Genomic DNA, 67,768 nt, shown 5'->3' with positions numbered 1-67,768 from the left:
AATAGGCCTAGTTAGTACTAATGGGTTAGTTCAATTATTCTATGGGTAAGATTAATTGTGAATGATTCACTAACAGAAACAAAATACTAGTGAAAGGTAACCTCTTTGAGAAAGTCTAAAGTTGTGCCTGGCTTGTTTTGGAGTACAGGAAGTGTTGATTTGAATGCAATAGTATTGGGTACTTGCAGAAAACGATAAAAGAGTGAGTCTTTAGAAATGTGATGGAAAAATAGGGCTTGTTCATTGTTTGAAATGCAAGATATCTGTACAAGAATATTCTCAAGTATAGCTTACATATGAAAGGGTGAAGAAAAAAACATTTTGCAAGAAGAGTTACTGCTAGCATATCTTAATATTATTTAGTCAAAGTAAAGGATAAGTTAGATATAATTTTAAGTTAAAAAAGGTAATGATATGACTTTAAATGTAATTAAGACAATGAAGTTTCAAAATAATGAAGTACAAAGAGCATATATGGAAAAATGAATGAACTGTGAGGTCATGAGGGCAGCAGGGAGTGCCTGAGGATAGAAAAGAGCGGAAAGATAAAAAAACCTAAAGAGCTGGAATGAGTAAGTAAAAAAGTTAATGAAAGGAAAAGAGGAATATAGGATGCCTGTATGAATGTTCAAGACGATATATATAGAGATAAAGAAGGGTTGTAATAATAATTTCTTTCATACAAATTCTGATTGATGTAATGAATATGTTGGGCAATTTCCTGCAAAGGCAACTAACCCCCAATTTTCTCCTGACAATGTGTGTTCGCGACGAAGAAATAAGTACATATCGAGGTCACAAGGTATTACCTGCATAGGTTAAATTTGTAGACTATGCATGTCTAATACATTTCAAATTAGAAAAGCACTCTGCGCTTACAGACCTTTGCCACGGCAGCTTATTTCTCGAAGCCGGTTTGCCTATCCCAGAATCAATTCAGACCATAGGCGTATTTGAAGTCTGCGTGACAACCATGTGCGAAGTTGGGATTAAGGCTAGGGTTAATTCGGTCGATCTTTTGCTCGACCTTGACCTTGACCTTTGACCTAGGAGTTTCAAAATTGAATAACTTCCACGTCTCAACATAACGATTAATCCCTGAAAGTCTCACTACTCTGTAAGTAAAACTGTGGCCAGGAAGTTGTTCACAAACAAACAAACAGACAATTGGATGAACAGACAAGCAGGGGCAAAAATATAACCGCCTCCCAACCTCGTTGGCGAAGGTAATTATAATCAGATTATACATAAACTCTAAGGAGTTTGAAACCACGATTTCACCACGAGTTACAATAACAAAGTACGGGTGATGAACGTGCTAATGGGCAGAAAGATGAACAATATCCATTCAGGCACATCTATGCACAATGGCTTACTGATGTATGGTGTCCAAATGAAATCCTTTTAGCTGTGTGGGAGGAGTTTCAATGATGAGGAAGCATGGTAGACAGACAGACAGAGGAACAGAATTACTATACTCAATTGTTTTAATCAGGCGCGCAGTAAGACGCTGCGAACAAAGGAATGACTCATCAGGTATCGAACGGGGGTACCATAGGGGGAGAGGATATGTAACGGCTCCTCACTTATCCTTCCCCCTAGTTGACTAGACTGGGTAAAGTCTGTTGGGGGTGCAGATATCTATGATTATCTACGGATACGTCCCTCATTATACACGATATCTTCGGATAGTCGTTCAGGGGGTTAGAACCCCGTGATACCTGACGGTAATTCTCTTGTAATATCACTCGCAGAAATACTATACAGTAGGAAGCTGCCGAAGGGACCTACCATCAGGACGACATGGCTATCTCACCCAAAAATAGACTTTTCCTACGTCAAAGTCGGTCTAATGAGGCGCATTTGCACCGAAACGCAGCGGTGCTCTTTTAGCTCAGAATTTCCTGCTGTCTGATTGGTTAGAATTATCTCGTGCAACCAATCAGCGAGCAGGAAACTTTTCCGAGCTAAAATGGCACCGCTGCGAGTCATTGCAAATCTGCCTCACTAAAAAGAATTGACTATAGTTCCCAAGCTTTTTTAGTTAAAACTGAAATGACGTTGAGACATTGACCAAAGTCTTTGGAGAGAATAGGTTCTGTAATGAAGTACAAGCAGAGAAGAGTTTTTTTTTAGGTGAATACAGTCAAAGGTTGAGGCGGTTGACGTCTTGATATTCTTTTGAATTTTGAATTTAGGAAGAGAAGTAGCGCTGGATATCTCAAGGATGCAAAAGGTTAGTAAGAGGTTGAGAATGTATATGGAAGTGACATTTGATGAAAATCAAGAAGTTGAATAAATGAGTTATCTGGTGATAGTATATTTGGGTGGCTGACCAGGGCTTGTAAGGTAGCATTGGAAGAGGGAATGGTTCTAAAGGCATTAGCGAAAGGAATGATTTCTCCGCTATAGGTAAAAGGGATAGAAATTTTTAAAAGAATAATATGAGAATAACATTACTTCATATACCAGAAAAGTTATATGACGATATTATGATATAGGTACTATAACGCGTGAATCAATGATTGATAGTAGACAAGAAGTGTTAGTTTAGGTAAAAGTGAGAGCACTTGGATCAAGTTGTGGGAGAAAGGAAGGAAGAAAGCTATATATGACATACGTAAAACCTTGAATTAACTTATAATAGCACTGATTTAGGAGCTCGGTTGAAGGATTTAAGGAAGTTCGGCGTATATGTATACATGTGAGTGACTGGTTTCATGTAAAAGGGAGATTGAAATTATGGCATATAAAGATAAGTTGTGAATGAAGTATGGAATGATTACTGATGCTGGTGAATGGTGACAGTAAAGAGGTACTGCATAAACCAGTGAAAGAATGTGAAAATATTCGTTAAAGAATTAAGCAGATATGAGCAAAACAAAATGGAAGCCATAGAAATAAAGCAAAAAATGCTGATGTAGATTGTAGAAGAAATGGAAGTAGTTGCACTGTAAGTGGCTTTGTCTGCTAACCTATTAAGACTTAAATTATGTAAAGCCCATTGATATTAATTATCAATTAACTAAAATTAGATACCCCAAGAATTGAAATGACACAAGTTAGTTCAAACTGCTTCGCACACTGCCCAGCGATCGTGGAGATGAGGTCATAGGTCGGTAACCGCCACCCTACTTCCTCCGCATTTACATTAACCCAGTTTCTGCATTTTTCTGAATTATTCAGTCTAATTCCTTCATATGTGACACTTGCCTTTGTGCTAAAGTCCTTAATTATGAAACGTGAATCGCCTTTTCACATAATAGATTTTGGAATAGTTACCCTTAAGGCGGAAACTGGCAAAGAAAACGTAACTCTAAGAAATTTGAATGTAGACTTACTGTACAATATGAAGTTAAATATTGATCGTTTCTTTTTTATATATTATAAAAGTCGATAGGACTGAAAATAATAATGACTAAGCTTACATAGAACAACACAGGAAAATCAATAAATAAACAAGAAAGACAAAAAATCGCCTTAAACTAAAATTTGACAGTAAAAGATTGTTCATCATTCTGACCATCCTTTGCATTCAGATCTTCAAACACCATATCATCCATGAAAGGCTACTTATGAATGGTAGATGTAAGGGACAATGACATTGCCCTATCAAGCAGGACAATGCCATAGAGACTGACCTTCTCCACCCAATCCAGGATAAAGGAGGGCCTGGCAATGGCTGCTGATGACTCGGCAGATAGACCTATAGGCTCCCCCAACTCCCTATCCTTAGCTCACAAGGATGATGAGGCTGCAGTGACCAAAGGAACTAACGAGTTTGAGCGAGACTCGAACCCCAGTCTGGCCATCACCAGTCAGGGACGTTACCAACAGGCCACCTCAACCTTACTTAACAGAAGGCATGTAATTCAATTGCACGGTTTTGCCTCACATATTATAAGGATCAATTGTGGAAGGATCTTCTAAATCAAATAGTTTAATCAGTGGAACTTATAGAAGCTCAAACTTGGTGATAATGCTTTTCCATTGAGCAGGTTGACTTAAGTTTTGTTTCATGTTTCATAGATAACTTATTTATTTAACATTGGGATTTGCCTTCATATATACATGTCTGAATTAATTTTGCTGTTTATCTATATTTCCATATTATTTCATACTAAGTAATAATAATGATAATAATGATAAAAATGATAATGGAGAATTGTAAACAAAACATCTATGTCAACATGATTAAGATTCGAGTGATAAAAAAACAATGAAATCGACAATACTTGCAAAGAAAGCTATACTAAAAATGGATTAAAATGGTTTGGTTCTGTAGTAAAAATGGGAGAACTAAGATTGGCAAAAGGGTCGTTTAAGAGAAAAAGTCAAGATCAGTGATCGGTCGATTATGTCTCAGATGTTTTAGAGAGAAAAGACCTTGACGCATTGAAAGTGGAGAGAGTTTATGCTCTATCTATAAGGTGTTTAATGTGCTGTTGATGACCATAGATTCTTATATATTCTTTGCTGACAATTCCTATTAATTCCATTAATGTAAACAAGAGAAGCTTTGATGGTCTTTGGCTATGTGGAAACGAAAGAACTTACCTCGCTAATGGTAACTTCGAAGGCTCACAATCTGTCGGTCCTGGGCTCGTATTGTGCTTGCGAGCAAGAGGAGTATATAGACCTAACTGTTGAATCACCTGCAACTATTACCTGGTTATCCTTGGTCCTAAGTTGGGTGCTTGACATGTGCGCGTGCGGTCGGCCTCCGCGACGCTACGCGGCAACGCAGCGACACGATCTTTCATCTGCTACTCACGAGCAATGTTTAAACTTTTAAACTATGTTTTGGCTAAATTGGGTAGATTATTCAGGCCATTGAATATCTAGTTATTAATATTACCCTTTTTAATTGTCTTCTTAATGGAAAGTTAAAGTAAAATAGTGCCCTCATTAATTGTAATAATCTAGTGCTTTTCAAATATGCTCCGCACTACGAAGCCTTTATGCAATTAGGAAATAAACGAAGAAACTTTCATCTCCTGCAGCAGGATTTGAACCAAGCCTATGGAGGGTCCTAGGGTAGACCGGCTGACCCACACAGCTATGGAGATGGGATGAATGTTGCTGTGAGTGTTGAAGGATAATCTTATATCCTGCGAACATCTACAGATTGTCCTTCGTATAAGATTTCGTGTAGCTCTTTTTGGTAACTCAGAAAGTGAATTTATAAGTAAATTTATATATGTAATTTATCATTAATAAAGATTTAATAAATAATGGTATACTTTCAACAGTCAAAATTCACCATTACCATACCATTCAACAGTTTGAATTTCTTTTTTATTTCATTTAAAAATATTCAGACTATATATACTGTATATATATATATATATATATATATATATATATATATATATATATATATATATATATATATATATATATATATATATATATATATATATATATATATATATATATATATATATATATATCATTATTATTATCATTACTACTTGCTAAGCTATAACCCTAGTTGGAAAAGCAGGATGCTATAAGCCCAGGGGTCCCAGCAGGGAAAATAGCCCAGTGAGGAGTGGAAACAAAGAAAAATAAAATATTTTAAGAACAGTAACAACATTAAGATAAATACTTCCAATATAAACTATAAAAACTTAACAAAACAAGAGGAAGAGAAATAAGATAGAACAGTGTGCCCGAGTGTACCCTCAAGCAAGAGAACTCTAATCTAAGACAGTGGAAGGCCATGATACAGAGGCTATGGTATTACCCAAGACTAGAGAACAATGGTTTGATTTTGGAGTGTCCTTCTCCTAGAAGAGCTGCTTACCATAGCTAAAGAGTCTCTTCTACCCTTACCAAGGGGAAAGTAGCCACTGAACTATTACAGTGCAGTAGTTAACCCTCTTGAGAGAAGAAGTACTGTTTGGTAATCTCAGTGCTGTCAGGTGTATGAGGACAGAGGAGAATGTGGAAAGAGTAGGCCAGACTATACGGTGTATGTGTAGGCAAAAGGAAAATGAGTCGTAACCAGAGAGAAGGATCCAATGTAATACTGTCTGGCCAGTCAAAGGACCAAGTAACTCTAGTGGTAGTATCTCAATGGGTGGCTGGTGCCCTGTGTGTGTGTGTGTGTGTGTGTGTGTGTGTGTGTGTGTGTGTGTGTGTGTGTGTGTGTGTGTGTAAATATTGGGTGAGGCTGGGTGACACCGTACAATTGAAAGGAAAATATTCGGGAAAAATCATATTTCAACCAGATTGAGTACAGACTGTATCCAAAACAAACTCCATAGAATGGGCTATCTATGGTACACACATGAATTGTTAAAGATAATGACAAATACGAAATTTTGAGCCTCAAAAAATAAAAATAAAAATTGACTGCATGGAGTTCCACTATAGGTGGTTAGCGCTGTTCAGTATCGGGTACCACCAAACAAAGATTTTTCAACCACCTGAAACTGTATATTAATAGTATAAAGAGGTTTTAAATATATAAGATTAATCTATAGGGATATCTTTAGCTTATCAATATATGAAATTAAATAAATTCAATAAAACTTACATTTATTTTGTATGAATAAACTCAAGAAAATATATGACGTTGTGTTTAGCAGAGGTGAAATCGTTGGCAACACTGCCTATAAAACAAAGATAATGAGCTTGTAAAAAACGTTATAAAAAATATTCTTATTAATTTTACAAAGTGTTTTTAAGCAAATAAAATTATTTATCTATACATTACTTCAGAAAGGTAATTGAAATAATTTTTGATTATGTGTTTACAAACTCAGAGAATTTGTTTTTAAAGGCAGCGTTGCCAATAGTTTCTCTTTCGCTATTATTATTATTATTATTATTGTTGTTGTTGTTGTTGTTGCTATTATCATTATTATTATTGTTATTACTTCTCTTCCTCTTGTTATTTTTAAGTTTTTATAGTTTATATATGAAAGATTTACCTTAATATTGTTATTGTTCTTAAACTTTTCTTGTAGTTTATTTCCTTATTTCCTTTCCTCACTGAGCTATTTTCCCTGTTGGAGCCCTTGGGCTTTTAGCATCCTGCTTTTCCAACTAAGGTTGTAGCTTAGCTGATAATAATAATAATAATAATAATAATAATAATAATAATAATAATAATAATAATAATAATAATAATAATAGCTAAGCTACAACCCTAGTTGGAAAAGCAAGATGCTATAAGCCCAATGGATCCAACAGGGAAAATAGCCCAGTGAGGAAAGGAAATAAGGAAATAAATAAGCTATAAGAGAATTGACGAACAATAGAAATAACATATAAAAAAAAACAGAAAATAAAAAATAAACAAATAAATAAATAAATAAATAAATCGATAAATAAATAAATAAATAAATAAATAAATAAATAAATAAATAAATAAATAAGTAAATAAATAAATGAATAAATAGATAAATAAATAAATAAATAAATAAATAAACAAATAAATGAATATATGAATAAATAATAAATAAATAAAAAGTAAATAAATAAATAAAGAATAAGTAAATAGATAAATAAATAAATAAATAAGTAAATAGATAAATAAAATAATAAATAAATAAATAAGTAAATAAATAAATAAGTAAATAAATAAATAAATAAATAAACAGATAAATAAATAAATAGATGAATGAATAAATAAATAGATGAATGAATAAATAAATAGATGAATGAATAAATAAATAAATAAATAAATAAATAAATTAATTAATTAATTATTAAATAAATAAATAAATAGACAAATAAATAAATAAATAAATAAATAAATAAACAAATAGACAAATAGACAAATAAATAAATAAATAAATAAATAAATAGACAAATAAATAAATAAATAAATAAATAAATAGATAACTAAATAAATTAATAAATAGTCCTTTCTAATTTTGCACTTCCCATCCTCTGCCTTCTTATTTCCATCATCGGTCCGTACATCGGAGATGACATCTTCATTCCTATGTCATATGGGCGTGGAGGAGCCTTAGGGTAATGGGAAGATACTCTCCTGGAGTCCTGTGGAGTCCTAGGTGCCTTCTCAGATGTCTCCACTAAGGGACGAAGGTTGAAGATCTTGGAAGGATATAGGCAGGATCACCGTAGGTCAAACGTTCCAGTCTACTGGCGTCGCAGGTGCCTTGCCTCTGCCTTTATAGCAGAGTAAGAGATGCCTCTGAGTCCTGTTCCAGAGTCAGTAGCAGTTCTCCAACAGAAGAAGGAGTCTGCTACGATACCTGGGCCCTTACCAATGCCTCACCGGGGAGAAGGTTGCTGTTCATGAGCCAGTGTAAGCAAAACCACTATGAACGTTGGTCCGAAGGACTAGGATCGAAACTCTAGCGGCAATCTCTAGCAGCATGTACTTGGTGATATACGTGTTTTGATATGATAGAGTGAAGTTATTATACAATCCATTCAGGTAAATCTTGAAGGGTCCAAGCACACTCGCATAAAATAGCTGGAGTTTGTCTGTGGTATGCGGTGGCAAGGTAAGAATCACGATACCATGTTGGGTCTCAAACGTCGCAGCACGAATGTTCATGTGTCATTCAACACTGTTCACAATAAGCTAAATCTAATTCTCTATATAGCAGTAAGTCTTCATAAACATGCAAAAGTGTCTTTAAGAAACACTCACCATTCATCCAGCCGATTGTCCGTCTTATGAAAGCATCGCTCCACATACATCCTGGGATAATAAATTTTGGAGGGAGGTAATACCCTGCAGGATTTATTACGCCAATAAAAATCCATGATTACGCCTCTTTCACGAGTGATCTGGGATGCTACAGGCTGTCCTCTCTCGTATGCGGGCTTCAAGGGCTTCATTACAGCGGAGAAGCGACTCACATCCAAGTTGAAGACACGGTCTGAAATCAGTTTGTACTTTTCCAATTCCTCAATGTAAGCCTTGAGGAAGAAGACATCAACATTTACACAGGTGAATACTACCATCCTGGTAATGAACGTGTTCGCTGGAGCCTTCAGCACAAGGTCTGGATTGTGAGCCATGTACACTTAGCGATGATCATGTGTTGCCGTTACTTCCCTCACCCAGGACTGATTTACACAGAATACACCTCCCTGTAGAACTCATTAATTTTCAGGACATGGAACATCCGAGCATGATCAGCAAAGCTGTACTAGTAAGGGCCAGCCATACTAGGCTGGTTTGCTCTGAGCATTCAGACGGAAGTCTCCCACCGTTACCAATCTTCACTATACAGCGTGTTGAAGAAAACTGGCCAAACGCTAGACATGAATAAAGACATGTCTGAGGCCTTTGTCCTGCAAAGCTGTACTAGTCAGGGACGACCATACTAGGCTGGTTTGCTCTGAGCATTCAGACGGAAGTCTCCCACCATAACCAATCCGCACTAGACAGCGTGTTGAAGAAAACTGGCCAAACGCTAGACATGAATAAGGACAGGTCTGAGGCCTTTGTCCTGCAAAGCTGTACTAGTCAGGGCCAGCCATACTAGGCTGGTTTGCTCTGAGCAATCAGACGAAAGTCTCTCACCATAACCAATCCACACTAGACAGCGTGGTGATGAAAGCTGGCCAAACCCTAGAGATGAATAAGGACATGTCTGAGATCTTTGCCCTGCAGTGGACTAGAAATGGCTGTATATGTTCTTGTTGAACACCCTTCTGGTATGGGACTCCATTGACACATATAGGTTTGTTCATCACTCAGATAATTACCTACAAAAGAAGAAGAAAAAAAAAAAAAAAAAAAAAAAAAACAATTGTTTAGTCATGCACAAACTTACTAAAAAGACCAAACTGCTCGAAACCATTTTAGGAAAATCCAATTGTGTTTTAATTTGTGATTCATATATGCTTTTCTTTATTTTCAAGCCCTATATTTGATTCTCTATGTACCTTCGGTATTATTGAATACAAAACCAACACGTCTTTAAAATTCAAATAGCAACAAAAGGCCAAATGATTTTCATAATTAGCTAAATATAAAACATACGTCCACTGGCAACCAGCTCCTTGTTGCTAGTGCTTACTTATAATATACTGGGCTGGTAACTGAAGCGCTGGTGGATTCTGAAAAAGAGTAAATGCCTTAAAATATTGCAATAAAAAATAATAATTGAAAAATTAAGAAAAAATAAATAAAGTTTGGAAAAACTTCATTTTGTCTCTCTCACCCATATGGTGTTCCCAGAAATATCATATTTATAAGAATATCTTCAAAATAAACTACTAGGCCTAATAGATTCTAAACACCATATAAAAGCCTTACATTGGTTATTATATATCTAGACCTAATAATAACATTGGTACCATATATTTTTACTGTTTCACATGTGGATCTTAAATTTTGATCCTAATTCAAATATACAATGGAGAGAGAGAGAGAGAGAGAGAGAGAGAGAGAGAGAGAGAGAGAGAGAGAGAGAGAGAGAGAGAGAGAGAGAGAGAGAGAGAGAGCACAAAAAACTGTATAATTATAGCTATATACCATTATATGACATATATATATATATATATATATATATATATATTATATATATATATATATATATATATATATATATATATATATATATATATATATATATATATATATATGATGTACATATGAAAAACTAAGATCATATACATATATCAAAGAATGTATATACGTGAAAAATACTAGGCAAAATACTCTAAGATAGAATTGTCCCAATAGCACAATGGCTATTAGGAAGCTATTTTTAAAAATATAGTAATAGTACTCACGTTTTTACTTTTTTTTTTTTTTTTTTTTTTTTACATCACGTGAGGAGAACTTATGGCCAGGTCTGGCATATAGCCAGCTGTTAGCAGGGTTAAGAATTTTTTAGATGTGTTATCATATAGCGTTTTCTTTCTTTTTCATTTAAAGTATTTTATAAGTTGTATATAAAGTAAATAATCATTGTAATTATAATTTATTATGTTTATTTTGATGTGAATATTTGAATATTTATGTCTGGCTAAGTTTAAGGCCAGAATCTAACTTACAAGTTCAGTTGACTTCGAAGTTGCATTTCATTTGTAAATGTCAAAATAAATGTGAAGTTAAACATATTTTAAACATATTTTATTGTATTAATAACTTTGTTTTATGAAAGTTTAATAACTTGCTAATCAATTACTGTGATTACTGATGGAATTAAGTTTTATTGTAGTGATTTTTAGGGGAAATAAGACGTTTATACAAGGGAAGAGAATATAGCTACTCGTGGCTAGTTTTTCCGGGTCTAGTCTTTGAACGGGCTATTAGTAGCGATTTTGATCAAGCCCTATAATCTATGGTGTGTGTGTGTGTGTGTGTGTGTGTGTGTGTGTGTGTGTGTGTGTGTGTGTGTATACACTTTTGTATTTTGTGTATGCTTGTGTGTAATTAATACTAAAAGATAAAATTTTACTCCATTTATGACATACATCGATAATTTCCCGATGAGAGAGAGAGAGAGAGAGAGAGAGAGAGAGAGAGAGAGAGAGAGAGAGAGAGAGAGAGAGAGAGAGAGAGAGAGAGATTCTAGGTAGTAGATAATTAGCGTTCTTTAGTGACCCTAATGGGATATATCCTTAAGAACCTCCAAAAATAATCTAAGAAGAAGAATGTGGTCCTATTTTATGTCCTGCCTTAAATACAATGTATTCCAATGTTAGTAATTTATTGCAATTTAATCTTGATAATCTAGACATTCAGAAAAAATTGTATATTATATATAACTTTATACAATTTAAATTAATTGCTATTTTATATATTCGAAAAAAAACACGCCAAACCACGGAATTTTAAACCTTATAGCGAAATTTTTATTGGCAACACTGCGATAGGCAAGGGTAATTGTCTTATAAAGGTGGTTAATTAAACTGTATTTTAATAAAATATAATATATAAAGAAAATAGAATAGATAAATTTATTTTCTTTTAATAAGTGGGTAAATAAAAGATCCATATCTATGAATAATAAAATATAATTAGAATGAAAAATAAGTAGTTGGCAATACTGCCAGAAGACCTTCCCAACTCCCCGATTGTTATTGTACGATCAGCTGATTCAGTCCCTTGCCAGATTACGCAACCTTATTTTTATAAATTCTCGCTTTCCTCTGAGGTCATAAGGTCAAAGTGGGAGGTCAAAACACTAGTGAAATATGCGTGTAGTTCCTAGACCAGCTGTGAAGTTATTTACCGGGCATACCAGGAGATTATCGGCAAATACTACCAGGTAGATATGTGTGGCTCATGGCATCGTAACTACATTTTTATATATTTGGACATATTTTGATTTCTGTTGACTTTTTGGATTCATAGGCAATTATATATGATATTTTGTAGGATTAGGATTATAAATTAAGTATATCCTTACCTTAAATAATTCCTTATGCCAAACCAGCTTTTAACTTTTCAAGGTTATACATATAGACACCATTCCACCATTAGGACAATTAATAAAAAAAGCTATTTTTTAATATAATAACCTTTTATTCAAGCTCCTCGTCTCATATCGACGGCAATGTTTAAGTTTATAAGTGAGGTAAATCAAGCCTTGAGCTAGATTTCAAATAGGTCAAGGTCAACTAATTGGAGATTCTATTTTAGCGGAAAATATATTTTGGATCAATTGTAGGTTTTTACTATAGTTACGTACAAAAAAACCTTTCTACTACAAAACAGGTATTTCCCATAGAAGAACATCAGTTTTATTCGAAAATGACACTATTCTAACGGCAAATAAAAACTTAATTATCTAAGAAATAATAATCAATGGGGATAGTTTGCGCAGCTCAGCATGTACAACTTGCCAGTACATAGGAGCTTGATGTTTTTCTCTTTCTGCGAGTGAAGCGAGCTCACTGCCAAGCAAAAAACCAATAGGTTTGTAAAAAAATATCCCCGTTATTAGCCGGTCTAACAGGTTTTTGGTTTATTTGCAGTTGAAATGAAGGTCAAATTTAATGAAAAACTATTTATTTCTGTTCAAAATCTTGCTCCGTCCGTAAATATAATTTTACCGATTGTAGGTGGTTGGGCTGGTCAGGAAACCAAGTGAATAATATTCTTACTAAACTTAACCATACCTTACTTTACCGTACTTGATTTAAAGTAACCTAACTTACTCTGCTCTATTATTATTATTATTGTTATTATTATTATCACCATCATTATTCGTATGTTTTTATTTGCTTTAGTTTAGTGAAAGTAACACTTTTGTGTTATTTCCTAATTAGCAGTGATATACCTCGCTGAAAAGGTATTTGAAAGAATATTAATGAAGGACGGTAACGAAGTAATAGTTCGTCTATTTGTGCTGCTCCACCCTGAAGTGATGACTGTAGCAGGTTTATCGGAAGATTATGCGAGTAGTTTATTACTTCTTATATCATTTATTTATTAACTTATTTCCTTTCCTCACTGGACTATTTTTCCCTGTTGGAACCCTTGGGCTTATAGCATCTTGCTTTTCCAACTACGGTTATAGCTTAGCTAGTAGTGATAATAGTAATAATAATATACATCCTTTAAATATTTGGAGAATCATACAGCGTAGTCTACATTACTTGTCAAATCCAATTATCGCGTTATTTTGTGAATAAGAAATTCTTTAATTTCTGTTGTTAGCAGGTTACTTAAAGATGGTAGCAGAGTCTTTGGAAGATTTGTTAGAAGCTTTTGTAAATGGAAGAGGGGATTGATGATCAACGTATGCAAATTGACTAAATCTAACTAGGGGGAAAGGAGAGAATGAATGTATATTAACGAAAGTGGCCATATATTGTTGAGTGAACCCTGTACTAAATATAATAGATGGTACCATAGGAAGTGCTCTGAATTACAAAAATTACAGAGTAGGTTTATAATGACTGAAATTAAATAGTGAAAATTTGAGAAAAATAGCATAAAGAGGGAATATGGAATCGTTTGAAAACAAAGTGCGTGGAGGAGGAAATTCAAAATCATAAAGGACCAATATAATCACTTATTAAAGTGAAAGAAAGCTGAAGACTCAAGAAAATTCCAGAGCAGCAACAGACATGAATGAATTATATTGTCTTCTAAATGTCTAATTGAAAATGTGAATGAAAAAAAAGCTCTCAGATGGTTATAGTGACCAAGAACTAGCCAATAAATTTCTAAATTCTTTAAAACCATAATATATTATAGGATTTTTGCCGATTTCAGAATCAGTTTGGCACTGAATGAGATGCACGATTAAGATAAGCATGAATTAAAAATGTAACCAAGGATGATGTTACCAAGATTATTAACGGGGTATTGATGATGAACCTTTTGTGTACTGTATATAAAAATTGCTTGGTTAGCAGAGACTATTGTGTACGACTTGGAAAATCTTATTCATCATATGAATAATTAAGAAGTGGGGTGCCTCAGGGAAGGTATACAAGGCCCAAGCTTATTCTGTATCTATACTATCAGTCTATCAAAAGTACCAGAGACATGACATGAAGTTCAAGCTGAATGCGGATGATAAACAATTTTACTTCATAAATGGTATTGATGATACAATGATGAATTTAAACCATATTCTTACTAGTGTTATGGAATGGACGACAATTAAACAACTAAAACCAAATGGAAATAATTGTGAATCTGCTGTAAGGTGTTTGGAAAGAAAAACAATTTGAGAAATCTTGTTGACATCCAAATCGATATTGATGACAACTTGGTTCTTATATCTAGTAAAGTTCATGACCTGGTTGTATTATTATTATTATTATTATTATTATGGCTAGCTAAGCTACAACCCTAGTTGAACAAGCAAGATGCTAAAAGCCCAAGGGGTCCAACAAGAAAAAATACCTTAGTGACGAAAGGAAATAAGGAAATAAATGGTATGAGAAATAATGAACAATTAAGATAAGATATTTTAAAAACAGTAACATCATCAAAACAGATATTTCATATATAAACTATAAAAAGACATATATCAGCCTGTTCAATATAAAAGCATTTTAAGCAAGTCTTAACTTTTTTACTAGACTGTAATTTCTCTCTGTGCTCAAATCAATAACGTAAGAATCACTGGACGTCACCTTAGAAACATTGCTTTTGTGAAGAATTATCTGGACAATTGTTCGTTTAAAAAAGATGTGATTATCCGCGTTATTAAGATTGATGGCTGTGACTCTGTTACAGCCTACCCAGAGTACTACTTGGGAAGCTTCAATACATGATAAACAGAGGAGCAAGAGTGATAAAATATGTCCTACCCTGATCAAGGATTACCCCTCTATTTATTGAACTATACGAACTGTCTATTAAAGCTAGAATGCAATGGTTCATTAAGTTATCGGAACTAGACGTCCAAATATTTCAAGATGATTGCTATACATCGTGCAGCCAAGAAATCGTGTCTGCACGAAAATGAGTACAGATGATTTTAAAATCTTGAGACAAGATGTACATCGGCTGTAGGTTCTAGAGCTTTCAAATGTGCGGCCTTAAGATTGTATAACAAGCTCCTTAGAAGACTTCTGAAGAACTGATGATTTAAAGGTTTTCAAGAAGAATTCAAAGACATTTTTTTGTTATATCAAAGTGATACAATAGCGTAGATTTGAGAGTTAACGACAAAAAATATTCTGTAGATCTTGCAGGGCGCAGGGCATTTCGATGTGTGACAGCACCAGGAAAACAGCTCTTAAAGGAAAGTGAATAGGAAAGAGAGAGCACAGTGCACTACAATAGTTTGTATTGTCAAATTATTAACCCTTTTACCCCCAATGGACGTACTGGTACGTTTCACAAAACTCATCCCTTTACCCCCATGGACGTACTGGTACGTCCTTGCAAAAAACTGCTGTTTATATTTTTTTGGCATATTTTTGATAACTTTATGAGAAACTTCAGGCATTTTCCAAAAGAATAAGACCAACCTGACCTCTCTATGACGAAAATTAAGGCTGTTAGAGCAATTCAAAAAATATATATTGCAAAATGTGCATGAAAAAAAAACGCCTTGGGGGTTAAGGTTTGGAAAGTTCCAAATAGCCTGGGGGTAAAAGGGTTAAGAGATTTAGTTTTTTTTATAGAATACGGTATAAATAAGCTTCAAAATATTTCAAGGTTTCTACTCTCACGATGAAGAAAATATTCCCCAGATGTAGTTTTCATTCCCTTTTCTGCAACATCAAACTGTCTCTCGTCCTTTGCAGACGTCCCCTGAGCGTATGGGATCCCAACGGCACGCGCGATGACGCGGCAAGAGGGCATTACAAAGAGAACAGGTCGTTGCTTCTGCCGCCACCGGCCTGGCCAGGGATTCCGCCTCACAGATACATAGTCGGCAGTGTTCTCGGAAGTAAGAAGAAGGAATACTCCGAAAGAAGGATTCTAGGGTGAGTTCTTGTAGTCGGTCTAACTCTAAATAGTTTTTCTTTACCCTTAAGGTTTTGTATTTCATAAAAGTTGATATGAAAGTTAATGGATTTTAGTAGGCTTATTTTATTAAATATTTGATTGCTCATATTAAGTAAGGGTATGAATTGTTCCTCTATGGAGGTGTTTCAAATCACGCTAAAGAATATTTCTATATGAAGAACTTAGGTCAGTTAAGGAAAATATAAATGGGGAAGAAGGTCGCCTCGACCTTCTCTAGACCACGATCGTCCCAACCTGCAACTTCTTTTAATCGAAAGGATCCTGTAAAGCTCTTTCAAAACCCCTACCCTGACCAGTTAAGTAAGGGAGGCTGAGAAGACATAGAGGGGTATGCTTATGGTGGAGTCTCCCTTCTACTGCTGTTACGGGAAGGGGTATACCGGGTATCGATTGTCCTTATGGATGGGTATACTACCTTTTCTGGACTGCCGGCCCACCCCTATCATACAGACAGATAGCATTTGTAACTATCCTCCAATGTCACCGAAAGCCCTTGCATTGTTGCAGAGTGGAAAGGGATGTTGGAAGAAGCTTGTACCAATTCTAGACCCGGAGTTCGGACTGTGCTACCCAACAGGTGTTGACGCTGATGGCAGCTTGGGTCTCTCTCATATGGGTTACATCTTTTCATGTATCCCAAAAGTTTGGTGTGAGCTTGGCCTTTTCAGGGAGGCTGTTGCCACAGGATCAAGATATCCTTCTCGCCTTTCATAGTGATCTGAGGATCGAGAAAAATTTGCGGAAATTTGTTCTCACATCTAAGAAGAGGTTGAAGGAGCTGACCATGTTGATAGACAAGTCAGTAGCGAGAGAGTTTCCATCAGATGATGGCATCAGCAAGCTGAGAGGTAGCAAAACAATTTTTCCCAAGTAGTACTTCCAGCTTAACAGGCTGAATGAATCCAGTTTTGTTATTATCTTTAGTGCATACAGTATTGCAGACTTACTCATTGATCTTTGTCCCAAAGCACCTCTTGGTCATGACTACGGAAGGCTAATCCTCAGCATTTATGCTTGTCTTCTGACTGAACACCATAAATCTCCTATCCTCGGGGGAGTTGTTGGTACTCGTGAAGAGCTTCAAGCGGTCTTGCTCACTCCGGAACCTCGGACCATTGGAATCGAACATTCTCAAGTCTCTTGCTTACGCATCGTATGAGCCTTTGAGATGGTCACCAGACATTTCTAACTCTCTAGACTGTCTTTTTGCAAGCAGTAACGTTGGTGAAGTAAGTTACACGACCCAGTTTCAAGGCATTCTCCGTCCAATTGCTTCATGAAGTAGCTCATGGCAATTAAGGAGATATTTTTGTGAGGGTTCTGCTGTGCTGTCTGAAGAGAACTCTACATCTCGGGAATTGAGTGACAGCAACTCTTCCTTAGCACTGGTAGAACCAAGAAAGAGGTGTCAAGAATATATATTTTTTTGGCTTCATATGACAATTACGATCATACACTTTGACCTTTGATGGGGTAGAGGTACCATCTCGTACTTGAGATCCCAAAGTCAAAGGGGGGCCCTCTGAGAATCCGAAGAATCTGCTGTCGGACAGTTGTTGAAGATGCTCGTATTTGCCAAACAACCTTCACAGCTTTTTATTCAACGGAGGTTACCCCCATGTCCTTTTAACACTTTTCTAGTTTTGTGATATACTGTATGCTCTAATATTATTTTTTAGCCAGCCTAGCCCCCATACATGACAGGAAGCTTCTTTTGTATGGTAACCTGTTCAATATATATCTGGAGGAAAGGAAGAATGACAGGCTTTTCTGCTTCTTCTTTCCTTCCCCTTACTTACTATGAAGCATTCGCACCGTTACACGCTGGATCTGACATTGATACAGGTTAGCTACATTTCCGAGTACCATTTTCATTAGACCAGATCTGAAGGAAATAGGTCTCGTAAAGGGAAGATGGCAAGTTGAATACCTATCAATTGGCCATCATGCGCCAGGTATTTCATTCCAAACTGTATATCCCCTTTGAGGGAGAAAGATTTCTTCATAGGCCAAGCCTACTCATCCCTATGATGGGCTGATAGGAGGTTGCAGGAGTCATATCTCCCTCGCTCCTCTATGGGACAAGGGAGACTGACATTTTCCGGGGAAGATAAAGAACCAACTACTTCTATTCAAGAGGGACGTCTTCTTACCCAGCAATGAGTGAGTGTGTGTGTTTTGAATGGCAAAAGATTTATGTACGTACAGGAACAAATAACAATTGTTAAATGTACAGTAATATGTATTTTTCCTATCTATATAAATCCAAGTCCTTTAAAGTGTATGTATTTTTCCTATTCATACAAACTTGACTCCTTTAAAGGGAGACTTCTTACCTAAGCCGCCTCTCTCTGTCCCAAGCCGAAGATCATTAGTGAAAGTCAAAAGGGCTGCTCGCCCTCACTCAGAACGTTTCCTTAACTACCTCGTTAACAATTTCAACGGCTGTTCCATCTCCGTTGATGTTAAAATAACCTATTTTAAAGGACTCGGATTGTTAAAGCTAAGAAAATTACAAAATACTTTTAGGATGTTATATATAATCTACATTCAACCTATTCCCAGCCAACGTTCTAACCTTTAACGCTGTATATTCTGTGTAAATATATGTGATAGTGTTATCTTTTTAGCTACCAGATAATCTTGTGAGAAATTGTCACAAGTCGACTGATTTTCTTTATTTATTATATTTTTTTTTTATTTTTTATTTTTTTTTTTATTGTGTATGTAAATTTGGCCTTGTATTCTGACAGCATGAGATCTATTATTATTATTTTTATTATTATTACTAGCTAAGCTACAACCCTTGCTGGAAAAGCAGGATGCTATAAGCCCAAGGGCTCTAACAGGGAAAAATAGTCCAGAGAGGTAAGGAAATAAAGAAATAAACTACAAGAGGAGTACAGTAATGAAATATTAATGTAAAATATTTTAAGAACAGTAACAACATCCAAATAATCTCATCTCTATCTGTACAGTATTAGTACTATAGTACTTACAAAAGAATAACTCAAATAATTTTGCAATGTGTTGTTAATTTCAAGGCAAACTTTCGATAATCTATTGTAATTACTTTTGTACTTTTCAGTAAATTACAAAAAGGTTCAAAGTTTAGTAAATTATTGCAAAAGGCTTATAATTTTTATAGATTATAGTTAACAGTAGCCATCTTTTTCTTTATTACAATCATAATCATAAATAAAACGATACTGTATTGATCTCGTATGATTCTTGCAATGGTGTTTCAGTGATCGAAAACTAATCATAACCTAACCTAATATAAGGAAGAAATCTAAATTAACAAGAGCTCACTCCTTTTAGGACAAATAATTCATTCATTTTTGTCTGAACGGCTTGTTAGAATACGTATCGTTCGTATGTTTAATGGCGTCCCATTTCTTTTCAGTTACTCCATGAATCAAATGTTTGACGTAGTGTCCGAGGTGGAACATTATCACAAATTCGTCCCCTACTGTAAGAAGTCTCTAGTCACGCTGAAACGGCCAGGTTTTCTCAAGGTAGGGACGGTATTAGCGTGTGTTTCTTGACATGTTTTATACATCATCATGAAGTGTTTTGATAAGATCATTTTTGGGATTTGTGCGAAGGCCTCACGTTCTGTCAGATCGACTCTCCTGGCCTCTGGACCAGAACATGTTGTGAAGATAGATGTTTATGTAAGTATTCATACCAATGTACAAAATCAGGTACCTTATAGTGCTCTCTTCAAACAATAAATGATATCTCTTCTCATTCAACCATCAAAATGAAGAGGGGAGTTGTTAATTTGCCTGTTAACATGCAAACTGAAAGGTAACATAGGCTAGGCATATTACAGTACAACACATAAGAATTAAGTTATGATACTTAACTATGTCTAAGAGAGCTTCTAGTGTAGCAGCCAGGGAGAGACACATCCTCACTCTGTGACTGCTGAAAGAAGACTAGAGAAAGAGTTTGGATGAGGGGGATATCCCCTGGCTTCTCATTAGCTATAACTTATGAATTTCATGATAACAAGCTTCTGTGACTATTTCAGCTTCAGCTTAAACTGTATACATAATGAGTAGGTTCTATTTAAGATTTGAAATATTTTCGAAGACTCTCTTTCTTTCATCTTTTCCCAATTGGGTTTTTGCAGGAATCACATCTCTGACATAGATTTTTTTTGTAGAATAATTAGGATTTATGGAACCTCTCGTACAGGAGATACAGTAGAAAGTACGACGTAAGAAGGAGAAAAAGTTAATCGCAATTATTCCTGGTATCGTCAAAGAAGCCAGGAAATACAGTCATTTTGTAAAAGTTCTTGATTCTGTAATTATGTAATAGAAGACCAGAATGGGAAAAATGATTGTTGAAGCTAATACAGTTGATTGACACCTTATTAATAACTGCATCTTTCTGGGTATAAGAAAGTAAGAAGTCTGTATTCATGACTAAAATACTTTAGTTTTAACTAGATTGCAGAATCATTGTAGACTTCCCTAGACCTGGTTTAACCCTTTTACCCCCAATGGACGTACTGGTACGTTTCACAAAACTCATCCCCTTACCCCCATGGACGTACCGGTACGTTTCACAAAACTCATCCCTTTACCCCCATGGACGTACCGGTACGTTTCACAAAACTCATCCCCTTACCCCCATGGACGTACTGGTACGTTTCACAAAACTCATCCCTTTACCCCCATGGACGTACCAGTACGTCTTTGCAAAAAACTGCTATTTACATTTTTTTTGCATATTTTTGATAACTTTATGAGAAACTTCAGGCATTTTCTAAAATAATGAGACCAAGCTGACCTCTCTATGACGAAAATTAAGGCTGTTAGAGCAATTTAAAAAAAATATATTGCAAAATGTGCTTGAAAAATAAAATGCCTGGGGGTTAAGGGTTGGAAAGTTCCAAATAGCTTGGGGGTAAAAGGGTTAAATGACTCTTTCTTCATGTGGTTGTTGAAAATATGAGGCAAGGCATCGTCAATAAATTTGATGCAGCTAGGTATATAGAGGTCATAGGGATTGGTCAAAGTGTTGATGGATGAGATTATGTGGGGTTGTTGTTGTTGTTGTTGTTGTTGTTGATGGTAGTGGTGGTGTAGGGGTATTGCAAAGAATCTTGAATGCTGCAGTAAGTGTAATAAGTAATTCTTTTGGCGCTAAGTGTAAGAAAAAGTGTAACTTGCATTTACCGGACGTCAGTTTTTTTTTTTAGTACAGTACAGTCATTGTTATTATTATTATTATTATTATTATTAAAAGCCAAGCTACAACCCTAGTTGGAAAAGATGCCATAAGCCCATGGGCTCCAACAGGGAAAATAGCCCAATGAGGAAAGGAAATAAGGAAATAGATAAGCTACAAGAGAAGTGATAAATACTGTAATCAAAATAAAATATTTTAAGAATAGTAACACATTTAAATTAGATCTTTTATATATAGACTATTAAAACTTCAAAACAAACAAGAGGAAGAGAAATAAGATAGAACAGCGTGCTCAAGTGAGAGATTATTATTATTACTAGCTAAGCTACAACCATAGTTGGAAAAGCAAGATGCTATAAGCCCATGGGCTCCAACAGGGAAAAATAGCCCAACGAGGAAAGTAAATAAGGAGATAAATAAATGATATAAGAAGCAATGAACAAATAGAATAAAATATTTTTCAATATTAAACTTAGCCGGTGATTATATAAGCTGCAACTCTGTTGCTCGACAGAAAACTCTACGTTAAAAATCCGCCAGCGATCGCTATGCAGGTAGGGGGTGTACTACAACAGCGCCATCTGTCGTGCAGGTACTCAGTACTCAATGTAAACACAGAACTCAATTTTCTCTCTGTCGGGCTACCGGCTAGACCTACTAATTCGCTGTGCTAACTGGATTTGTTTTCACAACTATTGGTGAAGTACACTATTCTAGTTTTGAGCTTTCGCTATGCAGGGGTTTTATCTTCATCTCAAAACTTGAATCGTTTTGGATAGAATTAATTATGGTGACGTTTTGTTCATTCTTTCTTAGCTTAAATGTTTTAAATTCTAATTTAAAGGAACTTTTTATTTTTAAAAACCTTTCAGTTTTTTCCTTTAGTCAAATTACATGTTTTTTTTGACGATATATAATTGGGCTCTTCTCTTAGGTGCGAAATCAAGAGAGAAAGAGAGAGAGAGATAGAGACGGAGGGAGAGAGAGAAGAGTAAACGTTCCGTTCAAGCGGGTAACGTTGTTCTCGTGTTACTCTCGTCCCTAGTCTCTGTACGGGGAGGAAGGATAAAACGTTTTTAGTTTTTATTCTCGTCCCCAGGCTATGTGCGGTGAGAGATTGAAAACGTAGTTATATGAACTAGTGTTTAGTCTCTTTCCCAGCCACTGATTTTTCTTTTTATCTTAAAATATGTTTTCTGTTTTTTGCTGGTATTATGAGCTTGCATTATACGACTAATTTCGCAATTACTACCTTTTAATGAAGGGTAGAATTGCGTGTTTCAGGTAGAAATAAGTGCAAAACAGAAAATCGAAGTGATAAAGTGATATACGCAAAGTGTTACAGTGTTGCGTCCGAGGCGCAAAGTGTTACAGTGTTGCGTCCGAGGGTTCGTCTGTTCGTGCCTGTCGTCCTCCCAGTCCGGGACCTCTTGCAAGTTCCCAAGCCCAGGGGAGAAGCAATGTCGTACGACCAAAGGGTTCGAGAGGCTTTAATCAGCGAACAGACGTTCCCTCCGTGGTTTCGGGCGTATCTACCCAAGATCGCCCCACCCACACAAAGACGAGAGAGCCCATTTATTCCTCGTCTGCGGAAGAGGTTTCTCGTAAGAAACCATGGACCAAGGTCTCGCGGCTTCTTAAGCGCAAGTCGGTCCCTTCCGCGCAAGTCCAACGGCCCAGTTGTAGCCACTGGGTCAGTTCGGACTCGCTGCAGTCTTCCGACGACTGCTCACCACCTAAGAGAGGCAAAGCGGTACCGCATCAGGCAGTCACACCGTCTGTTGCCGCACCTGCTCCTGTAGACCCTAGTGGTCTTTGCTGCAGACCATGCAGTCTCAGTTAACGTCATTGATGCAGGACTTTCGTGCGGAGAAGGTTGACACTGCACCAACCTCTAGCCTACAACCAACCACGGTTGTGCGTCCTGTGGACGCTGAGGCGACCTTCTGCCGCACTCCAGCTGAGAGAGTCCCGCCACCCATGCGTTCCAGTGTACCCTGCCAGCCGCATGTTGACGTTCAGCGACGCACGGAACCTTCCGTTGCCGTTCGCGAGGTACAACAACAGTCTAAGTTGTTTTGTTTTGACGCGGAGCGTCAACCTCCGCATTCTAGAGTTGTTTTGACTGCTCAGTCTAGGCAGTCAAAGCAGTCTCGATTGGACGCTGTACGTCCTCACGCACCTGTTGTGGTTGACAGTTCAGTTGTTGACAGTTCACAGACTGTCAAGCAGTTACATGACGTTGCGTTCTGGTCCGCTACTAATGCACCAGTGAGAGACTCAGCTTTTATCGGACAAGGTTCCTGTAGATGAGGAAGTTGCTGTTCTCCCTCCTACTGATATTCCCTTGAGGACTCTGTCAGATAGAGAGGAGCCTTAAGCTGCTTAGCCTCCTATGGACTTTAATTAAATCATGATGATTTTTTTTTAAGGATCTTCGTCCGGATCTTGTAACTGCTACTCCTCGTTCGCCTAAACGTCAGAACTTACACTAGGCCTAGCTACTTCGAAGCCGTTGTTTTTAAGCTAGTGCTCTCTCGCTCTCCTAGAGAGCGTTACGTTGGCTAGGCGACTGGTTTTTTCACCAGGAGGAGTTTGGGGGATACAGCCTTTGCTTTCCCTTCTTTTAAACTGGTTTATAGAGCGAGAGTCTGATATGACACGAGAGAAGTTATCGGCTTGGGAGTTCATGCCTCTGCCCAGATAGACTTCTCAATTCTGGTAGACTCTCCCTGGCGCCTAGCCAGGAGACGCTCCAAGTTGTTTACAGGTCAACTTCTCAGCTGTTGTCGAGCCTTTGAAGTTTTGCTGTACTATTATGTCACGCATAACAAGGCTTTCAGGGATGGTAAACGGTTCCGCCTCAGTCGCTAACCCCGTCTGTTGCCACACCTGCTCCCGTAGACCCTAATTGGGCTTTGCTGCAAGACATGCAGTCCAAGCTTGCGTCCTTGATAGAGGACTTAATTGCGGAGAAGAACCTTCTGGCCAACAACCTTCCAACCGGTCGGTTGCGCTCCCTGTTGACGCTGAGGTAACCTACTCGCGTCTGCCAGTTGAGGTGGTTCCTCCACCGATGCGACCCAGTGTGGGTTGCCAGCCGCACATTGACGTTAAGCGACGCTCGGAGGTGGTTGTTGACGTTCAGGACGTTCAACAACCAGCAGAGGTGACTTGTTGTGACGCAGTGCGTCAACCTCAGCAACCCGGTAGGGTGTTGACTGCACAACCCATACGGTCTAGACAGTTTCGGGTTGACGCTGTACTTCCTCGCGCACCCATGGTTGTTGACAGTTCACAGACTGTGCAGCAGTTCCATGATATTGCGTCCGGCTCCGTCACGCATCCACCAGTGCGACCGGATTCAGCGAGTCAGACGTTGCCCACTCCGTTGCCGTTTCCTCATCAGTTTCGGATGAGGAACCCTCTGATGAGGACGTTGCTGAACAAGACGATCAGCCCCCAGCCCTGCTATCCATCCAGAAGATGCTGAAGAAGGAACGCTGCTCAGTCAGGCTGTGGATGAGTCTGGTAGGGACGCTGTCATCCGTGGATCAATTTGTGTCACTAGTAAGACTACACCTCCGTCCTCTTCTATACCATCTAGCTTTTCACTGGAAAAAGGACAAGACGCTAGAAGCGGTCTCGATCTCGTTTTCCGAAAAGATGAAGTCTTGTCTGACTTGGTGAAAGGACTATATCAACCTAAGAGAGTGTCTTCCCCTGACTGTTCAGACTCCCAACCACGTTCTCTTCTCGGACGCATCGGACGTAGGCTGGGGTGCGACATTAGACGGTCGGGAATGCTAGGGATTATGGAACTCGAGTCAAAGGACAATGCATTTCAACTGCAAGGAGCTACTGGCAGTACGTCTGGCCTGGAAAAGCTTCAGGTCTTTCCTTCAAGGCAAAGTGGTGGAGGTGAACTCGGACAACACCACGGCTTTGGCGTACATCTCCAAGCAAGGAGGGACCTACTCTCTGACGTTGTACGAGATCGCAAGAGACCTCCTCACCTGGTCAAAAGGTCTAGACATATCACTAGTAACGAGGTTCATCCAAGGCAACTTGAATGTCATGGCAGATTGTCTCAGTCGGAAGGGACAAATAATTCCAGCAGAATGGACCCTCCACAAGGATGTATGCAAGAGACTTTGGGCCACCTGGGGCCAGCCAACCATAGATCTCTTTGCAACCTCGATGACCAAGAGGCTCCCAATATTTGGCTCACCAATCCCGGACCCAGCAGTTCATTTAGATGCCTTTCTCCTAGATTGGTCACATCTAGATCTATATGCATTCCCTCCGTTCAAGTTTGTCAACAAGGTACTGCAGAAGTTCGCCTCTCACGAAGGGACAAGGTTGACGCTAGTTGCTTCCCTCTGGCCCGCGAGAGAATGGTTCACCGGGGTACTTCGATGGCTAGTAGACGTTCCCAGAACACTTCCCCTAAGGGTGGACCTTCTACGTCAGCCACACGTAAAGAAGGTACACCAAGGCCTCCACGCTCTTCGTCTGACTGCCTTCAGACTATCGAAAGACTCTCGAGAGCTAGAGGCTTTTCGAAGGAGGCAGCCAGAGCGATTGCTAGAGCAAGGAGAACATCCACCCTTAGAGTCTACCAATCGAAGTGGGAAATCTTCCGAAACTGGTGCAAGTCAGTATCCGTATCCTCGACCAGTACCTCTGTAACTCAAATAGCTGACTTCCTCTTACTTCTGAGGAAAGAACGATCTCTTTCAGCTCCCACTATCAAGGGTTACAGAAGCATGTTGGCATCAGTCTTCCGTCACAGAGGCTTAGATCTTTCCAACAATAAAGATCTACAAGACCTCCTTAAGTCTTTTGAGACCACGAAGGAGAGTCGTTTGGTTACACCTGGTTGGAATTTAGACGTGGTACTAAGATTCCTTATGTCAGACAGGTTCGAACCGCTACAATCAGCCTCCCTGAAAGATCTCACCTTAAAGACTCTTTTCCTGGTATGCTTAGCCACAGCTAAAAGAGTCAGTGAGATTCATGCTTTCAGCAAGAACATCGGATTCTCATCCGAAACGGCTACATGTTCTACAACTTGGTTTTCTAGCCAAATAACGAGCTGCCTTCTCGGCCTTGGCCAATATCGTTCGATATTCCAAACTTATCGTATGGTTGGAAATGAACTAGAAAGAGTCTTATGCCCTGTAAGAGCTCTTAAGTTCTATTTAAAACGAACTAAACCTTTACGAGGCCTGTCTGAAGCTTTATGGTGTTCAGTTAAGAAACCATCTTTGCCTATGTCAAAGAATGCTTTATCCTATTTTATCAGACTGTTAATACGAGAAGCTCATTCCCATCTGAATGAGGAAGACCAAGCTTTGCTGAAGGTAAGGACACACGAAGTTAGAGCTGTCGCAACTTCCGTGGCCTTTAAACAAAATAGATCTCTGCAAAGTATAATCGACGCAACCTATTGGAAAAGCAAGTCAGTGTTCGCGTCTTTTTATCTTAAGAATGTCCAGTCTCTTTACGAGAACTGCTACACTCTGGGACCATTCGTAGCAACGAGTGCAGTAGTGGGTGAGGGCTCAACCACTACAATTCCCTAATTCCATAACCTTTTTAATCTTTCTCTTGAAATGTTTTTTATTGTTGTTTTTGGGTTGTCCGGAAGGCTAAGAAGCCTTTCGCATCCTGGTTGATTTTGCGGGTGGTCAAATTCTTTTCTTGAGAAGCGCCTAGATTAGAGGTTTTGATGAGGTCCTGTAGTATGGGTTGCAACCCTTGATACTTCAGCTCCTAGGGGTCGCTCAGCATCCTAAGAGGATCGCGAGGCTCCGTAAGGAAGACGTACTTAAAAAGGCAGAGTAATTGTTCAAGTCGACTTCCTTACCAGGTACTTATTTATTTTATGTTTGTTATTTTGAATAACTGCTAAAATGAAATAAAAAATCCTTACCTCATAATAATGTAAACAATTATTGCTGGTCTCTACCCACCCCCCTGGGTGTGATTCAGCTTATATAATCACCGGCTAAGTTTAATATTGAAAAATGTTATTTCTATAATAAAATAAATTTTAGAATAAACTTACCCGGTGATTATATATTAAAGGACCCTCCCTTCCTCCCCAATAGAGACCCAGTGGACCGAGGAGAAAATTGAGTTCTGTGTTTACATTGAGTACTGAGTACCTGCACGACAGATGGCGCTGTTGTAGTACACCCCCTACCTGCATAGCGATCGCTGGCGGATTTTTAACGTAGAGTTTTCTGTCGAGCAACAGAGTTGCAGCTTATATAATCACCGGGTAAGTATATTCAAAAATTTATTTTATAAAAATAACATTTTAAAAGCAATAACAACATTTAAACAGATATTTAGTTTATAAACTATAAAAATACTTATGTCATCCTATTCAACATAAAAACTTTTGAAGTTCCACTGATTCAACCACCCAATTAGGAAGATCATTCCACAGCAAGCTTGTGGCTAATTATTATGAATATTTTACAGTGGATTAATACTGACAAGTTAATTTATACGTATAGTTACATAAATAACATATGCATTATTACTGTTTGTAGTAAGATATAAAAAAATGATGACTGCATTTCCCTATTTCTACTTCATAATTCTTTCCAGGCCGATCTTATTGTGGGCTTTCCACCCGTGGTAGAATCTTACACTTCGAGCGTGACCTTAGCCCGGCCGCATCTCGTACGCGCCGTGTGTACGGAGGGAAAGCTGTTCAATCACCTTTTGACGATATGGAAGTTTTCGCCGGGAATCCCTGGCCAGGTAAGTGAAAACAGACTGGCTTGCGGAGAATTCCTTTCGTACTTAGACTCTCTCTGTCGTTTTCTTTCTTACAATATCAGACCTGTTTGTGAGAAGGAAAACGGCACTGAGGCTAGACTGAATTCTGGATGATGTATTGGACTTGTATGTTTTGGTGTTACGGAAGTTATACAGTAAAGCTAAAGATAAACCTATATTCTCGAAAAGAAAATCGTGATTGGTTTTATTTCAGTGTTATTATCTAGTGTTGTTTAAAATATCACTGCAGACCAAACATTAATGTTAGCCATCCGTGTTACAGTACTTTTAAAAAAATGAGATTCAGACACAAATCTATTACTCATTGTTTTCTGCGTAGATTCTCTTTTGGAAAATAAAAAATTAAGCAGCTTTTGTTTTGGATGGGTAACCTTTAATGATTACTAGTTCTCTTTGTACCTTTCCTGTAACCATCTGTTCTAGGCTTAGGAGTAAGCCCATGTAATTATCTAGTCAGTCGACTAGCCTGCCTCTTTGGACTGTTAGATAGCTCGACAAGTAAAAATGGAAGCAAGTATTTTGAGACTACTGTAATGTCATACTTTGCTGTACCTCAACATTTATTATTTTAAGTATTCTTATTAAGTACTATTTATTGTGCTATATACTTTGAAGCATAATGAATAATTATATTTAGATAATACATTGTATCGGCCCATCCCTTTTGACGAAGGAATTAGCTAAATGGAAGACAGCCTGTGAATAGTGGTTTTCACACGCCCCTGCTTTATACACGACACCTTCAGGGTGCTCGCGCGAGGGTAGTAACCTCTGCATTCCATGCTTTTAACTTTCTCTGGTATATTTGTAAGTATTTATATCAGAAAGGTGTACAGAAGGACCCTTTTCACCGGGCGTCACAGGTATCTCCCCAGAAATAGATTTTTCCTTCGTCAAAATCCCTTTATTATTGTATGAATTTTTTTATAATACAGTAAAGTTATTACGGAGAATTAAAAATTTTTATAGTTCTATAGTGGCACTGTCTTTTTTAATGTCATTAACGCATTAGATTGACAGACCAAATTGCCATTTCAGCCAAACACTTGTACCCTCGATTTCTCCGTTTCGTTCGAGTTCCGGTCCATGCTGCACTCGCGACTCGCGCACGTCTTCTTCAACGAAGTCGTGAGACAGAACGTCAACTCGTTTTTAGCCGAAGCCAAGACCCGGTACGGAAACGAGTCCATCCGTTCTCAGAGGCCTCAGATCTTGCAAACCTGAAAGAAGTAGAACGTAGGTTTTCAATTGAGTGATCAGGTGTAAAAACTATATTAATATTTATCTATGCATAAGGGTATTTTGCTGCTGTTATTTTCTAGTATTGTATGACTTGTACATAAATTTGAGTACAGTAAGAAGGCGTTTAATGTAGTACAGTACAAATGTTTGTCATCATTGCCATGGGGTTGTACGGAACTCTCGTACCGAGTGATGGTGGCGAATTAGAATTTTTGAGAACGTCATTGGTAATACGGCAGAGTAAGATCTCGCATTGATAGCCTGTAAGATGGCAGATGTTAACAACAGAGAGAGTTTAAAGCCTAGTCTAGAATAGGATGCGTTTGACACTAATAAACTCCATTTGTGGCGGACGACACTCAATTTGATGTTAAACCAGATGTAGATGCATAGGCATCATGATTATTAATCCATCACAATGCAGTCGGGTAATGATCCGTTGATTACGGACATATAAGAAATACGTACGACTCAAAACAGAAGAGTGTATGAGGGTTAAGAAATAAACTTGTTTTTCATGAGAATCCTGGATTTTAGAATAGGCTATACAATATTTTATGATGCTCATTTAGTTTTTAGAGTTTACAGAACCATTCAAATAACACAGTAATTAATTGTCACAGCAACACAGTCAGAAACAAGCTAAAGTTGATCTTTTATAGACCAAACTCAGTTCAGTAACTTTCCTTTTGCATGTTGTAATGAATAGACATTTTGACCCCCATTACATCCTAACACTAGCAATAAACATCCGTTCTCTGGTTGCCTTACGCAAAAAGGCTGAGCTACTTTCTTGTAAAAACAGGGAATTCATAACTACAGACTTCCTTGCCTGCTGGTATTGTTCGTCGTCTGCTGAGATCCAATTATACATGATTTATTAATGCGAGAATCCGCCGTACTGTATTCAAACGTACTACAGTAAATGGTAATGATGCAAACATACTTTTAGAATTTGATATGATATACAGTATATTTACATATATATAGATGCAATGAAAACGTTTCTAATATATTTTTAACAGCTGGTTGTTTCGTTGAAAATCAAAATAAGTCATTTGTCATAATTATGTTTTGAAGTGACTATTTCAAAGTGCTAATTTATTAACCGATTTCACGTGAATGTATTATTGCCGTTTTTATAAAGAAATAGACCCAGGGTTGCTAGAAAATATATATAGTTTATTTTACAGAATAAGTTTTTTGTATGGAAGAGTTTTTTTGTTTATGTGAAGGGAAGCGAGTTCCTTTTATAAATTGGTGTAAAGTACGTACTACATATGAAATTTGTGAATTGTATACTATTGGCGTATTTTTCGTTGATGTAAGGATACAGTACCTTATACAGTACAGTACAGTATTGCTTTTTATGAATGGTTGTAAAGGAAAGTACGTACTGTATATGAAATTTGTGAATTGTATACTATTGTCGTACTTTTCTTTAATGTAAAGATATAGTACTGTTAATCGCTTTTTATGAATGGTTGTAAAGGAAAGTACGTACTGCATATGAAATTTGTGAATTCTATACTATTGGCGTTCTTTTCGTTAATGTAAGGATACAGTATATTTCTTTTTATGAATGGGTGTAAAGGAAAGTACGTGCTGTGTGAAATTTATGAACTGTGTACGAGTGTTGTACGTTTTGTTAATATAAAGGTATATTGCTTTCGCCAGTAGCGGAAAATTGTCTTTAACCTTGTTTACAGATTTAGAAACGATACTACTTTATCATCCGAAGATGGTCGATAGGTAGAGCATAAGGGCAGCTCTTGTTTGGTAGATATATAGTGAGTATTTTACCACTCGGAAGTGTTACTCTATTTGTCTGTGTATTTATTTTACCATGTACGTTAACTGGAGGCAACCTTCAAAGATTTCTTCTTAAGTGCTTCAGTTACGGTTAACGGCGACTTGTTACATTATTTGTAAATGAGTGAAAATTCCTTACTATCTTTAAGAAACTGTAATTTAATACCTACCAAATTCACCTCTTTTCATATAATAGTCAGATAATTTTTGTTGACACTGAATAGTTTTGTGTACAGATATAGAAGTTAGAAATATGAGATCTTGTCACAGCAAGGAATGGTTTTGAATAATTGGTTCAAGGAAAAGTCTGGGATTACTGAAAGTTGGTATTCCTGTCTCTCTTTTCCTGACCGCTGTAGAAATCTACTTCAATTTTCGTCATAAATTTGAATACAATATATTGGGAAGTGATAGCACCTTCATATTTCAACAAAATGGTTGTCACATTACAGAAAACCAAATGTTCATGCTTTGTGTTTCATATTAAAAATATTACAGTTTTCATTAAACTGTAATTGTACAATTAACTATTTTGATTTTGTACACACAGAGAACCCTTGTTTTATATAAGCTTTCAATGTTTTGACTTTTGTTTTGTTGCTACGCCATATATATTGAAATGATTACAATATAATACAGTTTATACTGTGATTATTACAAGTAGTTATATATGCTTTTGATTTCAGTTGCAAGCATCATCCTCTTCAGTTTAGCTTGCTTACTAAACCCTACTGTTGCTTTGCGTTTAAGTATTCTTATTTTGGGACGATAATCTTTAATCTCTTTCTTTCTTTGGACTACGAATAATGACTCTTCTAAGTAGACTTTTTAGCTTACTTCGCAAATGGACGTCAACATACAGGCCAACGTTCTGTTGGAGTGGATTATCAGGAAGCAGTTGTATGCAAGTTTAGCAGCTGCAGTTCAAGAAGGCCATTATAGTACTGCATTCAGCATCGGTATAAATGCTGTCCGGTTCCTACTAAGTGTCGTAAAGTTACGTACTACGTGTCGTAAGGTTACGTGCTAAGTGTCGTAAGGTTACGTACTAGGCGTCGTAAGGTTACATACTAAGTGTCGTAAGGTTACGTGCTAAGTGTCGTAAGGTTAAGTACTAAGTCTTGTAAAGTTACGTACTAAGTGTGGTAAGGTTCCATGCTAAGTGTCGTAAGGTTACGTACTAAGTGTCGTAAGGTTACGTACTAAGTGTCGTAAAGTTACTTACTAAGTGTCGTAAGGTTACGTGCTAAGTGTCGTAAGGTTACGTGCTGAGCGTCGTAAGGTTATGTACTAAGTGTCGTAGGGAAAGTAAATGGACTGATTAAACAACAGTGTAGCCAGCTCATATTTGTAAATACTACAAGATCAAGACAGTATACTTTTTTGGATGAGGTATCAGTCGTTATCTTTGAAGATTCAGACTTTATTTGCTTTTATTTTAGTAGTGCTTAAAAGACATTTTTTGTTGCGTATACTGCATATTATTTAGAAACTTCTGAGTGTTACATTCAGTTGGATAGATTTGTCAAAGGGATGATTCAGACCATTTCTGGCTGATAATTCTATTCTGGTGATACTCATATCTTTTCTAAAGTAGTTTAGGACGGTCAGTTGTGATTGGCAGTCCCAGTCACAAGAATGGCTTGATAGATTTCACTGAAATGACACAACTTTATTGATTGTATCTATACCTGATCAATGTGTAGTGACCTGCTCCTTTTCTCTACCGCTTTTAATTCTAAACCTCTGAACCACACAGTTTATTCATTTCTCCTCTATTATTGTGGTCTAATGAGACATAAGACCAACAATTAGAAAATGTGCCAAACAAATTTCATTTTTTTTCATTTTGCTTTAGTAGTCTCATACGCATAGCAAAGTTTAGTAACACAGTTTTATACACTATCTAATCGTGTTAAAAGTTTAATTTCAAAGTATCGAAATCTATACTGTATGTTAGTGTTACTATTTCTTGATTTATAATGCTTACTAACCCAGCCATGCAAATTAACAAACTGTCAGCTATTAGTATTTAATTTTCTCCACGAATGAATGCGGAAACACACTAACAATACTATCAGTAGAATTCACTTTGCCCTTGCGAAAGATTTTATCTGTACTGTGCAATATGATGACTGGAGGAAACAAATGAATAACTGTTGCAGTGACTATCGCTGGTTGTATTTGAGATGCGCAAGGATAATTGTTTGAGATTCTAATGTCTTATACATGACAGTATTTTTTGTTCCTACTTTAGGTGTAACTTTTGGAAATATGTTTATGATAACTGTTTAAGGTAGCTGTGCCTTTGCAGTCGCAGCCCGAGGAATGTCGATTTGATTGTAAATATATTCGCATTGTATAAACAAGGTCTTCACATTTTCCTGTACATGTTGTAAATACATAATTATGTCTAAATGAAACTAGTCCACTCTACTTATTTCGGGGATACCTACCACGTTACCAATTGCAGGTTATTTTGTTTAGGTAAGTTATTTATTTTACATTCTTACTAACCATTTCAGTACTCTATTTTTCGATTCATTTATGTATTTATTCTATGAATGTCGATCAAATGCCTCAGTCAACCTCAAGTAGGACACCGTTGGTCATTAAGGGTTGTAAATAGTTTTAAAAATGGGTAAATTCATTCTTCTTGACAGTGAACAGTGGATTTTATGTTCTAAGTTTTTGTCATTTCTACCATTAAAAGATCTTCCATGTCACGAATACTGTACTCCACTGAAAGTGTTACCAATTACTTAGCACAATGTTACACGAAGTTTATTTTATTTTATACAGTGTAAAGAAAAACTCCATGTACGCCCTTGCGACTAGTTTTATTGTAAAGTTTTCTTTATGTGCGTTTGTTTTCATTATCCTAAATATTAAAAGTTTGATTTTTTAAAAGTATATGATGTATTTATTTCCAAATATTTCTTACTTGCTCTGTTTAATATAAATGTATCATGCTCAAGGTGATATATTGATAAATACTCAATGTGAAATTGATTTATTTAGTAATTAAATGTTCACCAGAAGAAGGGTTATTTGAGAAGGTCAAAGGTTAACCAGAAAATTAACAGTGGAGTTACTATATGTGGGTAAAGGCATAGTTCCTGATTAGTGACCCGTACGAATACATCCATGAATGATGAAACTGTCGTACAACCGTTAAAACTGTTAAAATCGAATCATTTCTTGTAGGAATTGGTCTGGTCAGCATCCTGTTGGTTCTGTTGTTCTGTTAATGATATGTAACATTGAACATTCTATGAACAAGAGAGATCATCAAATGTTCTTTTAACCCTTTTACCCCCAAAGGACGTACTGGTACGTTTCACAAAACTCATCCCTTTACCCCCATGGACGTACCGGTACGTCCTTGCAAAAAACTGCTATTTACATTTTTTTTTCATAATTTTGATAATTTTTTGAGAAACTTTAGGCATTTTCCAAGAGAATGAGACCAACCTGACCTCTCTATGACAAAAATTAAGGCTGTTAGAGCAATTTAAAAAAAACATACTGCAAAATGTGCTTGAAAAAAAATAACCCCGGGGTGTTAAGGGCTGGAAAGTTCCAAATAGCCTGGGGGTAAAAGGGTTAACGAACATTGGATATTCCGATCACGAGAAGCAATATCAGAAGTTCTACTGATAAAAAGCATGAGTTAGAAATTAATTTCCTTCAATAGAAAAGTGATATCTTTTAACATTTTGTGATATAGATCAACTACCTGTTGAGGAACTGTCACATTTGTAAGTTTTTCATATACATCTTGTCCCGTAAGACTTAGAAACTGGTGTGCACTCCCAAAGTAAAATTAGAGAGGGACAGCCTACTCACTGAATAGTCTCCGTGGGCCCTGCACGGGGCCATATGGGCAAAATTCCACAAAACATTCACAGTAACAAAAAATGATCTTAGGGTCATAATGCCAGTTTGATATCAAAAGTTTTATCATTAATGCAAATAAGGTCAAGTCTCGTCACAGAAAGGTCGTCTAAATGATTTTTTAGTTTTTGTTATTGTAAGGACAGAGAGACAAGCGTCACCAACATCAACTGATAGTTTATTCAAACATGCGTGGGAATATAATACAGGGTGCGGACGGAAAGGTAGCATGGCATAGGCGCCAATTCAGCTTGAACTTCCCGCCAAAATATATGTGTTTTCTCACATGAACAAATACAGGAATTGCAAGTAAACAGAAACATGTAATGAAATAATACATATGTCAAATTGTAGCTCTGAGGGAGCGGAATACATATATATAGGAAGCCACGGTGTGGCGAAAGGAGAATTTAAATAAATAGATAATTTGTTGAATTTCTGGACGACGGAGGGAGCGGTGTCCTTACATTATTATTAAATTACATAAAAACAAAAAATACATAAATGATCTATCTCCATTGAGAAAGATTGGCTGTATTTCTTCTACTGAGTGTAGTAACTAATTCATAAATCAAATTTTGATATGGAAGGAATAATGAATGAAGATTATTATTATTATTATGACTAGCCAAGCTACAACCCTAGTTGGAAAAGCAAGATGGTACAAGTCAGTGATAACATATGAGAAATCCAATGGACTTGGTATGACTATAGTGAAAACCTTATCATTATTATCATCTCCTCCCACACCTATTGATGCAAAAGGCCTCGGTTAGATTTCGTCTCTTATCTTGAGTTTTTAAATCAGTACTTCTCCATTCATCATCTTATAATAAATTTTTTTTACTTAAATATTTCAACATGCAGCACTAAATTGATCAAAATTTAGTGATTTGTGGACTACTTATAATAATATATATTTTCTAAGCTACAACCCTATTTGGAAAAGCAGGATGCTATAAGCCATGGGGCTCCAACAGGGAAAATAGCCAAGCGAGGAAAGGAAGTAAGGAAAATGAAATATTCCAAGAACAATAACATTAAAATAAATATTTCCTATATAAACTATAAAAACTAACAAAATAAGAGGAAGAGAAATAAGACGGAATAGTGTGCCCGAGTGTACCCTCAAGCAAGAGAACTCTAACCCAAGACAGTGGGAGACCATGGTACAGAGGTTATGGCGCTACCCAAGACTAGAGAACAATGGTTAGATTTTGGAGTGTCCTCTTAGAAGAGCTGCTTATCATAGCTAAAGAGTCTCTTCTACCTTTACTAAAAAGAAAGTGGCCACTGAACAAATACAGTATAGTAGTTAACCCCTTAAGAGAAGAAGAATTGTTTGGTAATCTCAGTGTTGTCAGATGAATGCAGACAGAGGAGAATATGTTAAGAATAGGCCAGACTATTCGGTGTATGTGTAGGCAAAGGGAAAATGAACCGTAACGAGAGAGAAGGATCCTATGTAGTACTGTCTGGACAGTCAAAGGACCCCATAACTCTAGCGGTAGTATCTCAACAATGGAAAAGAAATACATTCTTGTAAACGAAAGTCTAAAATACCATTAATGACAGCCAATGGGAAACCACCCTATTAAATTAGAAGTGTTCTGTTTCCTTTTGAGATAGTGGAAGACCAAATAAGGGGACCATATGGTGGATGTTGGGAAAAAGTATTATAGAAATATACAAAAAATATATCACAATAGGAGAAGTAAGAAATTAGAAAGAGCAAGAACTCAAAAAAGAAATAAAAAATAAAGTGGAAAATAAAATTACAAGAAAAATAGAATAAAAGAAAGCATAGATGACCAAACAGAGGTTTGTGAATAGTAATGATAAAATAGATTATATGAGAGAACTTAACACTAAGGAAGCAGTATTAGTTATGAAAGCATTTTGTTGATTATGATAGAATTCAGAGGAAATTCTAGAAAAAGAAATTAAAATTCTTCTAGTAGTGTGCCCACAATCACAGTGTTGTGGAGAGAGCAACGAGGAACCTGAAATCTTGAACTTAATTCTTTTATAAAATCTATCCATGCATTTTTCTGATTTGCTTACACCCGTCACAAATATATCTGTAGATATTACAAATGTAATAAGAAGTATAAAACTTAAACTACAATAGTAACTAAATAGCTGTTGTAACTGCAATCCTCAAAGCGCTATTTAGTACTAAGTCAGACCATGCTCTGATCTTACACATGTACAGCAGTGCACTATTTATGTCATATGGTAATATTTTATTGTTAATATATTATACATTTATTACTAGTGATGCCAGAATTCCACAGCTGATACTAATTTTATCTTATCCACATTTCCTGTGTTTGGGGATTAATTTTCTTTATGTTTAATACAGGCATTGGGTTGGCCGCTGTTGTTTAAAGATGTATATTTTTTAATCCTTCCCTATACTTTAGAGGTTATATTTATTAAATATGTTCTTTTTGTTAATATATCTCCGTTTGGATGATAAAATAACACTAGATTTCATAAATAAATAAAACGAAGAAGAATCCACCTCACCGGGCGAGTGGCTGCGAAACAGCGCTGTCGTAATATTTGACACATCTGAGTTGTCAACAATGGCGAAGATCAGAGCTAGTTTCACCTTGTTAACGGCCTTTTACCTGTTATGCCAGAGATGCCCGCTAATTTGGGCGAACACATTGGAATTCATGGAAGGGCAGGAGGTGAAACAACTCATAAATGACGAGAAATATGTCGTTATATTACTCAGTAAGTAGAAATGTTTTCGCTTGCTTCACCCGGTCTGACGTATAACTCGCCTTCTCTAATTTTACTTTCTCGTAACATTGTTTTGTTTGCATGTTTAATATCTCTTTTGAATATATTTAAGTATATATTGTACATTGATATGAGTACTCTAGAGGTGATATTTGTCTCGTAAGTTGAGATATACCTTTATAAATTAAAGAAATCTGATTTATCTTGCCATGGGTTTGACTTACCTTAGGCCCTTTAAGTTAGCTTACGAACCAGGCAAGGTTAATTCTAAGATTATAGCCCATTCTCATAAGTTATCTATAATCTGTGTAAATATTTACTAGTTTTATTATATTCTAAGGTATATATAACCCTAAAGGTAAAATTCCCCCTAAGCCCATTGGGAGGTTACCTCTCTATTTACTTATAATAGTCTAGAAGTACTCGTTCTTATTCAATATTTCAGTGTATTTATGAAAGGTGCATAGGTAAAGTATATAATAGTTAGGAGACTTTAAAGTTAGTTGGAACAGGACAGACCAGGGTCATATTTAAAATATGCGTAAATATTTACTATAGCACAATTTTCCTAATGAGGAAAATAAGAAGGATATTTGGAGCCTTTGTATATCAGCGGCCAGTTCCTCCCACGTGCATGGCAAATGGACACCAAGTAACCTGAACTCCCCCCCCCTCCCTCACCTAACCTACAAGCCGTACTCCTAGTCGGCCATCATCATACATACAGGTGGTCGCTATTATACATACACCCTGGGGATTTCATTATAGTTCCAGTCAGGGAGATTATTTTCGTAAAGTCCCACCCCGCTCCATTACCGCCTGCCAGTACATAGGAGCTTGATGGCTTTCTTTTTTCGCGAGCAAAGCGAGCGCACATCTGAGGAAAAACCATTAAATTTTGGTCCTATTTCGATAGTCTAATGGTTTATGCTCCACCGTGCGCTTGCTTTGCTCACATAAATAATGGTAAAACAAACCTTTTATACTCTACATTATTTTCTGGAGTATTTATAGGTACTGAGAACTGGTCTGATGCAAATATGTTTGGGAAACCTATATCTTTGAAACATTAGACTTTTCAAAATCCCAAAAGTTTTGACTGAAATTTTTTTTAAAAGGGAAACAAACACAAGAGTACCATCTAATCGAAGGTTCTCCACCTAACGTAAAATTCCCCACCTAACCTAAAGCTCCTACTTAACCTAACAGCTGTATCCTTACCTACTGATACCGCTGTGTATTTAATTTACCCTATGACTAAGTCTCAACCCTGTGTTTGCTTTCCAATTGGTTTTGCTTCTAGCGAGGTAACAACGCTAGATCATATTATGTTGTAAACTGTAAAACTCTCATTATATCATTTCAGACAAGGATAAACAACATTTTCCCCATAAAGAAAATTAGTTTGACAAGTAAAAAAAAAGTTTACACCTGTCCCAGTACATACATCCCAGCAGTTGTCTTTATTTAATTTTTTGGGTTCTTGCAGAACCTTGGCAAGCTTAGTTTGAGAGACACTTTCGAGAGGTCTTTGAACTCTCGGACTCGAGGGTCCTTCTCCTGCAGAACCTTGGCAGGTCAAGTTTGAGAGACACTTTTGAAAGGTCTTTGAATTCTCTGACTCAAGGGTCCTTCTCCTGCAGAACCTTGGCAGGCCTAGTTTGAGTGACACTTTTGAGAGGTCTTTGAACTCTTGACCGTTTTGTGATTTGACTGGTGTACGTACATACATTTGCGTACTTTATTAGTGAAGCTAATTTGTGAAAACTCGCCAGGGATAACGCATCATTTGCAGCAAATTTTATGGCAATTCTATGAATCTATGGATAACGTTGCCACTATCTATCGCACGAATAAGCAAGATACAGTAATTGACATGAGTAGCTTCATTCCTGAATGATATGAAACTATGATGGATAGATTATTATAACAAAGAGATACTGTATTGGTTGCTAATTTGATCATATATATATACAATGAAAAGAAAAAGGAAATGACTTTACCCTGGTACATTCATTGGTACTGTATAGATGAGGAAACTATTATTTACAGGACAGGTACATTATGTTTAGTACATGCAGTCTGTAATACCGCTCTTCTTCCTCGCCTATTTTGGACTTCCATCAACCTTTGTCTTTTTAACTTACGATGTTTGTCTTGATGCTCTGCTAAAGTGGAAAGAAGTCAACAGGTGTACATGAAATCCCTCTTACTTTATATGGGCTTCTATTACCAGCTAGCTTGTCCTTATGATGCAATGTGAAGAGTATTTTATATACCTTTATTTATGCTATTAGAACTAGCATAGAGTAGTGCTTGCAGATTTTGTAATGTTTCTTTTTGTTCAGCATTGAATTTTACTTTCATAGGCCTTAAATAATTTTGGTCACGATTTCAGGCGATCAAAAAGAATGCAGTGAAAAATGCGGGGAACTGGAAGAGACCTTGGCGTCAATACGAGAGGATGTTGTCGAGGCCCTCAATGCATGGGTCGTACGCACTTATGCTCCGGAGCTGAGCGTAGAGTATGGATTGAAAGATGTGGTAAGTGTGCCGTTATTTGTTTATTTTTTTAAGTGTTCTTCTAAAAAAAATCATAATTTTTTTGACGATTCAGATGCTTCCTGTTACTATCAGAATGAATAATTTGGCTTCTTGAACTTCGGCATTTGAAAACAGTAACAAGACTATACTTGAAGTTTTGTAAGTATACTGCTGTACTGTATACTGTTAGATGAAGTGGTACAGTACTGTATATACAGTACAACTGTACAGTACACAATGTATTTTTTCCATTAAATTTGAATATGGTTTTACCCTGGCTTTTGTGTAAATTTATCAATGAAAATTCTGTAATTAACGATATGTTGTCTTTTTGTTGTTTATGATATATATAAGGTTACTCATATCTTTGGGATTTAACAAGGGTTTTGTAGTACAGGTATTTATATATAAACTACTAATACCCCAGCCATGGTATGCAATTTGTTTTTTTTAATTGCAGAAATATTTTGTCATAACCCTTTTACCCCCAAAGGACGTACTGGTACGTTTCACAAAAGCCATCCCTTTACCCCCATGGACGTACCGGTACGTCCTTGCAAAAAAATGCTATAAATTTTTTTTTTTCATACTTTTGATGATTTTTTTTTTTTTTTTAGAAAATTCAGGCATTTTCCAAGAGAATGAGACCAACCTGACCTCTCTATGACAAAAATTAAAGCTGTTAGAGCAATTTAAAAAAAATATACTGCAAAATGGGCTGGGACAAAAATAACCCCTGGGGGGTTAAGGGTTGGAAATTTCCAAAGAGCCCGGGGGTAAAAGGGTTAACAATATCTTGTCTTTTAGTTATTTGTCATATATAAGATTACTCAAATCTTTGGGATTTAACAAGGGTTTTGTAGTACAGGTATTTATATATAAACAACCAATACCCCAGCCATGGTATGCAATTTGTTTTTTTAATTGCAGAAATATTTTGTTATATTTTGTCATGATATCGTAGTTTATTTGATCCTGATAACTGATGGAAAAAGAAATGATTGATCTTAACTAAGCACATTTCAGTATCAGATCCAATAATTAGAGAATTATCTTCCTTTTGTAATTAATTATATTCACGATTTGCAGAACCTCGACAACGCAATTGTGTTTGTTCGATCGGGCGTTCCTCTACTGTACACCGGGCCTGCCGACAACGACGAGTTAATGTTGCACTTTATCGTGACTAACTTGGAGTCTGTGATACATACTCTCAACGATGATACCTTTGAGGTGAGTGAAGTTGTTGGAGAAGTGTGCATTTTTTTTCTCAGTTGTCTGTTATGTCACGGATGTCACTATAAGAATTTAGTTTGTACTCTTATCCTGGCTGAGCTTACAGTATACAGAAATTCTTCAACTTGCAAACTAAGATTCACATGCCTAAGATTTTCAGCTGTAAAAGTCAGCAAATAGTTTGTTTTATATTGCAAATGCAGTCTTGCTTACTGCCGTAAGTTATATAATATTGTTTTATTACAGTACAGTATTTCATTCTGAACTAAAGGGGCACTCAGTAGAGCACAGACCTCCGCTGCGAAAGCTTATTTCCCGAACTTTTGCTCGACCATTGACCTTATCATGTATTAATTGGCATGGATTTTTATACACTCAAATATGAACCTAGTTTGAAGTCTCTGTGACAACGATGTCCAAACTTGGGCTGATTACGTGAATTGGACATTTTGCTTGACCCCTACCTGGACCTTTGACCTTAACCTTAAAAGATTCAGTTAATCCCTGCAAGATTCATTTCTCTACGATTAAAGTTGTAGCCAGGAAGCTATTCACAAACAAACATACTCACACAAACAGGAAGTAAAACATAACCTCCTTCCAACTTCGTTGGTAAAGGTAACGACTGTACTGTTTTGCTCATAAATTGTTCGCCGTGCCTTCCCATTACCGTAAATGTCATGAGATCCAGTTTATTTGTCCTGCTGTTTACCGAGTTTGTTGAGTGGCATTTTGTTTTTGATAATTATGCCTTGATTAAGATGCAGTCTTCAGTAATGTGGGTTCATTGTAGATGGAGAGGATCCCGAGAAGATAAATTGAGAATAGAAATTATATATGATATACTCTCATGTACTCTTAATGTAATATTGTAAGAAGGTCCATTGTCTTCATCATCTGTTTGAGTGTGTTCAGCCGGTGCTGTTTTGGTATGCGATCTCATTTACGGCGTGATCTCAGAAATTCAAAATATATGCTAAATTAAAAATGGAGTAATTACTGAAAAGTGTCCATAAAATACAGTATACAATTCACAAATAGTGACATTTTTAAATATTTAACTTAGCCGGTGAATATATAATAGCTGCAACTCTGTTGCTCGACAGACACATACATAAAAACTCGCCAGCGATCGCTATACAGGTTGCGGGTGTGCCCACCAGCGCCAACTGTCGGCCAGATACCACTCTCGATGTAAACAAAACCTCAATTTCTTCTGTCGACGTGTCGACAAGACGTACTTTACTCGCTGTTGAACCTGGAGTTTTTCCCATCATATTTGGTGAAGTACTTTAATTTGGTTTGAGCTTTCGCAGTACAGGTGTTTTTCTTCAAATAAATCCTTGAACTCTTTTTTTGAATCGGATTAATTGTTGATGACTTAGATCGTTTTTGGAATTTTCCCTTGACTAATTCAAAATGGCTGACCCTTCTCAAGTTCCCAAGTTTCGAAAGTGCAATGCTAGGGACTGTCATAGGCGTCTTCCAAAGGCTTCTCTCGACCCTCACACTGTTTGTTCCAATTGTCGGGGTAAAACCTGTCAATTGGAAGATAGGTGTGAGGAATGCGTGGGCCTTTCGGAATTCGATTTTATCGAATTTGATAAATATACATGCAGACTAGAGAGAGATAGGGTAAGGAGAAGTTCTTCTAGGTCAGTAGATTTTTCCTCTCCACATGCCCCTGAACCTAATCCTTCCCCTGTAGTGGTTGTTCCTAACCCCCCTCCTAGCACTCAGGAACCGTCGATGGCAGACATGATGCGTGCTATTCATGCCTTGGGGGAGAGAGTTGAGTCTTTAGCAAGTGACCGAAATCAACTCATGGCGGACGTAAAGGAACTCAAGTGCCAAAGTGCCACGAAGGATAGTGTCAAAGTGCCTAGTGTTACGCAAAGTGTTGTGAACAGTGTTGCGCTCGAGGGTTCGTCTGTTCGTGCCTGTCGTCCTCCTAGTCCGGGACCTCTTGCAAGCTCCCAAGCCTAGGGGAGAAGCAATGTCGTACGACTCATGGGTTCGAGAGGCCTTGATCAGCGATCAGACGTTCCCTCTAAGGTATCAGGCGTATCTCTCCAAGATCGCCCCTAGCTAAGTAAGACGAGAGAGCCCATTTTTACCTCGTCGTCCGAAGGTGTTTCACGTAAGAAACCTTGGACCAAGGTCTCCAGACCTTTAAAGCGTAAGTCGGTCCCTTCAGGACAAGTCCAACGTCCCGGATGTAGCCACTGGGACAGTTCGGACCCGTTGCCGTCATCTGATGACTGCTCGCCGCCTAAAAGAGGCAAAGTTGTGCCGTCTCATTCGTTAACCCCGTCTGTTACCGCACCTGCTTCCGTAGACCCTAAATGGGTGTTACTGCAAGACATGCAGTCCAAGCTTGCGTCCTTGATGGAGGACTACAACGCTGAGAAGGTTACCGTTGAACCCACGAGCCTTCAGCCATCCAAGCGTTCTGTTGTGCGTCCTGTTGACGTGGATGTAGCTTTCTCGCGTCAACCAGTTGGGGTGGTACCTCCACCGATGCGACCCAGTGTGGATTTCCAGCCGCACGTTGACGTTAGGCAACGCACTGATGCGATTGGTGACGTTCAGGACGTTCATCAACCATCAGAGTTGACTTGTTTTGACGCGGTGCGTCAACCTCCGCAACCCGGTATGGTGTTAACTGCACTACCCAGACGGTCTAAACAGTCTCGGGTGGACGCTGTGCGTCCTCGCGCACCTGTTATTGTTGACAGTTCCCAGACTGTTCAGCAGTTCCAGGACGCTGCGTCCGGCTCCGTCACGTATGCACCTGTGCGACCGGACTCTGCGAGTCAAACGTTGCCTACTCCGTTGCCGTTTTCTCATCAGTTATCGGATGAGGAACAGTCAGATGAGGACGTTGCTGAACCACAGCATGAGGATCAACCTTCAGAACTAGATGAGCCTAAAGCAGTTCAACCATCCTTGGACTTTAGAAAAGTCATGGCGGGTTTTAAAGAGTTGTTCCCTGACCACTTTATTTCTGTGGCTCCTCGTTTGCCGCCGTCAGAGTTTGTCTTAGGCGTTCCTGCTACCATGCCTGCCTTTACTAAACTCGTTCTCTCTCGCTCATCCAAGAGAGCTTTACGGATGTTAGGCGATTGGTTAGAGACCAAGAGGAGTTTAGGGAAGACAGCATTTGCCTTCCCCCCATCTAAACTCTCATCTAGATCGAGCGTCTGGTATGCCACGGGAGAAGTTCTCGGCTTGGGAGTTCCTGCCTCTGCCCAGGGCGACTTCTCAAGTCTTGTAGACTCTCCCCGCCGCCTTGCCATGAGACGCTCGAAGATTTGTTGGTCACCCTCGGACCTGGACCACCTTCTTAAAGGCATTTTTAGGGCGTTTGAAGTCTTTAACTTCCTGGACTGGTGTTTAGGAGCCCTGAGTAGGAAAATCTCTTCTGCCGATAGGGATGTTTCCTTACTCATTATGTCCTGCATGGACAAGGCCGTCCGTGATGGGTCCAACGAGCTTGCCGCTTCATTCACGTCCGGAGTCCTTAAGAAACGAGAGTCTCTGTGCTCGTTTCTGTCAGCAGGAGTGACGCCATGCCAAAGATCCGAGCTACTCTTTGCGCCCTTGTCTAAGTGCTTGTTTCCTGAAGTCTTGGTTAAGGAAATTGCCTTGTCTTTAGTGCAGAAGGACACCCACGATCTAGTTGCGTCCTCGGCTCGCAAAGCTCCCCCTTTGCCTGCCTTTTCTGCCAGACCTAGGATGGACACTCCTGCGTCCAGGTTTATCCCGCCCTTTCGTGGCAGAGCCTCCAGCAGGGGAGGTGCTCGTGCCGAAGGGAAGAGAGGGAAGAGGAAAGGATCCAAGTCCTCTAAGGGCAGAGTCTGACTGCCCGCAACTTCAGACAGCAGTAGGTGCCAGACTCAAGAACTTCTGGCAAGCCTGGGAGAAGAGAGGCGCAGATCAACAATCTGTGAGGTTGCTCAGAGAGGGGTACAAAATCCCTTTTGTATGCAAACCCCCTCTAGCGACGTCCCCCATCGATCTCTCTCCCAGGTACCGAGAGGAAGATAAGAGACAAGCCCTGAAACTGGAAGTGTCTCTTTTGCTAGAGAAGGGAGCGGTGGTCAAAGTCTCGGACCTTCAATCACCGGGGTTTTACAACCGTCTCTTCCTAGTATCAAAGAAGACAGGAGGTTGGAGACCGGTGCTAGACGTCAGTGCTCTGAATGTCTTTGTCACAAAGACGAAGTTTACCATGGAGACCACAAAGTCAGTCCTAGCAGCGGTCAGAAAGGAAGACTGGATGGTCTCTCTAGACCTAAGGGATGCCTACTTCCACATCCCCATTCACTCAGACTCCCAACCTTTTCTGAGATTCGTCTTCGACGATGTGGTGTACCAGTTTCGGGCCCTGTGCTTTAGCCTAAGCACAGCTCCTCTCGTGTTTACGAGGCTTATGAGGAATGTGGCAAAATTCCTCCACTTATCGGACATCCGAGCCTCCCTTTATTTGGACGACTGGCTTCTCAGAGCCTCTTCCAGTCATCGCTGTCTGAAGGATCTCAATTGGACTCTAGATCTGACCAAGGAATTGGGACTCCTTGTCAACTTGGAAAAGTCACAGCTGGTCCCATCCCAAACTATTCTGTATTTAGGGATGGAGATTCACAGTCAAGTTTTTCGGGCTTTTCCGTCGACCCCCAGAATAGATCAAGCCCTGCTCTCCATCCAGAAGATGCTGAAGAAAGAACGCTGCTCAGTCAGGCTGTGGATGAGTCTGGTAGGAACGCTGTCATCCCTGGAGCAATTTGTCTCACTAGGAAGGCTACACCTCCGTCCTCTTCAATTCCATCTGGCTTTTCACTGGAAAAAGGACAAGACGCTAGAGGCGGTCTCGATCCCGATTTCCGAAAAGATCAAGTCTTGTCTGACTTGGTGGAAGGACAATATCAGCCTACGAGAGGGTCTTCCCCTGGCAGTTCAGATACCCAACCACGTTCTCTTCTCGGACGCATCGGACTTGGGCTGGGGCGCGACGCTGGACGGTCGGGAATGCTCAGGTCTGTGGAACTCTAGTCAGAGGAGCATGCATATCAACAGCAAGGAGCTTTTGGCGGTTCATCTGGCCTTGATAAGCTTCGAGAATCTCCTTCGAGGCAAGGTGGTGGAGGTCAACTCGGACAACACCACGGCCTTGGCGTACATTTCCAAACAGGGAGGTACCCACTCACTGACTTTGTACGAGATCGCAAGGGACCTGCTCATCTGGTCAAAAGATCGAGGCATCTCCCTAGTAACGAGGTTCATCCAGGGCGACTTGAACGTCCTAGCAGATTGTCTCAGTCAGAAAGGTCAAGTAATTCCAACCGAATGGACCCTCCACAAGGATGTGTGCAAGAGACTTTGGGCGACTTGGGGTCAACCCACCATAGATCTCTTTGCAACCTCGCTGACCAAGAGGCTTCCAATCTATTGCTCTCCAGTCCCGGACCCAGCAGCAATACATATAGATGCCTTCCTCCTAGATTGGTCACATCTAGACCTTTACGCATTCCCACCATTCAAGATTGTCAACAAGGTACTGCAGAAATTCGCCTCTCACGAAGGAACAAGGTTGACGTTAGTTGCTCCCCTCTGGCCCGCGAGAGAATGGTTCACCGAGGTACTTCGATGGCTAGTAGACGTTCCCAGAAGTCTTCCTCTAAGAGTAGACCTTCTACGTCAGCCACACGTAAAGAAGGTACACCAAAGCCTCCACGCTCTTCGTCTGACTGCCTTCAGACTATCGAAAGACTCTCGAGAGCTAGAGGCTTTTCGAAGGAGGCAGCCAGTGCGATTGCTAGAGCAAGGAGAGCGTCTACCATTAGAGTCTACCAATCGAAGTGGGAAGTCTTCCGAGACTGGTGCAAGTCAGTTTCCGTATCCTCGACCAGTACCTCTGTAGCCCAAATAGCTGATTTTCTCTTATACCTGAGAAAAGTACGATCCCTTTCAGCTCCTACTATCAAGGGCTACAGAAGCATGTTGGCCTCGGTCTTCCGGCATAGAGGCTTAGATCTTTCCAACAATAAAGATCTGCAAGACCTCCTTAAGTCTTTTGAGACCTCTAAGGAGCGTCGTTTGGCTACACCTGGGTGGAATTTAGACGTGGTCCTAAGATTCCTCATGTCAGACAGGTTTGAGCCTTTACAGTCAGCCTCCCTGAAAGATCTCACTCTTAAGACTCTTTTCCTGGTATGCTTAGCCTCGGCTAAAAGAGTCAGTGAGCTTCATGCCTTCAGCAAGAACATCGGGTTTTCGTCAGAAAAAGCTACTTGTTCTCTGCAGTTTGGTTTCCTAGCCAAAAATGAGCTACCTTCTCGTCCTTGGCCTAAATCTTTCGATATTCCTAGCTTATCGGAGATCGTAGGCAATGAACTAGAAAGAGTCTTATGCCCTGTTAGAGCTCTTAAGTTCTACTTAGCTCGTACTAAACCTTTACGAGGCCAATCTGAAGCGTTATGGTGTTCGGTTAAGAAACCATCCTTGCCTATGTCAAAGAATGCTTTGTCATATTTTATCAGATTGTTAATACGAGAAGCTCATTCACACTTGAGTGAGGAAGACCGATCTTTGCTTAAGGTTAAGACGCACGAGGTTAGAGCTGTAGCAACTTCTGTGGCCTTTAAGCAAAATAGATCTCTGCAAAGTATCATGGACGCAACCTATTGGAGAAGCAAGTCAGTGTTCGCGTCATTTTACTTGAAAGATGTCCAGTCTCTTTACGAGAACTGCTACACACTGGGACCATTCGTAGCAGCGAGTGCAGTAGTGGGTGAGGGCTCAACCACTACAATTCCCTAATTCCATATCCTTTTAATCTGTCTCTTGAAATGTTTTAATGTTGTTTTTATGGGTTGTCCGGAAGGCTAAGAAGCCTTTCGCATCCTGGTTGATTTGGCGGGTGGTCAAAGTCATTTCTTGAGAGCGCCCAGATTAGGGGTTTGATGAGGTCCTGTTGTATGGGTTGCAGCCCTTGATACTTCAGCTCCTGGGGGTCTGTCAGCATCCTAAGAGGATCGCTGGGCTCCGTAAGGAAGACGTACTTACAAGGCAGAGTAATCGTCTAAGTCGACTTCCTTACCAGGTACCTATTTATTTTGGTTTTGTTATATTGATAACTGTCAAAATGAAATAAAAAGCTCTTAGCTTCTACGATGTAAACATAATTAACTCTGGTCTCTACCCACCTCCTTGGGTGTGAATCAGCTATTATATATTCACCGGCTAAGTTAAATATTTAAAAATGATATTTTAATTATAAAATAAATTTTTGAATATACTTACCCGGTGAATATATAAATTAAACGACCCTCCCTTCCTCCCCAATAGAGACGCAGTGGGATGAGAAGAAATTGAGGTTCTGTTTACATCGAGAGTGGTATCTGGCCGACAGTTGGCGCTGGTGGGCACACCCGCAACCTGTATAGCGATCGCTGGCGAGTTTTTATGTATGTCTGTCGAGCAACAGAGTTGCAGCTATTATATATTCACCGGGTAAGTATATTCAAAAATTTATTTTATAATTAAAATATCATTTTTGAGTAATTACTTATCTTTTAATTTAGTATATATTATGAATTTCTGATATCATGCCATAAAAGACAGCACCGTTCAGCCTTGTTGTTTAGTGGAATACGGTAATTTTTTTTTGTTTACTTCCTCCTTTTGCCTAATTCTTTATTTGCAAAGATTTTTAGGCTTTTTAAGTATCCATTCAATTGTTTGTTCAAATTTACTTCATCTCAGTGCCGGTCCCAGTTTCTTTTGTTCATTTTATCAGTGTTTTTTAACTTGAGATGTTTTTCTCACACTGGAATTGTATTCTTTGAAACCTGGCATTGTCATTTACTCCTCATAAATTCTTGTATCCTTTGAATAATGACAATAATTCTTTATCATTTGGTGTTTCTATGTCAGATTTTCCTGCTACAGAGCTCCCTCTGTCTTTGATGCTTTTTTATGCACAGGTAGTAGGTTGGCCTGGGCACCAGCCGCCCGTTGAGATACAACCGCTAGAGAGTTATGGGGTCGTTTGACTGGCCAGACAGTACTACATAAGACCCTTCTCTCTGGTTATGGTTCTTTCCCTTTGCCTACACAGACACCTAATAGTCTGGCCTATTCTTTACAGATTCTCCTCAGACCTCATACACCTGACAACGCAGATTGCTAAACAATTCTTCTTCACCCAAGGGGTTAGCTACTGCACTGTAATTGTTCAGTGGCTACTTTCCTCTTGGTAAGGGTAGAAGAGACTCTTTAGCTATGGTAAGCAGCTCTTCTAGGAGAAAGACACTCCAAAATCAAACCATTGTTCACTATTCTTGGGTAGTGCCATACCCTCTGTACCATGGTCTTCCACTGCCTCGGGTTAGAGTTCTCTTGCTTGAGGGTACACTTGGACACACTTTTCTATCTAGTTTCTCTTCCTCTTGTTTTTTTTAAGTTTTTATAGTTTAAATAGGAAATATTTATTTTAATATTGTTACTATTCTTAAAATTTTTTAGTTTTCCTTATTTCCTTTCCTCACTGGGCTATTTTCCCAGTTGGGGCCCCTGGGCTTATAGCATCCTGCTTTTCCAACTAGGGTTGTAGCTTAGCATTTAATAATAATAATAATAATGTGCCATGTAGAGAAACATTGATTTTTATCTTCCAAGCCGTCATGTATGATTCTTATGCCCTCTAATATTTTTTCTTCTCCAGCACGACACTCAAGCGTCAACTGGCGCGACCACGGGGGACTGGCTGGTGATGTTCACCAGGAGCGGCTGCGATACTTGTAACCACATGAGAGCCACCCTGGAGGCCGTCGCTGCCGGATTGCGCGGCAGGAAAAACGTGGCTGTCGTCGACCGGGATGCAGACGGCGGACAGACAACCAGGAGATTTGGAGTCAAGGACTTCCCTTCGTTTGTCCTGTAAGTTTTTGTTTGATGAGAGCTTAGTATTTTTGTCTAAGAGAATAATGTTTTATTGTTTATGTATGAAATCTTCATCATGATCTCCCATGCTTATTGGCACAAGGGATCTTGGTTAGATTTCACCAGTCATCTCTATCTTGCTTTCAAATCAGTGCTTCTCCATTCATCATCTACTTCACGCTTCATAGTCCTCAGCCATGTAAGCCTGGGTCTTCCAACTCTTGCAATCTGTATGGAATAGTACAAAAGCGTTATCAAAAAGTTAATTTTGTTCTCGTTGGAGAAGCTCATGTTCAGCTCCTTGTGAAAAGGCCTCTTGATGAGACAGCTATTATCTGGCTTAATGATACATGTTGAGCATCTTTCAATGATGGAACTTACGATTGGCTAAAAATACAGATTCTAAATTAGTAAAAACCCACGAGTTTCAAGTTTTGCATTTATTGAATTGCAGTTGAAATGTACATTACCATCTTTTCATTAGATTACAACTTATAACATTTCAACCAGTGTTTGTGAAATTGATTTTTAATTACAAAATAATGTGTGAAAAATTTATTAAAATTTTGCTACTGTACTTTTCCCATTATGTATTTTGTCCTTGAATATTCTCTTTTTCAATATTAAACTTACCCGATAATCATGTAGCTGTCAACTCCGTTGCCCGACAGAATTCTATGGAGGGATACGCCAGCTATCACAATACTAGAAGGGGGTGTATTTACCAGCGCCACCTGTGGCCAGGTACTCAAGTACTTCTTGTTGACACCTCCTCAATTATTCCTCTGTCGTGCTTCCGGCAAGACGTTCTGGGATACGCTTATGTTCTTGGAGTATTTTCACGACTTTGGTGAAGTATTTCTCTTTGATTTCGGCTGTCGCTTTACTGGAAAACTTCTATATTAGCTTAGTTAGCTTTTGGAATTAATTTGATTAATTTTGGTGACGAGAGAGTATGAACTCTCGTTCACCTTTCAATGGCCGACCCTTCCCTTAGACGGAAGTGTTGGTGTCTAAGAGAGTATAGACTCTCTTTCTTAATTTTGCTTAACAAAAGTTATAGATTTATTTTATATCTCTCCGCCTCTTATAGGCCTCTTCGATTAACTTCCTTTTATTATAAACTCATTAAAATTAATTTTTATATTTGTTTATATTCGACCTTCCTAATAGTAGGCGGTCTTTTACCGAAGTTAATAAACTTTGAGCCCGTCATTTCGGTTTTACCTGTTAACATATTATGCTATTTCCGCCACAGAGTTTGAAAGATTTTCTTTGACAGTCTCGTACTGTTTTCAAAGCTGAACTAACGTTTTGTTTTGTCTCTGCAGTTGTTGACGTTCAGAACGTTCAACTTGCACTCTATCGTTACGATAGAGAGAGAATGTTCACGGTTTCACGTTGCAGTAAGAGTAACCGTGTCTAGCGTTTTGTTCATTCTTTCTTTACTTAATGGTTTTGATCCTAATAAAGGAACTTTTCAGTTTTTTCCTTTAACAATAATATGTTTTAACGATATATATGATTGGGCTCTTCTCTCAGGTTCTAAGTCAAGAGAGAGAGAGAGAGAGAGAGAGATAGAGACGGAGGGAGAAAGAGGATAAACGTTTCATTCAAGCCTGCCAGGCGTACGAGTAACGTCATTATCGATTTTTGCTCTTCTCCCTAGTCTCTTTAGGGGAAGAAACTAAACGTTTCTAGAGTGATCTAGTGTTTAGTCTCTTTCCAACCACTGATTTATCTTTCATTAGATTTTTCTGTTACATTGTAATTCTGTTTTCGCAATTACTAACTTTGAGAAAGGATAGAATTGCGTATTTCAGGTACAAACCACTTAAGTTTCGAGTTCAGTGAAATAAGTGCAAACAGAAATCAAAGTGATAAGTGATTAGTGCGTGAGGGTACTTTTGTGCGCGCCAGTCGTCCTCCCAGTCCGGGACCTCTTGCAAGCTCCCAAGCCCAGGGGAGAAGCAATGTCGAAGGGCATAAGGGTTCAGCAGGCCTTGATCGGCGCACATAAGTATTCTCGGTGGTTGTGGGCGTGTCTTACCGAGACCGTCACTCCCACCCGCAGACGATTGAGCCCTTATTTTGCTCGTCTGCAGAAGAGATTAGGGGAGAAAATAAAGGCAGAGTAACGCTGGTCTCAGGTCTCAAGACTTCTTAAACGTTAAGTCCAGACCTATGCCAGACGTACGAAGTTAAAGTTCACAACCCGAATGCAGTCGTTGGGTTAGCTCTGACTCTCCTAAGTCATCAATTACACTCCGACTTAGAGGAGTAAGGTTCTGCCACAACAGATCTCTGCTGTTAAGGCTTTACCTCAGCAGAACTTAGTGTCTGCCGACCCCAAGTTAACTCTACTGCAGTCCATACAGTCACAACTTTCGGTCTTGATGCGTGAGTGTCGGGCTGAGAGTGTTGCACCGCCTGCACTCCCTCCACCTGTTCTCGCTGCACCTGTGCTCGCCCAGCCTGCACCTGCTCCGCCTGGTCGCAGCACCATCTGCCAGGCGTACGATGTTGTGAACTCTACTACAGTCCATGCAAGCACAGTTTTCGGACTTGATGAGTGAGTGTCGGGCTGAGAGTGTTGCTCCACCGCCTCCGCCTACACTCCCTCCTCCTACACTCGCTCCGCCTGATCACAGTACCATCTGCCAGGCGTATGATGTTGTGGACTCTACTACAGTCCATGCAAGCACAGCTTTCGGACTTGATGCGTGAGTGTCGTGCTGAGAGTGTTGCACCTCCTGCACCTGTGGTGCACCAACCTCCTGCACCCGTTCAGCCTGTGCTGCACCCGCCTGCACCGGTGGTGCACCAACCTCCTGCACCCGTTCAGCCTGTGCTGCACCCGCCTGCACCGGTGGTGCACCAACCTCCTGCACCCGTTCAGCCTATGCTGCACCCGCCTGCACCGGTGGTGCACCAACCTCCTGCACCCGTTCAGCCTGTGCTGCACCCGCCTGCACTCGCTGCACCCGCCTGCACTCGCTGCACCCAGTCGCAGCTCCATCTGCCAGGCGTACGATGTTGAACCACTTTCGGAGTTTACTGTTCACAGTGTTGTTCAGCCTCAGCCTTCTTTAAGGCAACCCTTGCTTTGGGATCAGGAGAGTTACACTCTTCCTCCTCCTCCCCTTGCTGCTCCTCCAGTGGTGCAACTCTCGGTTGGGGTACAACAACCTCTCCCCTCCGTGAGTCTGTCTGCTCAACCAGCGCTGCACCGAGTTCAACCCTCATCTAGGCAAGCTCATCTACACCATGCACTTGCGCCTCAGGAGCCTCAGCTTGCTAGAACTTTACCTTGTTCTGCGCAGCCTCAACCTTCTCATGCTCCACTCATCTCTCAGGAACAGGAACGGACTACTCCGCCTCCGTCCTCCGCTCAGCTGGTACAATCCTTGGGTGCAACTCTTGCTAGGAGTCAACCTCCTTCACCCTTGCACCTGCCTTCTGCTCCGTCTGTTGTTCAGCCTATGCAGTCTGAACCTCAGGTTTTCCCTCAAGTTGAGGAAACCTCTGTTGTTGTTCCAGCTCGTTCTGACTCTGCTGTTCAGCATACCATGGTTTAAACCCCATGCAAGCATGCATTAAGCACTCTAGCACTGGTCATGGAATTTCTGAGAAATGTTAAACGCCATGCACACGCTCTGCTTTCCTTTCAGCAGGCTCTGCTTACAGCAGGCTCTACTTCCTACATGCTCAGCATTCAGCATGCTCTGCATTCAGCATGCTCTGCATACAACATGCTCTGCATACAGCATGCTCTGCATTCAGCATGCTCTGCATACAGCATACTCTGCATACATCATGCTCTGCATACCTTACCGCATGCTTCTCAACACATCTTGGGTTGTTGCCAACTCACTAGACTGTCAAGCAGTTTCATAACGTTGCCTTCTAGTCTGCTGCTTTGCACCAGTGAACCCTCACTCAGAGAACTTAGCTTTTCTAGGATAAGGTCCCTGTAGATGAGAAAGTTCTTTTCTCCCTCCTTCTGATATTCCCTTGAGGACTCTGTCATTTGGAGGGAGCCTTTAGCTGCATAACCTCTTATGGACTTTTATTTAAGCATAACATGCTTACAGGGAAGGTAATGGTTACACTTCAGCCGCTAATCCCGTCTGTTACCACACCTGCTCCCATAGACCTTGAGCTGTGTTGCATGACATGCAGTCCAAGCTTAGTCCTTGTTAGAGGATTTTTTTGTTTACGGAGTCAATGTGTCACGGGGAAGACGTTCAACAACCAACAGAAGGGACTTGTTGTGACGCAGTGGGCAACCTCAGCAACCCGTTAAGGAGTTGTCTGTACGACCCAGACAGTCTAGACAGATTCGGGTTGTCACTGTACTTCCTCGCTTGCCCATGATTGACAGTTTACAGACTGTGCAGCAGTATCATGATCTTGTGTCCGGCTCCGTTAGACGACTGGCTTTTAAGAGCTCCCTCAAGTCGTCGCTGTCTGGAGATTTTCAAATGGACTATGGATCTGACCAAGGAACTGGGCCTCCTGGTCAATTTTGAGGAGTCTCAGCTCGTTCCATCCCAGACCATTGTCTCCTTGGGTATGGATCTTCAGAGTCGAGCTTTTCGGACTTGTCCGTCGGCCCCAAGGATCTTCCAAGCCCTAGAATGCATCCAGAGCATGCTGAGAAGGAACCGATGCTTAGTCAGGCAGTGGATGAGTCTAACAGGGACACTTTCATCGCTGGCCCTGTTCATCGAGTTAGGGAGACTCCACCTCCGCCCCCTTCAGTATCATCTAGCTGCTCACTGGATAAAGGACATGACGCTAGAGACGGGCTCAGTTCCTGTTTCCGAAGAGATGAGGTCTACTCTAACGTGGTGGAAGAACAGCATTCTTCTCAAGGAAGGTCTACCATTGGCTGTTCAGTCCTCCGACCACCGTCTCTTCTCGGACGCATCGGACACGGGCTGGGGTGCGACACTGGACGGACAGGAATGCTCGGGAACATGGAATCAGGAGCAAAGGACACTTCACATCTATTGCAAGGAGTTGTTGGCAGTTCATTTGGCCTTGATAAACTTCAAGTCCCTCCAGCTTAACAAGGTGGTGGAGGTGAACTCCGACTACACCACAGCCTTGGCTTACATCTCCAAGCAGGGAGGGACTCATTCGAGGAAGCTGTTCGAGATCGCAAGGGACCTCCTCATTTGGTCAAAAGATCGAAAGCTCACGCTGGTAACGAGGCTCATTCAGGGCGATATGAATGTCATGGCAGATCGCCTCAGCCGGAAGGGTCAGGTCTTCCCCACAGAGTGGACCCTTCACAAGAATGTTTGCAGCAGACTTTGGGCCCTGTGGGATCAGCCAACCATAGATCTATTCGCTACCTCGATGACCAAGAGGCTCCTCTTGTATTGTTCTCCGATTCCAGACCCAGCAGCAGTTCGCGTGGATGCCTTTCTGCTGGATTGGTCCCATCTCAACCTGTATGCATTCCCGCCGTTCAAGATTGTCAACAGGGTACTTCAGAAGTTCGCCTCTCACAAAGGGACACGGCTGACGTTGGTTGCTCCCCTCTGGCCCGCGAGAGAATGTTTCACTGAGGTACTGCTATGGCTGGTCGACGTTCCCAGGACTCTTCCTCCTAGAGTGGACCTTCTGCGTCAACCTCACGTAAAGAAGGTACTCCCAACCTCCACGCTCTTCGTCTGACTGCCTTCAGACTATCGAAAGACTCTCAAGAGCTAGAGGCTTTTCGAAGGAGGCAGCCAGAGCGATTGCCAGAGCAAGGACGACATCCACTCTCAGAGTCTATCAGTCTTTATGGGAAGTCTTCCGAAGCTGGTGCAAGGCCAATGCAGTTTTCCTCAACCAGTACCAATGTAACCCAGATTGCTGACTTCCTGTTACATCTAAGGAACGTAAGCTCCCTATCAGCTCCTACGATCAAGGGTTACAGAAGTTTGTTGGCAGCGGTTTTCCGCCACAGAGGCTTGGATCTTTCCTCCAACAAAGATCTACAGGACCTCCTTAGGTCTTTTGAGACCTCAGAGGAACGTCGGTTGTCCACTCCAGGCTGGAATCTAGACGTGGTCCTAAGGTTCCTAATGTCATCAGGATTTGAACCGCTCCAATCAGCCTCTTTTAAGGACCTCACATTAAAAAACTCTTTTCCTCGTGTGCTTAGCAACAGGTAAAAGAGTAAGTGAGATCCACGCCTTCAGCAGGAACATAGGTTTCACATCTGAAACGGCTACATGTTCCTTACAGCTCGGTTTTTTGGCTAAAAACGAGCTTCCTTCCCGTCCTTGGCCTAAGTCGTTCGAGATCCCAAGCCTGTCCAACATGGTGGGGAACGAACTGGAGAGAGTACTTTGCCCAGTTAGAGCTCTTAAGTACTATCTAAAGGTCAAAACCATTACGAGGACAATCAGAAGCCTTATGGTGTGCTATCAAGAAGCCTTCTCTACCAATGTCTAAGAACTCAGTTTCTTACTACATCAGGCTTCTGATTAGAGAAGCAAATTCTCATCTGAAGGAAGAAGACCTTGCTTTGCTGAAGGTAAGGACACATGAAGTGAGAGCTGTGGCTACTTCAGTGGCCTTCAAACAGAACCGTTCTCTGCAGAGTGTTATGGATGCAACCTATTGGAGAAACAAGTCAGTGTTCGCATCATTCTATCTCAAAGATGTCCAGTCTCTTTACGAGTACTGCTACACCCTGGGTCTATTCGTAGCAACGAATGCAGTAGTAGGCGAGGGCTCAGCCACTACATTCCCATAATCCCATAACTTTTTAACCTTTCTCTTGAATACTTTTTATGGGTTGTACGGTCGGCTAAGAAGCCTTCCACATCCTTGTTGATTTGGCGGGTGGTCAATTCTTTCTTGAGAAGCGCCAAGGTTAAAGGTTGTGATGAGGTCCTTTAGTATGGGTTGCAGCCCTGTATACTTTAGCACCTTTGAGTTGATTCAGCCTCCCAAGAGGAACGCTGCGCTCAGTAAGGAAGACGATCTTATTAAAGGCAGAGTAACGGTTCAAGTCGACTTCCTTACCAGGTACTTATTATTTCATTGTTATTGTGGATAACTGATTATATGAAATATGGGATACTTAGCTATCCTTTAATCTTGTACACTGGTTTTCACCCACCCCCCTGGGTGTGAATCAGCTACATGATTATCGGGTAAGTTTAATATTGAAAAATGTTATTTTTATTAATAAAATAAATTTTTGAATATACTTACCCGATAATCATGATTTAATCGACCCTCCCTTCCTCCCCATAGAGAACCAGTGGACCGAGGAATAATTGAGGAGGTGTCAACAAGAAGTACTTGAGTACCTGGCCACAGGTGGCGCTGGTAAATACACCCCCTTCTAGTATTGTGATAGCTGGCGTATCCCTCCATAGAATTCTGTCGGGCAACGGAGTTGACAGCTACATGATTATCGGGTAAGTATATTCAAAAATTTATTTTATTAATAAAAATAACATTTTCTCTCTCTCTCTCTCTCTCTCTCTCTCTCTCTCTCTCTCTCTCTCTCTCTCTCTCTCTCTCTCTCTCTCTCTCTCTCTCTCACACACAGAGGTTTGTGTAATTGTTCAATTTTTCATTCATATTTTGCAGCTTCCGTCTTGGTCGACTTTACCGCTATGATTTGCCTCTTTTGGACGCACCGACTCTCGTGGCATTTGCCACCGACGGATTTCGAAATGCACGTGCGGAAGACATACCCCACCCAAAGACGCCGTTGTAAGTTTGGAGTGATGTGCTTGCTTTATATTTCCTGTTTTAGGATTTGCTTTTGTTAGGAATTTCATTAACTTTTGAGTTTTCAGGCTTATAGAAGTTATGCAACTCTTGAGAAATATGTTGTATAGTAAGTAGATGATTTTTGTTGACTTACTGCATTCCTTTTTAAGCTGTCCATTGCCTTAAATTATTAATAAATATTGAAGAATTTTAAATTCAGTAATACTCTTGGAAGATTATCCTCAATATATACTGTACAGTAATTTAATGAAAAATTTTTGCATTACATTTTATGATTGGGTGCTTTACTGTTTTGTCTGTACCTAAACCCTCTAGTCTATGATATCTATCATTTAGTTGATATTCACTATCATCGCTTATCTAGTGCAGCTTTGAAGGAATTCTATTTCAAGATACATATTCTATTTGCTTCTACATAAATACAAACTATCAACATTTAATAAAGGTATGACATCAGCAAAGCTGGAAATCTCTTAAGAATTTAATGAGGAACTTCTAAACTACTGGCAGGTGCAGGGCTTCAACTAGACACTCAATTTTGACTACACCTGCAAGCAGTACACACACTCTTTTGAGGTATCTGGGTGACTGCCTGATTGTCTCCTCTTCTGAGAGGCAGTCGCTTCAAGATGGAAACCGACACTGCTGTCTTGTGTCACGATCAGGGGATGGTGATAAATCGGGGGGAACTTAAGTCTCAAACCCAGGCAGAGGATAAAGTACCAGGGCATGCTGATAGACACTGCAGAAGCGAGCGTCTTCCACCAGACGATCGTATCAGCAGGCTTAGAGAGGGGGTTCTACTGTTCCCTTTCAAGTGAGAACTCCCGGTTTAGCAGAGGTAATGTCTTCTGTGACATGTTCCTCAGAAAATCTCATTTCACACAGGTCTTCGTCGGTGACCGCTCTGGTGGTGTCTGAGGCATCGATGATCAGCCGCTAGTTATCTCCCTTCCCATCTTTTTCTAGAGGAACTAAGGTGCAGGACAACGAAAACCTCACCAGGAAAGTTCCACTGAACTCATCTTCTTAGATGGTTTTGTTCTTGGACGCACCCAAGAAGGGATAGGAGATACACTTGAGGAATCAAGTCGCTTCAGAGCTGTGGTTCCCACACGAAAAGCACCAGGATGTCAACCTGATTGGAATGCTTGTAACTTTCATAGTACTGCAAGCTTTCAAACAGTTTGATGGGGGACTCAGCAATGTTGAGTGATAACAATGCAGTCATAGCATACATCAACTGTCTTGTGTCATCTTTGTAAGTTGACAAAGCAGGAGTTTGTCTGGGCAGTGGACAAAGCTGTCTGGGAGAGAAATGCTCTGACACTCTCGGTCGAAAGAGCAAGTTATAGGCCGAGAGTGATCCCTTTGTCAGGAGGTAAAAAGGCTTCTTACTCTCTGGGGATCCCCGGTAAACGACCAATTCGCTACATGGCAAAACAGGAAATTTCTTGTGCTTTTTCTTTCCATTTCAGAACCTTGGAAAGTGTTCATGGATACTGTCCAACACCCTTGGAATAACCTATACACTTAAGCCTTTCCCTCCGTTACCCCTGATTTGCCGGCGGTGTCAACTGACTGTTGATCAGGCCAACTCAGGATGACCCTTGTGCCTCCCAGATGACTGCAAGTTGGATCCTAATCTGTTACCACATTTAGTTGGCTCCCGAGAGAACCACTCCTTGGAACACACTTTTCTGTTGGCTGCACCTTAAGAGCTACTTCCAATTAGTGAAGCTGTTTGCACTTCAGAGCTGAAGACTTTACATCATCTCTGAATGAGAAGCATTTTGCAAGGGACTGGTAAGATGTGTGGGGATCTAAGATGGGACTTTGCAACTCTCATCCAAGGAAGTGAACAATTATCTTGCAGTATCGTAGAAGGTGTACTCCGATTGTAGTTTTCCTAGTGCAGGTCTTGGACTTAGTGTCTTCAACAGAGACCAGCGTCAATGACCTTAGATGTCAGGATGCCTGAAAACTTTAAATCAATCAATCTTCAACAGAGAGAAGCGTCTGTCGGTCGTGGCAGGGAAAGGCTTCTGCTCAGAGCAAAATCATGCGACTAGGGAACATAGATTTCTTTTCCTCATGGGAGTTGTCCATGCTCATGGGGAACTTCGAGCAGTTGTTCTCACCCTGGGACTTCAGGCCCTGAAGTGTGATATGGCCAGTATTCTCAAGTCTTCTGGTAGGCCTTTGAAATGTTCTTCAGACAAAGATCTGATTCTACAGGCGTGTTTAGTGAGCCTATGATCAGCGAGTGTTGTACAGTACAGTAATACTAGATAAGAACAACAGTATTTTGTTATAATTGTATGATGACTACTCGGTAAAATTATAGGTTCGGTTAGAGCAATGACTACGTACTGTAGTGTTCCATACTGTACTGTAGCCCTTCCGTGTCCTGTTCGTAGTGTGGACATGTACTGTACACTTAGCGATTTAATTACAAACTATTTATACTGTGATAGAAACCAAATACATACATACATACATATACCAAAGGCACTTCCCCCAAGTTTGGGGGGTAGCCGACAACAACAAGAAACAAAACAAAAAGGGGACCTCTACTCTCTACGTTCCTCCAGCCTAACCAGGGACCCGGCCGAGTTCAGCTGGTACTGCTAGGGTGCCACAGCCCAACCTCCCACATTTCCACCACAGATGAAGCTTCATACTGCCGAGTCCCCTACTGCTGCTACCTCCGCGGTCATCTAAGGCACCGGAGGAAGCAGCAGGGCCTACCGGAACTGCGTCACAATCGCTCGCCATTCATTCCTATTTCTAGCACGCTCTCTTGCCTCTCTCACATCTATCCTCCTATCACCCAGAGCTTTCTTCACACCATCCATCCACCCAAACCTTGGCCTTCCTCTTGTACTTCTCCCATCAACTCTTGCATTCATCACCTTCTTTAGCAGACAGCCATTTTCCATTCTCTCAACATGGCCAAACCACCTCAACACATTCATATCCACTCTAGCCGCTAACTCATTTCTTACACCCGTTCTCACCCTCACCACTTCGTTCCTAACCCTATCTACTCGAGATACACCAGCCATACTCCTCAGACACTTCATCTCAAACACATTCAATTTCTGTCTCTCCATCACTTTCATTCCCCACAACTCCGATCCATACATCACAGTTGGTACAATCACTTTCTCATATAGAACTCTCTTTACATTCATGCCCAATCCTCTATTTTTAACTACTCCCTTAACTGCCCCCAACATTTTGCAACCTTCATTCACTCTCTGACGTACATCTGCTTCCACTCCACCATTTGCTGCAACAACAGACCCCAAGTACTTAAACTGATCCACCTCCTCAAGTAACTCTCCATTCAACATGACATTCAACCTTGCACCACCTTCCCTTCTCGTACATCTCATAACCTTACTCTTACCCACATTAACTCTCAACTTCCTTCTCTCACACACCCTTCCAAATTCTGTCACTAGTCGGTCAAGCTTCTCTTCTGTGTCTGCTACCAGTACAGTATCATCCGCAAACAACAACTGATTTACCTCCCATTCATGATCATTCTCGCCTACCAGTTTTAATCCTTGTCCAAGCACTCTAGCATTCACCTCTCTCACCACTCCATCAACATACAAGTTAAACAACCACGGCGACATCACACATCCCTGTCTCAGCCCCACTCTCACCGGAAACCAATCGCTCACCTCATTTCCTATTCTAACACATGCTTTACTACCTGTGTAGAAACTTTTCACTGCTTGCAACAACCTTCCACCAACTCCATATAACCTCATCACATTCCACATTGCTTCCCTATCAACTCTATCATATGCTTTCTCCAGATCCATAAACGCAACATACACCTCCTTACCTTTTGCTAAATATTTCTCGCATATCTGCCTAACTGTAAAAATCTGATTCATACAACCCCTACCTCTTCTAAAACCACCCTGTACTTCCAAGATTGTATTCTCTGTTTTAAATGCAATATTAGGCAGTACTTAGTGTTAATTATCCGAGCGTAGGCAATGGGCAGCGAGGTGTTAGGTTAGGTTAGGAGTTATCCCACCCTAAGGTACCAAAGATACACGAATTGTGCCTGTCTCTGTTACCTAACCCTCGCAAAGACTAGGGCTTGACTGTGTTAATTCTCTTTCTTGGTTTATAAGGACTTCCTCCCTGCTAAGGATGTCATACCTATAAAAGGATGATAAGATTGTATTTACGTAAAACAAATCATATATTTTAAAAGTAATTTCTAATATTTGTAAGTAAACAAACCCAATTCCTTTGTGTTACACTTTGCACCAGACCTAATGTTTATAGTGTGTCTGGCTTTTTGTGACTTCCCTGCCATCTGGTGGTACCTATAACTACCGGGTTGAATTCTTAATACAGTAATCATTTCAGCTTTGATGAAGTTATACTCCTATCAGGTGATATGTTTATATAGGTAGGAAAAATACAAAATGTTTAATAAATCTGTGATTTCAAGTTATCCAAGTGCTTTTTATTTTTCAAAGTTAACCTTAAAGACACCGTGCTACAGTACTGTAAATAGGTAATGATCACCGTAGTATTAATACTGCGTGGCATGTACTGTTCATATATCATACGGAAAAGACTTCTATATACAGATGTACCGGGTAATTTAAATAGTAATTTTTCAGAAATCGCCTCTAGATTGTGTGAGAATAATGTTCTCTACAGAGGACACTTCTATCGAGTTCTCCTGAAATCCGTACTGGACAATGAACAGTTACCTCTTACTTTAGTTCTATATTCATATTTCATGGTGCTGATACCATAGTAGGATTTATCTCAGGAAAACAAATCCCTCTTTTTGGCCGTTAATAATGCCCCATACATCTATGGTTTTTTAGGTCAACCTCTTGGGTAGAAAATGAATACTTGTAGAAGGTTTTCTCTAAATTAGCTCGAGAGTTCCTACTCCCCTCTGCTTCTTCTCTTGACAGGTCACAGAAACCAGTAAGGTAGAGATGCCTTGGCTTCTACTTCGTAAAATGATACCTAACTTTTTCAGACAAGTCTTGAGAAATTTTAAGCTTGTTGAAAAGTACCACTTCCACTTTTGAAATTAGATTAGGGTATTTTGCAGTTTTATACACATGACTGAGAGATTAGTTCACCAAACATTTAACTAGGCTCCACAAGGCTGTAGAGTTGGAAGACCCAGGCCTACATCGCTGAGGACTACGCAGCGTGAAATAGGTGTTGATGAATGGAGACGACTGGCGAAGTCTAACTGGGGCACATTGCGTCAATAGGCGCAGGAGATGATGATAACATGACCTTGTGATTTGGTGTAATCTTGTGCTCATTTTACCTTGGATAATCAGGTGTTGATGGTGTCATGGGTGAACAGCCCATCTTGGAGTACATAGCCTGTTAAAAGGTGGCAAGTGGAAAAAGACTAAAGGCTATGGTCAGGAATTTTTTTGATATGACATTGGTAGAGTTGACTTTCTTTGATTTTGTTCCCAAGCATTACATTTACTCTTTGAAGGCGAGGTCTGTGCTTGCCATAACATTGTAATGGCAACGGCCAAGCACCTTCATAGTTAAGATCCTTTTATACTTCTCTCTAATTGAAAATATTTCAACTAAGGGCAATGGTCTGTGTTTTTACTTTACAAAATTCCTACTGCTTAATCACCCACTGATATTTTAACACTTGTAATACAATATGTTCAAGTTATTATTCTGGAGTTGCTGTCTTCCTACAGGCCAACAAAGATGAACCACTGTGTTACTGTATCACCCATGTCTTGTGTATTCAACTAACTGTATATCCCATCCTCACAGAATCAAAGTGTTTTACATTTCTTACTCTTTTCAGTGATGATCTGACAGAGCAGATTGCCGACTGGCTGAGAGAGAACCCAAGCATCGTGAGCGCCGTTATGTACGCCAGTATAGGATTGGTGGCTGTGATAGTCATGGCTTACGTCGGGTTTTTCAAGAAGTCTTCAGCCGCAAAGTCGGAAAAGAAACAGGAAAGTAAAAAGAAAAAGTAGATTAACGCGTTGCGGGTTTTTTATATTATGCAGAATTTTTGTACATTTTTGTAGAATATAATTGTGATGTAGAACATTAAGTTAATATTAGTTTGCCTCGTTGCTTCGTGAATTGGGCGAAAGTATTAAATATGAAAACAGCTGTTGGATGTTTTAAGCCAGCCATGATTTTTTTTCATCTTGAGTGTTGTCCCTTATTTGGCCTAACATTCTCATTTTAGGAGAGTGTACTTGGCCTGTGTTATGTGTGACAAAAAGACGAGTGTACCCGGAAAGTGTTACTAGGGATGATAAAAATAGGAGGTTACGTTACCAGTGTTATAGTTGTTGACAAAAAGAGGTTATAGTTGTTGACAAAAAGAGTAGTGTACTTGGTCACTTTTATAGAGGATGATGAAAAGAGTGAAATGGAGTGATATATTCTCATTGAACTTACTACAATTATCTTTGAAACTTGCTTGTAGTGGTTTGGGGTTGTATTTTAGTATTTAGAAAGATAATAAAGTAGTGTTGTTGATCCTTAATAGCATTCCATTTTACAATTACTTTTATCATTGCTTGTTAAAAAAAGGTATAGAAATTTAAGACATTTTTTTTCTAACTGTCTAAGAGAGAAAAGAAATTACTTTTATCATTGCTTGTTAAAAAAAGGTATAGAAATTTAAGACATTTTTTTTCGAACTGTCTAAGAGAGAAAAAAATTATTTACTATTAAGAAAATGACAATCATCTTTAAATTAAAATTCTTTAACTTGCAGTTATTATAGATTACAAACTTATAAAGCCGAGTTCGTGGAACATAGTTTTTTAAGTATTATACTGTATTGTTATTTTTTCCTCGATATACGTCCCTGATTATACACGATATCTTCGGATAGTCGTTTCTGGGGGATGGAACCCCGTGATACCCGACGGTGATTCTCTTGTAATATCAATCGCAGAAATATACTGTAGAAGTTGCCAGAAGGAACTTCCATCAGGACGACATGGCTCGAGCCCAAAAATAGATTTTTCCGACGTCAAAATCCCTTTAAAGCACATGAGGCTCGTGGCATGATCGTAAACCTTTGTTTTACTGGAATTCATTTTTTTTTCACAGTTTTTGATGGATGATAAAGTATATTTTACTAATCCTCATCTATTATTTTTGTCTTCTTGCAACAAACTCTTAACAACTTGTTTTCCTCGAGTTCCTCCACTGTCTCAAGTCTGGTGTCTTCTTGTCTTCGAGTCTGTCCTCTATAAGCATTTTACTCTTCGATCAATTAACACTGATAACACTTGTCTCACTCGTATAATTTAGATCCTTCATCTGTAAAACAAGATGTCCTTTATTACAGATTATAGTTTGATCAAGCTAATTTTTTTTCCTGTTTGTCACTCCTCTCCGTGTTCCTGCTGGAGGCCAGACTATTTACGGATCCAAACTAGATTTTTATAGTCCACTTGTTATTGGTTGGTTCAGTATGAAAGACTTACTTTTCATCTGTTGTGTCGTCTGCTTCTAACTACCATGGCACTTTCCCCCAATTTTGGGAGGTAGCAGACATCCAAACGAAACAAAAAGATTTTTTCGTCTCAATTTCAGGATAGTGGAACTTGAAGTCTATTTTTAAATTGCAAATCATTTGCACAATAATAATAATACAGTTTCTAATGTGTTATTTTACAGCTAAAGGAGAATAGCAAAATAGCAAGATTTGTTTTAAGATCTTCAAGAACTCACGAGATAGCAATGCTTGTTACTAGAGATGGTTCGGAAGATGCCATATAACTACAAGCTTCTTATTTTAAATGTACCAGTTCACTTGTATAAAACAGGGACTTGTACATGTGTCGATGCTACCATTATTTTTTAATGGGATATTTTACTTTAATCTTCAATAATTTATCTGTCGTCAGTCGGAGACTTGTTCATATGTTGTTAGCTCTCGACAAAAGTATTTAGAATGTTCCTACATTTATTATATATCAAGCACTATTGAATACCTAGGTTTGTGAACAGTTCAGTACCTTGAAAAATATCTACATATCCATTAGGTAATTGGATTGTAGCTCTAATCGAGTCTGCCGTAATGCAGGTACGCGAAAAGGCGGTAGACTGCGTTGCCAGTCTTCTAGCGTTCAGTTTTCTAAGGGTCGTCGTCCTGTACGGTCTCCTTGTCATCCGTAGAGTAGCGAGTAGTTCCTAGCTCTTGTATCCTCTTAAACTTGTTCGTAGAACTTACATTTAAGAAATTCTGTATATTAGCTCTAGCAACTGTTTAGAATGCTTTGCGTACGGAGATAGCGAGAGAAAAATGCGACCGAAGTCTTCTTACTCTTTAATTACGGGAGTCAGACGTCCAAGATTCATTCTCGGAGAGATGTCGGTTTTGTTATTTATATATTGAAATGATTACTTGGTAGCGCATAAAGTTTGTAGTTTGAATAAAGATACCTTGCTTGGGGTTTTAGAATATTTTTTATGAAAAAGTTTCTCTTCATTTTGAACATAAGTATGCTAGATCAGTTAATGAATGAAAGCCTATAATTTGAAAGTTAATTTTCTCAGTAAGTAAGTGAAAGAACTTGTGTACATATAATTTTCAATAGCATTGTTCCAATGAAAATGTTTTGCTTTATTTTGAACACATATGCTAGATTAGTCAATGAATGAAAGCCTATAATTTGAAAGTTAATTTTCATAGTCAATAAGTGAAAGAACTTATGTATATAACAGTTTCAATACCATTGTTCTAATAAATTCAAGAAAAGTTGCGACACATTAGGCTTATAAGAGTTGTTCTCTTTTGTTGTTAGGAAGGCTGTGCAAGTTGTAACATTGCGAGATTGAACGACACGATCATCTCAAATTGGCAACTGATTATTGTTGTTTACCTTTATATCGAATTTTCATTCTCTGAAAGGATACTCTTAATGTAAATATTATTAATTAAGAGTCTTTTAAACCATCGCAAACACAGAATACCTTTCGTGAAAGAGTTTTACTGTAATAAGAAAAAAATCCAACTTGTTTCTCTTTGAATTAGGTTGGTAAGTGCAGTTGTTTCTCTTTGAATTAGGTTGGTAAGTGCAGTTGTTTCTCTTTGAATTAGGTTGGTAAGTGCAGTTGTTTCTCTTTGAATTA

The 67,768-nt window shown here is 39.3% G+C and overlaps 2 protein-coding genes across 2 annotated transcripts; both read left to right on the top strand.

Annotated features, from left to right (window-relative positions):
* The first annotated feature begins 12,025 nt into the window (after window positions 1-12,025).
* LOC137626459 (coenzyme Q-binding protein COQ10 homolog A, mitochondrial-like) lies at window positions 12,026-30,768 on the top strand. The gene is made up of 5 exons (XM_068357464.1): window positions 12,026-12,221; window positions 16,171-16,353; window positions 19,803-19,914; window positions 28,229-28,384; window positions 29,462-30,768. The coding sequence occupies exons 1-5, from the start codon at window positions 12,148-12,150 to the stop codon at window positions 29,645-29,647; spliced, it is 711 nt and encodes a 236-aa protein (XP_068213565.1). The 5' UTR covers window positions 12,026-12,147; the 3' UTR covers window positions 29,648-30,768.
* Window positions 30,769-37,906: 7,138 nt separating this feature from the next.
* On the top strand, window positions 37,907-64,781 carry LOC137626458 (thioredoxin domain-containing protein-like). Its single transcript, XM_068357462.1, has 6 exons — window positions 37,907-38,119; window positions 40,527-40,672; window positions 41,762-41,905; window positions 50,637-50,851; window positions 58,463-58,588; window positions 64,461-64,781. Exons 1-6 carry the CDS (start codon window positions 37,966-37,968, stop codon window positions 64,636-64,638), a joined length of 963 nt encoding a protein of 320 aa, XP_068213563.1. The 5' UTR covers window positions 37,907-37,965; the 3' UTR covers window positions 64,639-64,781.
* Window positions 64,782-67,768: the final 2,987 nt, after the last annotated feature.

This window comes from Palaemon carinicauda, chromosome 34 (genome assembly GCF_036898095.1).
Source record: "Palaemon carinicauda isolate YSFRI2023 chromosome 34, ASM3689809v2, whole genome shotgun sequence".
In the NCBI taxonomy this organism is placed as follows: Eukaryota; Metazoa; Arthropoda; class Malacostraca; order Decapoda; family Palaemonidae; genus Palaemon; species Palaemon carinicauda.
This window is presented reverse-complemented; position numbering and strand designations above follow the sequence as displayed.

Bases quoted from the DNA above. Each gene is read 5' to 3' on its own strand.
- LOC137626458 (XM_068357462.1), top strand. From the start codon at position 37,966: ATGGCGAAGATCAGAGCTAGTTTCACCTTGTTAACGGCCTTTTACCTG. The intron at 38,120-40,526 runs GTAAGTAGAAAT...TCACGATTTCAG, and splicing joins ATATGTCGTTATATTACTCA to GCGATCAAAAAGAATGCAGT. The intron at 41,906-50,636 runs GTGAGTGAAGTT...TTTCTTCTCCAG, and splicing joins TCAACGATGATACCTTTGAG to CACGACACTCAAGCGTCAAC.
- LOC137626459 (XM_068357464.1), top strand. From the start codon at position 12,148: ATGCGTGTAGTTCCTAGACCAGCTGTGAAGTTATTTACCGGGCATACC. The intron at 12,222-16,170 runs GTAGATATGTGT...CGTCCTTTGCAG, and splicing joins TTATCGGCAAATACTACCAG to ACGTCCCCTGAGCGTATGGG. The intron at 16,354-19,802 runs GTGAGTTCTTGT...ATTTCTTTTCAG, and splicing joins TCCGAAAGAAGGATTCTAGG to TTACTCCATGAATCAAATGT.